This window comes from Macaca fascicularis, chromosome 16, assembly GCF_037993035.2.
Source record: "Macaca fascicularis isolate 582-1 chromosome 16, T2T-MFA8v1.1".
Lineage (NCBI taxonomy): Eukaryota > Metazoa > Chordata > Mammalia > Primates > Cercopithecidae > Macaca > Macaca fascicularis.
In genome coordinates, this window is record NC_088390.1 from 66,813,920 (window position 1) to 66,884,707 (window position 70,788).

Below are 70,788 nucleotides of genomic sequence, written 5' to 3' on the forward strand. Positions count from 1 at the left end.
GGTGGTAGATCATCTGAGCCCAGGAGTCCGAGGCCATCCTGGGCAACATAGTGAGGCCCTGTCTCAACAAAAAATAAAATAAAAAATTATGGTGGCACATGCCTGTGGGCTCAGCTACTCAGAAAGTTGAGGTAAGGGGATCACTTGAGCCAGGTGATCGGGGCTAAAGTGAGTTGTGATCGTGCCACTGCACTCCAGCCTGGGCAACAGAGCGAGATCCTGTCTCAAAATAAAAAAATAAAATAAAATAATAATTTTAATGACTTACCAGGATATACACACAAATAATGAGTATCAGGATGGGTATGGGTGTCTTAGTCTGCTTTGTGCTGCTATAACAGGATGCTTGTTATAAAGAGGGCAATTTATAAATAGAAATTAATTTCTCACAGTCTAGGGGCTGGGAAGTCCAAGATCAAGTGACCAGCATGTGGTGAGGGCCTTCTTTCTGCATTATAACATGGCAGAAGACATCACATGCCAGAAAGAGAAGAGACAGAAAGAGAACAAGGGCTGGAACTCATCCTTTTATAAAGAACCCACTCCCGAGACAATGGCACTAATCTATTCATGAGGGTGGTGCCCCCTGACCCAAACAATGGCAGCATCACGCCCGCCCCACCTCCCAACACCTCCACATTGGGGATCAAGTTTCCAACAGATAAACTTGGGGAGACATATTCAAACCATAACAGGGAGCAGAGGCTCTGTGATGCCTGTGTGTGGGGGCATCCTGAATCCCTTCACTCCAGTTTGCCAAGCCCTTTCCACCCCCTTGTCTCCCACTTCACTGTCACTACCGGAATTCAAGTCTCCAGGCAGCATCTTTTGCCGCGTTATTGCAATAACAAAGTGTTGTCCTTACTCTTCTGCAACAATCAAAGCATACAAATTAACATAGGGGTGGGAAACCACCCCTGCCCCTTCCCTACTCAGGCAAAGACTTAAAATAATGATAACGATGTCGGGGGTGGGGAGCCCCCTTTCGCCACAGAGCATGATTGTACACTAGTATATTTCTGGAGAGCAATTTAGTAGGAAGTACTTTTTGATTCTACAGGTACCATTTTTCAAAATGTCATCTAAATAAAAATCAGTTCTGGCACAAATACTTTGTTACAAGGCTCCTTACGGTAATATTGTTTCTGATGAAAGAAAAAGAAAAGAAATGAAAAGAAAAGAAAAGAAAGAAGAAAGGAAGGAAGGAAGGGAGGAAGGAGAGAAGGAAAGGGAGAAGGAAAGGGAGAAAGAGGAAGAAGGAAAGAAAAACTCAGACATCCAACAGGAAGCTTGGTTAAATAAATTGTGTAATCCATACCTTAAAATGCCATTCCTTCACTAAAAATGATGTTGTAGATCAGTAGTTTGTGCATCACGTGGGAACTGTTAGAAATGCACATTCTGGGGCCCCTTCCATATCTGATTCAGAAACTCCTGGGGTTGGTGGTCGGGGCGTGGGGAGTGGGGGGCAGGAGGTGGAAGCAATCTGGGTTTTAATAAACCCTCCAAAGCAATTAAGAGCCATAGTTGTAGACGACCATCGCTATGGAAAGTTACACTGTTAAGTGAGGAAAGGTTAGGAGGCAGTAAGCAGGAACAGTGCATCCCATATCTGTTATCTAGAGAGAGGCACAAATAGAAAAAGTCTGGGAGGAGTTTATACCCAGATGATAACATCGACACTCTCTAGGAAGTAGGATTATAAGGTCTTAGAGTAATTTTGGTAATTCATGTTTTCTAACTAGTCTACAATGACTATGTTTGTGTAAAACGGAAAGGAAAAAAACCCCAGTAATTTATTTTTTAATTAAAAAAAAAAAAAAGTTAAATGGGACCAAGTTGGGGGGGTGTAGGGAAGGAGGCAGAGAGCCCGCCTCGCCGCGACAGCTTTCACCCTGGGAAAGCTGGGAGGCAGGACCGCCCAGGAGACCCGGGGCCAGTGGGGTGGGCAGCGCCAGGAGTCCCCGCGACTCCTCTGATGGCTAGCAAGGCTTACAAGGGTTTAAATAATAAGCGAAGAGAGTCAGGGCAGACTTCCGGAATAACTTCACTGCTAAGGGTATCAAATCCTGGAATGGGCACCTTGGAGAGATTTTCTAGACAAGAACGGACAGCGGGTGCCAGGAGGGGGTGGAGTTTCGCCGGCCAGAGGACAGAGGCTGCCGGATCTCCCGACCCCCTCCGGCACCGGGACTCCGGGGAGGCTGCGCCCGCGGCAGGATTCCCGCCCCTCGGAGATGTTGCAGGGACCGGCGGGGCGGGGCCGGGCCGTTGCTAGGGGAGGGGCGGCCGGGCGTGCGAGGAACCCAGCGGGCGACCGCGACGCACACTAGGTTCTCCGGCTCCAGCTCCTGCGCCGCCTGTTGCTCGCTCCTCCGGGCGGCCGCTTCCCGCCCGGTGCGCAGGAGTAGGCGGCCCGAGAGCGCACAGGGAGCCTCCCGCTTTCGTCCCCTCCCCGCACTGCACGAGCGGATCGGAGGGGCCCCGAGTGTCCCTGAGAGCGCGGACGCGGGCGAGCAGCCCAGTGCACCCGGGACTGCGCGCCGAGACCCCCGGCGCCGCGCCGCGATGAATGCGACCTTCCTGAATCACAGCGGCTTGGAGGAGGTGGGCGGCGTGGGAGGCGGCGCCGGGGCAGCCCTGGGGAACCGCACCCACGGGCTGGGCACGTGGCTGGGCTGCTGTCCCGGGGGCGCACCGCTGGCCGCCAGCGATGGAGTCCCCGCGGGGCTGGCGCCAGACGAGCGCAGCCTGTGGGTGTCACGGGTGGCGCAGATCGCCGTGCTCTGCGTGCTGTCGCTTACCGTGGTCTTCGGCGTCTTCTTCCTGGGCTGCAACCTGCTCATCAAGTCCGAGAGCATGATCAACTTTCTGGTGCAGGAGCGCCGGCCCTCCAAGGACGTGGGTGCCGCCATCCTGGGGCTGTACTGAGCGCCATCTGGGCCCGCCCTCGCCAGCGCTGCTGCAAGAAGGACCCCGGAGACCCGGACCCTCGCCCGGCTCTCTCTGCGCTCTGCCGCTGCCTCCGGGCTGGCAGCTACGTGCCTGGGGCGCCAGGGCGGGGACGCGGCGAGACTCTCGGCGGGGGCGTGGGAAGGGACTTGGACGCCTGGCTCCGTCCTGTGTGCGCTGCAGCGTTGCGGGTGGGAGAGTGGGGGATGAGGGTTCTTACCAATTTTTGTTGTTGTTGTTGTTTGTTTTTTAAGACGTTCGGGGCAGGGTGGGAGTGGGTGTGGGGATGCAATTTGGGACTGCGGTCGCTCGCGTGGGAGTTTTGTGTGTACGTTGGTGCGGGTGGTTTCGGAGCAGGGTGCAGGGAGAGTGGGTGAAGATGTGAAGCGTCAGAGTCGCTAAGCTTGTTGGCCTGATTTTGCGTTTGGAAAGAAATCTTGTAATAAAACTGCAGCCGTAGGGCTTCAGGCAGCTTCCCCCCCGCGCCTGTGGGGTGTGTGTGTGTTGCGGGGCTGAGGGCATGTACCCTCCTGGCGGACCCTTTGAGCCCCTTGGGAGATATCTAGTCCCTGCGTGGACGCCTGACTGGGGAGCCCACAGGGCAGGTCAGGGGATCCTGGGGCTCCACGCCGAGGCCAGAGCGAGGAAAGGGAAAGGGAATCGTTTTCTAAGGCCAACAGCGGAGAAGGCAGGTCCTGTGGGACAGCCAGACAGCTGGTGAGATTAATTAAATCACTGGATATATGAGTCTTCAATGAGATGAAACAAAATCAGTCAGCTGAGTCCAAAACGGAGAAAACGTGAACAAGGAAAACTCAATTTGGCAGACGGGAAAAACTAGATCTAATTAAAAGTTTAATTATAAGGCCAAAAGCCCCTTCTAAGTGCTTGCTTTGTCCCTACCCTTATAGCGGGCAGGTGAGTAGACGGAAGAAACCCCCTTGTTGCATCCTGTACGGGTGGGGGTTGGCAGCTCTGTGGTGAGGAAGTCCCAGAATGTTTATTATGAAATGGAGAAAATGGCCTCCAAGCGCAGTTGCCTGCAGGGGACTTGAAGCCTCCCATTACAGGATGCCCCAGCTGCCCACAAACCCACGCCTCCTGCAGGTGCTAACTTCCCTTGCAGCAGCGTGGAGCAGCAAGAATTGACTACTCCCTGGCAGACAGGGAGAGGACAGCTCTGCTCTCTGGAAGTGGTGGACAGGGGGACCTAGGGACACCGCAGGAGAGAAGGCTGGGCTTTCTGGCCTATGTATCCCCTACCACCCTTTGTCCTAGTGCCAACCCCACTCAAGCGGTTCTTGGAAGACTCGGGGAGAGACTCTGGATTTCTCCCTTTCTTCTCTCTTTCGCTGTGGGTGGGAGTGAAGAATAACAAGGACGAAGGTGACTGACGTCTTAGCTGGTTTTAGCTAAGAGAAGCAAAGGGAATGCCATCTCGTGTCTTTGGCACTAGTTTAATTAGGGAGAAGCTTAGCACAGGTGGGGTGGGGGAGTATCTCCAAGGCACAAATGGTCCCTGGCTATGAAGGATCCAGAGTCGTCCTGGCTCCCAAGTGCTCCTGTGCAGTCAGAATCATCATGATCAGGATGTGCCCCGTCCCCGGACCCTGGGACCAAATCTCAGACCTGGGAGAATTCAGGCCAGGCTAGGCCAGTAAGGCCAGGAGCTGAGATTCCTTGTAAAGTGTCTCTGGGGGCAAAACCCTGAATGCGGAGAATGTTCTTTTTTTTTTTTTTTTTTTTTGAGACGGAGTCTCGCTCTGTCGCCCAGGCTGGAGTGCAGTGGTGCTATCTCGGCTCACTGCAAGCTCCACCTCCCGGGTTTACGCCATTCTCCTGCCTCAGCCTCCCGAGTAGCTGGGACTACAGGCGCCCGCCACCTCGCCCGGCTAATTTTTTTGTATTTTTAGTAGAGACGGGGTTTCATTGTGTTAGCCAGGATGGTCTCGATCTCCTGACCTCGTGATCCGCCCGTCTCGGCCTCCCAAAGTGCTGGGATTACAGGCTTGAGCCACCGCGCCCGGCCGAGAATGTTCTATTGATGGTTTGGTGTGACTTGCAGGAAGTCCAGCCTGATCTGGGGACAGCAGCCTTCACTGACTCAGGCAACCTAGGTAAGTGGCTTCGTCGTGTAAGGTGGTACAGTTATCTGGAGCCTGGGCTGCCCCCAGTGGCTTGAGGAATGCAGCTCAGACAGCTACAGGCATTCCCGTAAAACCCTGAATGACCAGAAAATGGTTTCAGAAAGAACACAGGCTTAGACACTTTTCCACCGGGCCAAGTTAGAGCAAACATTACGAGAATTCTCCTCTAATAAAATGGGTCTGCTACTAAATGTGACTGGGGTGAGAAGACAGTGAGTCAAGAGTTAATTTTTTTTTTTTTTTTTGAGACAGAGTCTTGCTCTGTTGCCCAGGCTGGAGTGCAGTGGCACAATCTCGGCTCACTGAAACCCCTGCCTCCCAGATTCAAGCGATTCTCCTGCCTCAGCCTTCTGAGCAGCTGGGATTACGGGCTTGCACCACCATGCCTGGCTAATTTATTTTTAATTATTTTTAGTAGAGACTGGGTTTCACCATGTTGGCCAGGCTGGTGTCAAACTCCTGACCTCAGGTGATCCACCCGTCTCTGTCTCCCAAAGTGCTGGTATTACAGGTGTGAGCCACTGCGCCTGGCCAAATTTCTTTTCTAAAAACTTTTATCGCTAGGCGTAGTGGCTCACGCCTGTAATCCCAACACTTTGGGAGGCCAAGGCAGGTGGATCACGAGGTCAGGAGATCGAGACTATCCTGGCTAACACGGTGAAACCCTGTCTCTACTAAAAATACAAAAACTTAGCCGTGCGTGGTGGCAGGTGCCTGTAATCCCAGCTACTCAGGAGGCGGAGGCAGGAGAATGGTGTGAACCCGGGAGGCGGAGCTTGCAGTGAGCCGAGATCATGCAACTGCGCTCCAGCCTGGGTGACAGAGCGAGACTCCATCTCAAAAAAAAAAAAAAAAAAACTTTTATCATTTTTTCTTTCTTTTCTTTTCCCCTTCCTCCCTCCCTCCCTCTTCCTTCCTTTTCTTTTTTCTTTCTTTACCTTTCCTCTTTCTCTTTCTTTCTCTCTCTTTCTCTCTCTCCTTCCTTCCTTCTTTCCCTTTCTTTTTCTTTCTTTTTCTTTCTTTCTTTCTTTTCTTTCTCTTTCTTTCTTTTTCTTTTCTTTCTTTTCTTTCTTCCTTCCTTCCTTCCTTCCTTCCTTCCTTCCTTCCTTCCTTTCTTTCTTTGTTCTTTGACAAAGCAAGGTTAACTGTTCTGAATTTGCTGAAAAGGAAAGCCTTAGTGGGGACACTTTGCAGGATTTTCCCACTGTTAAAAAAAAAAGTGAAGATGCGTGTGTACTAACGTGTGTTTGGGTCCCCTGTGGTGTACCAGTCTGCACACGTGGGCACATGGCATGAGTGTATGCTCACACATGCAGTTACACGCACAGGCACAGGCAGGCTCGTGCCTCAGGAGGAAAACAGCCAGCAAGAGTGGCGTCCTGAGAAGGGGTGAGGGTGAGAGGTCACATTTGTAGACCATCTTAGTTCTCCCCAGGAGTCCTAAGGCCTGCAGGGTGTTTACTGGGCTGCCTTATATAATCCTTGGGGTGGCGGGCGGGAACTCTTACATAAGGTAAGAGTGAATGAGGAACAGTGCTCCGGGGCAGAGCCAGACAGAGCAGAATCCTGAGCCATCCGAGTGGAGGATAAAGAAGGGGCCTGGTTCTAGAAAGCCCCACTCACCCACAACTGCTGTCCATTGAGAGCTTTTCCCAGGATGCACCGGTAAATCTCACAGGGCCTTGGGTTCACAAGAGAGAAGGCCTGGGATCCTGGTCTTCAAAATCCTGGCTGCCCTGCTTCCTAGCTCTGTAACTTTGGGGAAGTAGCTCAACCTCTCTGTGCCTCATTTTCCTCACCTACAAAATAGGAGCAATAGGGGACCCATAGCTTTCACGACGTGATGTGTTTTAAGAAGCCAGCCTAATGCCTGGCATTTAATAGACGCTCAATAAGGGCAATGAGGATTATTGTTAGTTTTGTTTATCATCTGAACTCTTTCCCTAAAGTACATTTGGTTCTCTGAAATGGATTATTCCCTGGACAAAAAAAAAAAAGAAAATAGCAATTCATATTTGAAAAGCATTTGCAATTTTCAAAGTACTTTCATAAGCATGATGAAAATAGTAGCGAATGCCTAATATGCCAAACACTGAGCTTCCACCCCCATGAAGGTTTTGCAACTGGTCCCATTGTACAGATGAGGAAACTGAGGCTCCAAGAGGTTGCAGCTGCCTGAGGTAGTGCAACTAGAAAGGGGCAGAGCTGGGATTCAAATCAGTTTCACTTGAGCTGACCTCCTTTGCTCCCCACAACACATTGGTAAGAAGAGCAGATGCTCCTCTAATTTCCTGTTTTAGAGGAGAGGAAATTAACCTTCTGTTTACTGATCTTGTCCAAGCTCATTCATTCCACAGGTGTCTACTGTGAATCTCCTGTGGGCTAGGCACTGTGCCAGGCACTGGGGGAGCAAGGGGTGGCAGACCTAGAGTCTGGCCCTGGCCTGCAGCCCCAGAACCCCTGGCACTTGCTTTGCTCCCCAGGTAGCTGGTTCCATGTGTCTCAGGGTCTAGGTCAAACCCTCCACATCCTGTCCTCTGAGTCGGGGACAGTACTTCTGGGGTCAGCTGTGCCTTTACTAGCAAGATGTCCCCTAGAACGGGGGAAGTAGGGAGGGCTTACGTCACCACATCCACTTACTTTCCCACTTGCTTGTCTAAGCCAAGTTCACACAGAGGGGTGCACAGCTGTGGCTGCTGGAGGTCACCCTCCCCAGACCCCAACTCAGTAGTAGATGGAAAGAAGCCTTGAGTATTGGGGGTGGCTTCAGAGGGAAAGAACTGAGCGTGCGAGGTGGTGGGTACAGCAGAAATGGCCCTCATCCAGCATTCCAGTTTTGCGGAAAAGGTAAACGTGTACACATATGTTGCACGCATGCACACACATTTAACAAAAAGGACTTAAGTGGGATTTCTGAGTAGCACGTCTTGAGTGCAGATTCGTGTCAAGAAAGCAAGATTCTTTCTTGTCAGTAAAGATCACAGCAGATACATAGGGTGTCCAGGACAGCAAACCCTAGCTCCACAGACGGGGCATGTGTCCCAGCCTCTGAGATGGCAGCACTGGGGGATGTTCTGAGGCAGCGCTTACTCACCCTTGCAGTCGTAGCTTTATTACTTAGACTTGAGATCCCATGATAGGTGCACTCCAGTCCATGGATAAGGAGAGTTTAACCCATGGGGAACGCTAGATCTCAACAATTTTCAACAACGAAGCAACAGAGGCTGGGTGTGGTGACTCATACCTGCATTCCCAGTAATTTGGGAGGCTAAGGCGGGAGGATCACTTGAACCCAGGCGGGAGGATCACTTGAAGCCTGGGCAACACAATGGGACCCCATCTGTACACAAACACACAAACACACACACAAAGAAAAAAGCAGTGGCAGACTGAGCAAGCCAGCTCTCATATAAGGTTGTCATCTGGTTGTGTGGTTAGGTAATGGGCTCCAGCTCACAATCAACTAATGAGTGGCAGAGGCAGTGGGTACAGAAGAAATGGCCCTCATCTGACATTCCAGTTTTGGGGGAAAGGTATACATGTACACATGTGTGTTGCACGCATGCACACACATTTAATAAAAAGGACTTCAGTGGGATTTCCGAGTAGCATCCCTTGAGTGCAGATTCAAGGGATGCTACTGGAGTCCTTTTTATTTGACACTTTCCCACCTGGCTAAGTTAGAGTGAACACTACAAGAAGTTTTACACACCTAATAAACTTGACGTGCAAGACCTAAGTTTGCATGTCAGTGCTGGTATTTTTTAGGTGTGTCCTATGTCACTCTCCTAGTGCTGGGTGCTAAGGAGGTTGCAGAGGTGAAAGCAACTCAGGCTCTGCCCTCGAGATGCTAATAACATCATTGATGAAAATGATGAGTAAGCAGAGGGTCTAGCACACATTGAAAGAGATTCTTTCAGTTATCTATAACTGCATAACTACTCCCAGAAATTTCTGGTTTTATGGAAGCCACTTCATTATCTCTCATGATCCTGCAGGTTGACTGGGCTCAACTGCACAGTCCTGCTGCACGTGATACTGGCAGGAACTGCAGTCTTCAAGGACTTGGCTGGCACCTTGGCAGGGACAGCTGGAATGCTGGGCTCCGCTGAGATGGTTGGACCTCTTTCCTCTCCTTATCTCATGGCATTTCCTCCCTGTGGCTTCTCCACACAGTCTAGACAGCAGCACAGCCATACTTGATGTATGGCAGGTTTCTTCCCAAAAGTGCAAAATCAGTTTCCAGACCTCAATAATTGGCCCAGAATCAGCATACTTTCTCCTCTTCCACATCCTGTTTATTAAAATGAATCACAGGGACAGTCCAGATTTGATGTGTGAGGAGACTACACAAGGGCACGAATACTGGGAGGCATGGTTCATTGGGGGTATCTTTGAAAACCAACTACTACACTGATCAATACTTTTTCTTTTTTTCTTTTTTTCTTTTTTTTTTTTTTGAGATGGAGTCTTGCTCTGTCACCCAGGTTGGAATGCAGTGGCGTGATCTCGGCTCACTGCAACCTCCGCCTCCCGGATTCAAATGATTCTCCAGGCTCAGCCTCCCACATAGCTGGGATTACAGGCTCATGTCATCATGCCCGGATAATTTTTTGTGTATTTTTAGTAGAGACGGGGTTTCACCATGTTGGCTAAGCTGGTCTTGAACTCCTGACTTCATGATCTGCCCGCCTTGGCCTCCCAAAATGCTGGGATTAGAGGTGTGAACCACCACACCTGGCCTATATTTTATTTTTGGAATTCCAACTATGCCCCACTCCCTTATCTCCATTTTAGAAATATCATGTTTTTGGATTTGCACAGTTTTTATTTAATCAACAAGTATTTGCAGAGTTTTTTTATGTGTGTGTGAACAAAAGTTTTCATTTCACTTGGGTAAATACCTAGAAGTGAGATTGCTGGGTCATATAGAAAGCACATGCTTAACTCTATAAGACACTGCCAAATTGTTTTTCATTTTGCATTTCCACCAGCAATGTGTGAGCATTCTAGGTGCTCTGTGTCCTCATCAGCACTTGATATTGTCAGATTTTGTGTTTTGTTTGTATGTATGTGTGCCTTTCTAGCAAATGTGTAGTTGCACCTCATTGTGTGTCTAATTTGTCTTTTCCTATTGAATGATGATGTTGAGCATCTTTTCATGTTCTTAAGTGCCATCTGTATATATCTTCTTTAGTAAAGTGTCTTTTGCTTTTTTAAAGGTGGGCTGTTTGTTTTCTTATTGTTGAGCTTTGGGAGCTCTTTATATATTTTGGATACCAGTCTTTTGGTAGATATATTATTCAGGAAATGGCATTCTGGTTGCCCATCAATGAATTTGGTTAGCCTGAATCAGTCCTGAGAGGCTGACAACTTATGGATGTCCTGGCCCAACCGAGTTTCTGGACTCTACTGCTGAGGACGAGACCTGGACTATTGTGGCCACTCCAAAGTCCGCCCCGTGATGTCCTGTCTCAGGGCCCAGCCTGAATTCCTTTAGATGGGCTCTCTCCTGAATCAGTTTTCCTGCTCAGACCAGAAGGAAAGGGAAGAAAGTCAGCTCCAGCAGTGGGAAGAATGGCTTCTGAGGACCTCTAAGGATGGGAGGATTTTCCATGGTTAGTGATACGAGAGGGAAGGGAAAAGTTTTGTAGTGGAGAGTGGGATGGCAAAAGAGAGATCCCAGAATAGGAAAAAGGTGCTCAAGAAATGTCCTACCTTAATCCTTTCCCACCATAATTCAGCTTAAGGGGACTGCTATCCATGGGAGTTGGTATGAAAAGTTTTGGTTGCCCTCCTGAGGAAAAATCACATGGCTAAACATTTATAATAGTAATAAGCTCTTGAGAGTGGTTTTTTCCCCAAAAACCTGGGCTTCCAAATGCAGATGAAACCAAGAAGAACCTTTTTCTTTGCTCTAGAGATAGTCTTAGTTCCCAAAAGAAAGATGGCAAAGCTCTCCTTTCTCAAGAGGTTTAAGGCAATCTGAGCTCTAGGATCTGAAAAATAGCCAATGGCTTTTGAGGACTACCAGACAAAAAGAAATACACTTAAAAGGATGTGGGTGGGAAGGGGGTTGGATTTATGTTACTCCAAAAAGAAAGCAGAATGCTTTTCCTTTTTGAGCCAAACGTCTTTAAAAATCTTTGTAAATTGGAAGTTACACACTCTACTACCTGCTCTGAGCTGACAGTCAGTCTGTTCATCTGTCTGGTGGTAGGACACAGGTGACGCTTCTGCCACTAAACCCCACCTCCCACCTTCCCAACATCTCATCAGTATTGCTGCCACACTCTAGGTTCCCACCACAGTCTTTGTACTGACTCTCACCTGACCCAGGAGACTCCTCTGCCTGGTAAGAACAGCCTTGCATGCAGCTACTTTTCTCAGGCCACTCTTCATGGCTGCCCTGAAACCTCTTATCTTTGCATTGGCAGTGACTTTGGTAAAAGCATTTCTCATCTCATGCATTCACTCAGCCTTGTAATAGTTCTTGGAGGTAGGTTGTACATTTCACTGTAGAGGAAACTGAGGGGCCACACAGCAAGTCTGGGAGGGGAGCAGAGGAGACTAGAGCTCCGTTCTCCTAACCTATGTCATGTGTCAGCTCCCCTGAGCTGGCACATCCCACTGGCACATCTCACTGTGGTGTCCCACACCCAGACCTCTACGCAGCTCAAAAAGAGCTCACACAGACATCTCTCAGTCTTCTTCCAGATCCTGCTTCCAATGGCTCTTGGCTTAGTCAGGCTGTGAGACACCTTGTTTCCTGCCGTCAGCACTTCCTTCAGTTTGAGAATAAAAGGAAACCATTCTCTGAGCCCCCACACACGTTTCCCACCCCCAGTCTTCTTTGCTAGCTCCTGCTGTTGCAACTGTCAGGAGTGAGTTTTTGGGTAATTGTTGCCATGGAGATCCTGTCTTGAATTATTGTGCAAATGTGTCCCATCTTTCTCCTTATTTGGTGTGTGATTTGGATGCCTGTAAAATGCGAAGGTTGACGGCTCCACTTCTTTCCCCTGCCATCCAAGTTGGTTCGCCTGACCAAACCTTCTTGGCAGTCTGCTCCCCATTCCCAGCTACTCTGAGGCCCCCTGGCCAGTCGCTGCCAATGGAAAGAAAGCCCTGCACAAACAGGGAGAGGAAAGCCACTCTCCATGGGTGATGGGTGAGGTGACCCCAGGCCAGTGACATTTGGCAGCAAAGACCCAAAGCAGCAGCCATGAGCTCCTTGGTGGGAATGAGCCACCAACACTCAAAAGTTAGGAGTCGCTCAGTCAGATCTCCGACTCCCTTCCACTTCCACCGCCGTGCTAGGCACGCTGATCCCTGCTGCAGCATCCTGGGAGAGCACCTTGCCTCCATTTCCCTTGGGTGCTCATCCTCCTCCATGGAGATGTCTGGATCATTAGCACTGATTGCATCATGTCTCTCTCCTGTCCGAGATCTGGCCCATTTCCCCATCACTTCTTCTACAAAATACAGGCTCAAACTGCATCCAAGGGCTTCCATCAATTCCCTTCTCTCTACCAAACAAATCTTCCTTTATGTCCTCTCTGCCTCTCCCCTTCTCCTCACCTGGGCTTTCTGCTATCTGGGTTTTGTTTGTTTGTTTGAGATGGAGTCTCGCTCTGTTGCCCAGGCTTATCTCAGCTCACTGCAACCTCTGCCTCCCAGGTTCAAGCCATTCTCCTGCCTCAGCCTACTGTGTAGCTGGGACTACAGGCACCCACCACCACACCTGGCTAGTTTTTGTATTTTTAGTAAAGATGGGGTTTCACCATGTTGGCCAGGCTGGTCTCAAACTCCTGACTTCAAGTGATCCACCTGTCTCAGCTTCCCAAAGTGCTGGGATTATAGGCGTGAGCCACCGTGCCCAGCCTGGGTTTCTTTTTTTGTTTTCTTTTTGAGGTAGGGTCTCACTCTGTTGCCCAGGCTGGTGTGCAGTGATGTAAACTCAGCTCACTGCAACCTCCAACTCCTGGGCTCAAGCAGTCCTCCCACCTCAGCTTCCAAAGTAGCTGAGATTACAGGCACATGCCACTGTGCCCGACTAATTTTTGTATCTTTTGTAGAGATGGGACTTCACCATGTCACCCAGGATGGTCTTGAACTCCTGGGTTCACGCGATCCCCCCGCCTGGGCCTCCCAAAGTGCTGGGACTACAAGTGTGAGCCACCGTGCCCAGCTCTCTGGAGTTTTGATTCAGCTGTCAGCGGGCAGCCTCGCCCAGCTCGTCCCCGCCACCTTTATGCATCTATTTTTTCCTTCCTGCGTGGCTTTCCCTGACTCTTTTGGGGATTCATCACTTTCTTCCCTCCATTAGCATCCTTCCTTGCCACATGCTCACTGTGGAGCTGCTCTTTCAAGGATTTAGTCTTGGGGCGGGAGTGAGGGGACTCAAAGGCAGGGCAGCATGCTGAAGAGAGCAGATGGTGGTATCCTCTCCCGCCAGCACTGGCAGCCACACCGGCTACTCCCATCCAACAGGAGCTATGAGACAGTAGACACATGGCCACCCCCTCAGCGTCTACTTGCATTTGACAAGCTTCCCAAGAAAGGGATTCATCATTACACAACAGTCAAGGGACAAGAGAAACAAAAAACACTGGCACGGGCTTGGTGCAGTAGCTTACGCCTGTAATCCCAGCACTTTGAGAGGCTGAGGCAGGTGGATCACCTGAGGTGACACAGAAACTCTGTCTCTACTAAAAAAATACACGCACAAAAAAATTAGCCAGGCATGGTAGTATACACCTGTAATCCCAGCTACTCAGGAGCCTGAGGCAGGAGAATCGCTTGAACCCAGGAGGCAGAGGTTGCAGTGAGCTAAGATGGCAGCATTGCACTCCAGCCTGGGCAACAAGAGTGAAACTCCGTCCAAAAAAAAAAAAAAAAAAAAAATGCTGGCAAGGCAGAATCCTGGCCTTAGGCAGGGAGGGATTTCTACACGAGAGGGGACAGGATCTGAGTTAAACCCTTACAAGTGCTGTTGAATAACAGATTCTGATCCAGAACTAGCCTTATGTGCTGTGAATCAGTTTTTCCCTGAAGGTTAAGATGGACCCTCCTGCTAACTGTTCCCGGCTACCTTCTTCCTCCCACTCTCCACCTCTACGGGGTTCAGACTCCGTATCCTCCTGTCTTGCCAAGGAAGCTCCATGGGGCACAGAAAGATTTTCCGTTCCCAGTCTGATGTGAGGGGAGAACATCTGGATCCCAATGGGATAAGAGATTAGAGTCCTCGCCCTCAGGAAGTTGCTAGTCTGATGGAGACACAGCTCTTGCTCTAGAGAGTTCGGGAGAGTCAGCTGGTAGGGTGGGGTGGGGTGGGGTGAGAGAGATGAGACACACACAACTATGCTCAAATACTCGTGGAATCCAAGTACTGCTGAATCAAACTGTTAACAAAAGTGAGTGTTCACAAGGTAGTTAGGATGTTGGAGTTAAGATCTGGTTTGGAAGGCTTCCTGGAGGAGGTGAGTGCAGAAGGAATGGCTTGGTGAAGAGGAGATGGGATTCCAAGCCATGCACTGCTTCAGATCTTGGCCTCAGATGAGGTGTGCTTGGCCTCAGATCTCCACAGGGAATTAATGAGTTTTTCCTTAATGAGTCTAGTTCAGATGTCAAGTCTTTTCAAGCCTTTATTTGACTCATTGAGATAAGAATTGGGGGGGCTCAGAGTCATCTGAATGAACATAAGATGCGAGCTTTGCATCTAGCATCTTATGTGGGGTAGCTTGGGAGGGGAGAACAGAGGCAGGGAAAGACATGGGTTTGGTCTTGTGGAGGTTTGCACTGAGGGGTCTTTCACTGAAAGAGATGGAGACGCAGTGCAAACCAGCTTAAGTAGGAAAAGGATTTATTGATTGGCTCTCCAAATTGGGAAGTTCTGAGGCTTCAGGCATGGCTGAATCTAGGGGCCTAATTGATATTGCCCTCTCTCTCTCTCTCTCTCTCTCTCTCTCTCTCTCAATGTGTGTGTGTGTGTTTTGCTTTCTTCTTGGATCACTTTATTCTCAGGTGGCCTCTCTCACATGGCTGGAATAAAAGGTTAAGATGTCTCCATCTCAGCCATCAGTTAAGATTGGACTAAAGGAGCCATGTTCCTTTTGAAACCCTTTCCCAGAAGTCTCTCCTAGCAACTTCTGCCCATATATTATTGACCAGAACTGGGTGACATGACCCCTACCTGCAAGAAAGTCTAGAGGCACAAATATCTTCAACTGGACTTCTTGCTAGATCAACAAAAGTGGCGTGTAGCTAGTGAGAACAGGGGAGGAATGGATGTTGGTCAGGAAACCAGCAGTGTCTATGGGAATTCCAGGGAAGATTCTGATGGGCTCTCCGCAGTCATGTGGTCACCCTGAACTGACCGCTGTGGGCTGCTGACCCAGTCCTGCATGGACCAGGCCTGCTTCAGGCGCTGACCCTGCTGGAGGAGGCAGCCCCCACTGAGTCCCGTGGCACAGGTTTTCCACAGGAAGGAGAGACAATGGTACCAGCAGAAGGGGATAAGGATTTGTAGTCCAAAGACGAGATGCTGAGTAGATAAATGACATCCACCCACTATAAGAATTTTCTGGAATAGAAAGAAAATGCACCAAAAAAATAGCTTCAGAAAAAAATTTTTAAAAACCAGCTTCAGGAATAACCCCCTCTCCCTGATGCAATATATACGAAGTTATATTGCAGGAACCAAATATAGCCACTCTGAGAGGATGCAGAGAAAAACGGTTTAGAAAGGAAGACTTCCTGGTGGGGGTGAACATGGAGCTGGGCTGCGAGGGAGGTGATGTCTAGTGGGGAGAAGCAGGGAGGCAAAAGCCCCAAGGGAAAAGCCAGCTTTTCTTGCAAGGCTGAGAGCAGGGCTGGCGGGCAGAGGTGGGGAAGAGGGGGCCCTGTGTGTTCTCCCACCCTGGGGAGATTTTCCTCTCTGAGTGTACCTGGGCCCCAGAAAACTGGAGGTTTCCTTTTCCCCTTGTGTCAGTATCTGACTTCGGGGAAGTCAGCATTACCCTGGCCTGGGAGGTTGCGCAGAGGGTAATGGGGAAGCTCTCCAATGCTAAGTTCTAGAAGAATGGAGTAGGGTGGCCTCAACATGGGGGCAAAAGAAAGTCCCTGGGAACAAGTCCCTAATCCAATTAGCAGGTGATTATATGGTGGTTTTCAAGGGCTATGCCAGTTACCAGGCACCTCCCAGGAGGCTCTCTCTGGCAGTTTGACAAGTCACTGCTAAACCTGTGATCTGGAGACGTGGGCTGGCGCGGCAGCTGGGCGATGAGCCCAGGCTCAGACAGCTGGGGTGGGAATCTTTAAGGATGAAATTGATGGGTAAGGAGCTTGCTGTTGTCATGGAAACGGGCTCTGGGTGAATGAGCTCTGGTCCAATGGGTAACCCGTGGGGAGAGTGCCACCCCTACCAGACTTCACTGTGGGCGGCCAGCGGGTAGCTCTGGAACCCGCCGTTCCAGCCAAGCCTGTGGGCTGTGTCCTCCTCTGTCTGCCTCCTCCTAGGGACAGCATAGTCTGGCAGTGTGTGTGCCAGTTTGTGTCAATAACTGAGGGGTGTGGAGAGATGCCCTCAAGCCAGAAAAGCCTTTGGCATGGCTCCTGCCACCCTGAAATAGCTGTGCCTGGCATGAACCTGGTACAGTGACAGGCCATGGGCATGTATTTGGGGCGGGGCCACTGGCTAGTTTAGGACAGCGTGGCATGGTGAGACTGTCCCTGGGCAGCAGCACTGGATTGGGAGTCGGTGACTTCCCCCTCTGACTCCAGATCTCTCATCACCAACTGACTGGGTCACCTTTGGCAAGTCATTCTCCCCTAGAAAGTCTGGCTTGGTCCCCAAAACCACTTCTGGTCCCGCTTTTTCTCTGTTCTGGGACTTGGAACTGGGCGGTTTTGATCTCATCAGCCCCACGTCTCAGCCCACTGAACTACCCAACCACAGAAGAGTGCCCCACACAGACCAGTCCCGCCCTCTCAGGCCACTGAGCAGGGCCCCGGGCAGGCAAGACGGGGGGGGCAGCCCCATCCCGTCGGCCCTTGCTGCTCGGGCTCATCTTCCCCGCTGAGTTAACATGGTGGAAGTTCTCGAAGCTCATGGCTGCCCGTGAATGCTCTTGGAGACGGGCCTAATAAGCTGCCTGGTTCAATTGCCCTTCCACTTCCAATAGGTGCTATTTTAATTGAGCCTTTCCCTGGGACAAGTGTGAAGGAAAAAGCAATTTGCAGTATGGGCTTTTGGCTCCAGCACTTAGCAATTTCATCTTCTCCCCCTCCATCTCCTTCTTTTCCCTCCCCTCCCCTCCATCCTCACCCTCCTGGCCCTTTCACGTGCCCCTGCCACCTCCTCAGCCAGCTGCCTCCTTCTTACCTACAAGAGGCAGAGAGTCCACACTCTCTGGGGACCAGTATGGAGGGAAGAAGACCCAAGAATCCAGCTGGGGGTGAGTGATAGGAACAAGAAGTGACTCAGGGGCTGCTCTTAGCCCCAGTGAACTCTTGCAGAGACACTGAAAAATACTAGAAAGGCAACAACTGAGAAAGAGAATCTCAAGTTCCTATGATAAGAAAGTAGGTTCTCCCTGTCTATCCCATGCTGCCTCCAGGAGGTTCCACGGTCTCTGTTTGGGATTTGGTTTCCTCTTCCACACACACTGCTCACTCCAATTTCAATCAATATGAAGTGCCTACTGTGTGCAGAGGGCCAGGGACTGGAGGAGGGCAGGGAGTAATGAGTCTGCTCTTAGGCACCCCACGCCTGGCCCCAGCTTACCTCTGCACCCTTTCTTCCCTCCTCCACACTGAACCTGAAGCCTGAGCTCCAGCCACAGAATCCTCCTGCCCTTCCCAGAGCACACCCCTTTGCCAGATGACTTCCTCTGCTGAGACCTTCCTCCCAGGCTCCACCGGCTCCAGTCTGACTCATCTGAGATTCAGATCAAAAGCCTCCTCCAGGGTCCCAGGGTAAGTAGATACTACTTCTGCCATGGCCCTAAGCACCCTGTACCTATGTGACGGTTTGTGCACTGTATTGCTGAATGCTCATGTATACCTTCCCAGCTAGACATGAGCATCATTCAAGGGGAGTGTGGCAGACTGTACTTTCCAAAGATGGCCATCCCCTGTGTCGATTCCATCCCACCTGCTCTTCTTAGAATGTGACCGACATTCTTCCCACTGAGAGGCAGCTGGGGACTTGTGACCATGTGGCTTGTGATCACAACAAAGTAGTATGGCAAAACAGAGGCCCTGTGATTTCCGAGGCTTGATCATAGAAAGCGCACAGATTCCACCTGCTCTCTCCCTTGGGATACTCACCCTTGGAACTCAGCCACCATGACCTGAGGAAGCCCTGGCCCCATGGAGAAGCCGTGTGCAGGTGTTCCAGAGGATAGTCCCAGCCCAGGGCTCAGCGACAATGTGTGCCAGCCACATCAGTGAACTTTCAGATGATTCTCCTCCCAGCCTTCGAATCTTCCATCTGAGGCCCCAGACATCACTGAGCAGCGACAGCTATCCCAGTCATGCCTGGTCCCCAGTTCTTATGCTGAGAAGCTGTGAGGCATAGCAACTGAGAGCTACTGCCGTCAGCCCCCATGTTTTGTGGTGATTTATCAAACAGCAGTGGATCACAATGCAGGTGGGTCATGTCTGTTCTCCAAAGCCCAGCCCTGTGACTGGTACCTGGTGGGTGCCCAGTTTGTAGCTACCGAAAGAACGGATGAATGAACTTTAGCAGGCAACAATTCCAGACTGACCTGTCAATCATCATCCTCATCTTTGCTACATCTTCCCACCATGGTTCCACTCCTCTCAGGGAACCTAGGCAGTCCCAAGCCCAGCCTTGATGTCACTGAGCCCTAAATCAACCAGCTCTGCAGGCTGCCCCGCATCCACAAGTTCTTACTAATTAAGCTCCTTAGATCAGTATTCAATCGTAGCATCAAGATTCTGGGATTTCTGGCGCTTGCAGCCCTGCGCATCCTCACTGATCCACGTGCTTGATTGGTTTTGTCTTCACCACAGTTCTGTGAAGTAGGCCATTATTAGCATTCCCATTTCCCCTACGAGGACACTGAGGCTGGGAGAGAAACAGGGAGTGAGCAAGTCCTAATAGGTAATGAACTGGAGATTTGAGTTCAGGTCTTCTGATGCCAAACACAGGAATACATGTGCGATATCGTATCTTGTAACAAATAAACTCTAACTGGCAAATACTTGCAGTCCTTTCTTTGGGGATATCAGATCCTTGACTCACAATCACACCAGCTGAATGAAGGGATCAGACCTGGGTCCTAAGCAATGCTAATGAACAACCACGACAAAACCTCAGTTACCATCTTTCTATGTCCTGGTCTGTGCAGTATGCACTGGTCACAGCTGCCCTGTGAGATGGGCATTATTGACCTGTAAAAGGTGACAGAACAGTGGTGTGGAGAGGTGAGGTGGCTTGCTCGGGGTCCCACAGCTAAGGGGCAGAGCTGATCTTTACACTCCACCTGCTTGACTCCAGTCACTAAAGGTCTTCTGTCTCCTGACAAAAATCACTTCTAGGTCGGGCACAGTGGCTCACGCCTGTAATCCCAGCACTTTGGGAGGCTGAGGCGGGTGGATCACCTGAGGTGAGGAGTTTGGGACCAGCCTGGCCAACACGGTGAAACCCTGTCTCTACTAAAAATGCAAAAAATTAGCCAGGCATGGTGGCACATGCCTGTAATCCCAGCTACACAGGAGGCTGAGGCAGGAGAAGTACTTGAACTTGGGAGGCGGAGGTTACAGTGAGCCGAGATTGCGCCATTGCACTCGAGCCTGGGCAACCAGAGTGAAACTCCATCTCAAAAACGAAACAAAACAAAACAAAACTAAACTACTTCTAGTGACGGACAAGCTCTCAAATACAGGCACTTTTGCTACCACTTGAGGTAGTTACTATTATTCTCCCTACACAGACAGGACCCTGAGGTTTGGTTGATTGGCCCAAGGTCAGGCTGCTAATAAATGGCAAAGTCAGGATTCTAAGCCATGTCTGCCATCCCCATCTCAAACACCATCCCACCACCCCCATCACATTACACTGCACCTCAAAAGATCACGTCCAGGTCTTCCCAGGACAGCGGAGCTTGTCCACTCCTATACCAGCCTGACAGCTTCTCCAGCTCTCATCTGTATCTCAGCAGCATGAACGTAAGTTGTGGGGAGCTCTGAAGGCGTGTGGCAGTGACAGCCTCTGCCCTGCCCCGCTGGTTGGTGGTTTCACCAGATCTGGGGCAGGGTGGGGAGGGAGCAGGGGGAGTTCAGGTTGCCAGGTGCTCCTGGGAGACAGACTAACAACCCACAGCCCACCACGACCTCTCTCCTGCACGCATACACCAAAGACGAGGCTGTCCTGCTTCCCGAGCAGTAACTCTTGAGGTCACAGGATCTAGGACATGCACAAGGTCCTTCCCCAGCCCTCCTGGTTTCAGAGACAGCTGAGGGTTCCTGCATCTGCATTCATGTCAGGGTCCCCTGGCCTTCCTCCACACCCACCTCCAGCTTCACCCTAATACATTCCTACTCTTTCCACAATCCACTCCAAACCCCGCCTGCTGAGAACTAAGCTCACACTGCTCCCCTGTGAACCTGCCCCCGTCCCACCTTCCCCAGGGGCAGTGGTCAGCTGCACCCTCCAGGCAGCCTCCTCTCACTGCTGGGGGGGCTCTCCACCCTCTGACAACTACCCCACTTGCTTGGCACTTGACTGCTGCCCGGTGACATCTCATAATTTTTTTTTTTTTAATTGAAACAAAGTCTCATTTTGTCACCCAGGCTGGAGTACAGTGGCACGATCTCCACTCACTGCAACCTCTGCCTCCTGGGTTCAAGCAATTCTTGTGTCTCAGCCTCCCAAGCAGCTGGGACTACAGGCGCGCACCACCACGCCTGGCTAGTTTTTGTATATGTAGTCGAGACGGGCTTTCGCCATGTTGGCCAGGCTGGTCTCGAACTCCTGGCCTAGACGATCCACTCACTTTGGCCTCCCAAAGTGCTGGGGTTAAAGGTGGGAGCCACCATGCCCGGCCTCTCATAATTATTAAATTGCCTTTTTCTGTTTGAGGGGTGCAATACTGAGCTTGAGTTTTGTTTTTTTTTTTTTCCACAAAGGGACTATCCCAGGCCTCCTACATTTTTAATTTAAATGTGGTTCCCTTCAAGTGAGTGATGACAGAGAATCGATTCCCAGGTGGCCTAAGGAGGTGGCCACAGCTGCTGTTCTGGAATTCAGCCCTGGAGACCCCGCCTTCCAAGGGTCTCCCAGGGCCCCTGGATTGAGGTAAGAGAGGCTGCCCTTTGCCACAGGGGGAAGAAAAGAAATGGTTTCCTAGAATAAATCACTATGGACACTGAATTTATGCTCACTCTATGCACATAGCAACAATAATTTGGACAACACCCGGCAGCAATCAGGGGTTTATCTCCAGGGTTTTACCTTGTGACATTCACAACAACCTGGTGAGGTCCTTGGGGGCAGCTGTGATTATTCTCCCCTCCTACAGAGGTCCCCACTCCCTGAGCTCTTGCCGCAGTCCACAGGCCTGGGGCACAAGAAACTCTTAGAGGAGGCCAGAAGTTGCCAGGAGGTGAGCAGGGCCAAGTGGTCTTGGCTGAAAGAATGTGGATCCTGTTGCTTGGGCTGGAAAGAAGGGAGGAGAACTGCTTCCCTTCTGCACAGCCCATACCTGTTCCTGTCTGATGAGTTACCACCCAGCAAAGATTCAACTCTTTTCGAGCTGAATACAGACAGGAAACTGAGGCTGGGGTGATTAAGCCCAAGGATAGATTGCTAATAAACAGCAAAGTCAGATTCTAAGCCATGTCCGCTATCCCCATCTCAAACACTATCCCACCAACCCCATCACGCTACGTTGCACCTCAAAAGATCATGGGCAGGTCTTCCTAGGACAGTAGGGTTTGTCCACACCCACAGCAGCCTGACAGCTTCTCCAGCTCTCAGTAGCATCTCAGCAGCATGAACTCAGGCCTCTGAGCAAGAGTTTCCCAGCTGCAGCATGGAGGACGGTGAGCGGAGGATGCTGCGCAGAAGACAGCGTATCAGGCCTCAGCGCCCACAGTAGCCAGGGCTGGTTAGATCTTCCTCCCTCCCCCAGGCTGCTCCTGTCCCTCGACTGCTCCCACAATGTCTCCTCTCCTTCGCACACCCATCACCTCACCCTCTCACAGAAAGCTCTTCCTGGTTACTGCCCCCACCGCAATAGCCGCCCTAAACCATCACCCTCAACCTCGGCTGTTTCACGAGTAGATCTTGTCTTTCCAGCTGAACAGGAATAAGACCCCATTTACAGACTGACAGCCGTAGTTCTCAACCTCGACCTCACAGGAGACTCCTTAGAAAGTCAAAAATTATGGCCGGCCACGGTGGCTCATGCCAGTAATCCCAGCACTTTGGGAGGCAAAGGTGGGTGGATCACCTGAAGTCAGGAGTTCGAGACCAGCCTGCCCAACATGGAGAAACCCCGTTTCTACTAACACAAAAATTAGCCGGGCATGGTGGCAGTCACCTGTCATCTCAACTACTCCGGAGGCTGAAACAGGAGAATTGCTTGAACCCAGGAGGTTGCAGTGAGCCGAGTGCACCATTGCACTCCAGCCTGGGCAAGAGAACGAGATTCTGTCTCCAAAAAAAAAAAAAAAAAGGAGGGAGGGAGAGAGAGAGAGAGGGAGGGAGGGAGAGAAGGAAGGAGGGAGGGAGGGAGGGAGGGAGGGAAGGAAGGAAGGGAGGAAGGGAGGGAGGGAGGGAGGGAGGGAGGGAGGGAGGGAGGAAGGAAGGAAGGAAGGAAGGAAGGGGCTATGCCGCCCCCTAGGGGCAAGGCCTGAGGACAACTTTCACTTCAGATTCCCTCCCCTTCCAGTTAGGAAATTATTTCCCAACAGGGAACTTGCCCTATACCATCTGAAAGGTCTGCACCAAACACCTTATAGCTCTGTACTTCCTGCCAGCAGGCTGCACCATCTCGGTCCCCTGCACAGCTCTCAGACCCCAGCAGAGCACCCCACGGGAAGTGTGGGAGGTTAAGTGGGCCTGCGGTTCCAAGCTAGATGAGGGACCAGCTCCTCCCGGACTCCCTGTGAGGCCTTCAGAGAGTAACCACAGCTCAGCCCTTGTCTGCACAATGAGGATAAATGATGGAGCACATCTGGAGTGAGAGGGTTTCAGATTGGCAGGGATGGAGCCAGGAAAAACCCCGTCTGACTTCCGGTAAGGCCTACAGGCAAGCCGTTTATGAAGCGCCTGGGCTTTCCCTTCAGCAAATGTCACCCCCGCCCCCACGCTGAGACAGTAGTCAAATTAGGGGTTCCCCAGAACATTTCTTAGGGCATTAGAATGTCTGAGTTCCTTTTCCTGGTGTTGACATTCTACACCGACTTGATTTGTTCTTGTGCCTCACTTCTTTGTATCTCATTGTTCCAGTTATTTCCTCAAAGTCTCCTCAAATCTTTTTGGATTAAGGTAGGATATAAACAATAAGAATTTATTTTGGACTTGACAAGTTTTGCTCTTTACACAGTGTACGCTGAGCCAGTTCAGCGTGTTTTTTCAAATGTGATCATCTTTAAGACAGAAGCTTTCCGTCTAGGAGACAGTGGTTCCAAAAGACACACATCAGAATCACCTTAGAGGCCGGGTACGGTGGCTAATACCTGTAACCTCAGAACTCTGAGAGGTCGAAGCGGGCAGATCACTCGAGGCCAGGAGTTTAAGACCAATCTGGTAAACACAGTAAAACCCCGTCTCTACTAAAAATACACACACACACACACACACACACACACAAATTAGCCAGGTATGGTGGCGCACGCTTGCAGTTCTAGCTACTCAGGAGGCTGAGGCACGAGGATCACTTGAACCCGGGAGGCAGAGGTTGCACTGAGCCAAGATTGTGCCACTGCACTCCAGCCTGGGCAACAAGCGAGACTCTGTCTCAAAAAATAATAATAATAAGTAAAATCACCTTAGAGACTTAAAAAAGGTTCTAATTCAGATCTGGGGTAGGCCCCAGGAATATGTAATTTTAAAAAGTTTCCCCACTGCTTCTGAAGCAGCCAGCCCAGCCCCTGGCCATGGAGTAGTGTTTGAGAATCTCTGGTCTAGAAACATAAAAAAGGGGGCCATTAGTTATAAAAATGAGTATCAAATTCCATTACAAAATGTGATTTTCTAAGTAAAATAAACCTCAACTTTATTCAGCTGATGTGCTTCAAAAACAATGGGTCTAAATCCAAATTCGCAAATTAAACCCATTCAAATTCATTAGGGCAAAGGGTGGACAGAACTCCTCAGTGAAATCTTCTAAAAAATTTAAGACTCACCTCACTTGATCTTGGAGTTTGGCTTTTCTTACAACGGTCCCCCCTGAAGTAAATGTCCACGTAATAAAGAGATCCCAAGTTCCTCTTGATAACCCACCTGTTTTAAATCACAATAGGCACACCAAACTCATGTACAAGGTCACACAGGCTGGCTACTAGAGATTCTTGCATCAGCTCGACATAAGAATTCACCCCCGCCTCCACTAGAGGGTGCTCCTTCACTGGCCTGGACCCATCCCTACACTCTGAGGTGGCGGAGACAGTCACATTGTGAGGCCAAGGTCTATTTTTCACCAGGCACCAAAAGCAGATGTGTGAAAAGTGGTTATGTGACATGTAGTCTCAACGCTCCTGGATGTCCAGACACACTGGCTGCTGTCCACCAGCTCCAGGTGGTAAAGACCCAATATGTACCTCTGCAATTTTTCTCCCAAACTAGAGAACTGGCTCTGAAGGTGCAGCATGAGAGTTCATCAAAGCCAACTGGTCAAATGTGGAAAGCACTGGTGCACACCATGAAAAGACGTCCTATCGGTCCACGCATGATGGGTGCGGGGACTCCTGCCTCCCAGAGTTCACGAACAAATGGCTCAGCTGCTCCCTGCAGACCTTCCTTCAAAGTGTGCTGTCTGGCAGGATCCTTGGGTGCCTGGGGGACAGGACAGCCATGCTGTCGTAGTCTCAGAATCCATTTTATGGATTACCAAGAGGCCCGTGCTAGGTCCCTGGCACCGTAGCGGTGCTGGGTGTAATGGAAATGTCAACGTGAATCCCCAGGGTTGGACAGATATAGGTCTAAAGATGCCACAACGCCTCAGTCCACCCTCCTCCAGTCACTGCTTTAACTCTGGCAGGGCCCCAACCCATTTTAGGAGTCAAAGATCCCTCCTTCCTTGGAAACCTACGGCCGTCTGGCCCAGAGGGGTAGGAACAATGGAGATTTCATCCGACCAAAAGTGTGAAATCACCATCCAGGAACCTCAGTTACTCTGTGACAATTAAGAAAACTTACCAAAGGGGAGCTATGCCACAGACGTGCCTGAAAAGACCAACATGACTACAGAGCGGGAGGAAGGGGAGCAAGGGAGGTGAAGAGGAACACAGAAGACAAGGGAAATAAGACAGAAGACAGTTCAAGCAACAAGAAGCTAACACAGCAGGTGGGGCAGGACAACCAAAGGTGGGGTTAACACTGAGCAGGTTTCCAGTTCTGAAGGATTTTGAGTGTCATTTTATGTCTTGCCATGAAGCTACTGTGCCCAGGGCTGGTAGGGTTGGCAAGGCCTGTGGTAAATGAGAAAATACACTAACTAGGTCGTTCTGGGACTTTCAGTGATTAATCACGTTAGATGGACTTCAAGACAGACTGGCTTTATACTAAATTCCACAAGACAGCTGGCATTAGTACGGCCTGAATCCAGGGCGGGTCAGAGAAGGAAAAAGATCATACTCCCCGAAAACAGAGTGTTCCAAGGATATAAACACTACAGGTGTCTCCACGGTGGCATCTGCCCACACTGGCTGGGTAAAATGGGGGCCTGGCTGGCAGGTGCTAATATATTTCCGAGAAGAGAAGGGAACCAAAGAATTAGAGATACTAAAACTAGAGCTGAGACTGTAACTGGAAAATCACAAATCTTTGCCTACAGCTACTTTCTAAGGGGCAAAGGTGCGCACAGGTGCCAAGCCCCAGTCTCTGAACCTTAAAAGCCAACCACTCTATTAACAACTAGAAAAAAATCAGTGACTAGGGTCAAGACTGAACACTGCCAGGGAATAACACTGGCCTCACTTCAGAAAGGAGAAACACCCAACTGCAGTGTGGAAAATCTTGTTATCGGCAATAGCATCTTGTTTCCCCTAGGTAGCTGCTTCCAGGGAAGGGTGTCAAGTATTGACAGTTAGTCATCTACATGTCACTGGAGTACAGGGGAGGTGGCTAGGAGCATGTGAATCGACCTACTATTTAATATAATGGCTGTAAGAAAAGGAGGCTTCTTTCCTCTCCTTTTCACTTTTGCTCCAGCCTACCAGGAGCCAGAAAGGCCAGATGGTGACAAGGTGTGAACCGTGTGGACAGTCCTGCACGCAGGGCTCACTGTGGACACCTTCCCAGGGCACGCATCAGTTGTGTGAACAAAGCCACCAAAGCCATTCTTTCCCTCCCCCAGTGACAGCGAGAGTGAGAGAGACAGACCTGGGACTTCTTTCATTTCCTAAGCACCGCGTACGGTGGTGGCACTAGCTCCCCCTCCAAGATGTCACAGAAAACAGAGCAGGTTGGAAATTAGATCACAATCACTCCCAAGTGTCTTCACAGTTCAGACAGGCACACATTTCAAAAGGTGGCCTCTGGGCCCCCCTCTCTCTTTCACGCACACACACTTGCAGGCTGTGGGAATGCTGTTCAGCCACTCAGTGTGGCTGGCTCATGTCAGGTACTGCACCACGAGGAACATGACCACACAGGTCAACAGCATCCCGCCAATCATAAAGTACTTGTCCTGGAAAGCCCGCTTCTCGATGAGCCGCATCACTGTGTTGGACAAGCCCAGCATGTTGGCAATGTCAAGGATCTTCTTCTGAGTCCCCTGGAGCAGAAGAAAAGAGAAAAAAAAAAAAAAACATCAAGTCGCTTTACCAAGGCGGGGGAATGGCATCAGGAGACGGAGCTCTGCCAACAGACATTCTCTTGGTCACGGCCAGAATACACAGAAAGCAGTATCCGCCAGAAATAGAGCCACTCTCATGTGGTCGACTGATTTCTGATCAAGGTACCAGAGCAAAGCAAAGTGGAAAGAAAAGGCTTTTCCACAAATGGTGCTGGAATGACTGGCTATATAATATCATACATATGTATTTTATATATATGTATCTCTCTTATAGATATGTATGTAAAAACTGAACCTCAATTCACATTATATATAAAAATTAATTTGAGATGGGTCATAGAATTAAACATAAAAGCTAAAGCCACAATTAAAGCTTCTAGAAAAAAAATAGGAAAATATCTAAAAACTGCAAACAGGCCAGACACAGTGACTCCTCCCTGTAACCCCAGCACTTTGGGAGGGGTGGGTAGGAGGATTACTTGAGGCCAGGAGTTCAAGATCAGCCTGGGCATGTAGTGAAGACGCTTTCTAAGTTATCCAGGTAAGATGGTATGCACCTGTGGCTCTAGCTACTTGGGAGGCTAAGGTGACAGAATCACTTGAGCCCAGGAGTTCGAGGCTGCAGTAAGCCAAGATCACACCACTGCACTCCAGCCTGGGTGGCAGAGCGAGGCCCTGTCTCAAAAAAATACATAAATACATACTGAAAACAATGGTATCATTAATTACAAGATGAATGAACAAATTATGGTATACCTGCACCAATGGAATACTGCTTTGCAATAAAAAGTACCTGACTACCAACATGGAATTAAATAGGTAACAACGTGAATGAACCTTGAAACATAACTGGGAAGAAGAAGTCACACAGAAAATAGTAGTTTGAATACCTTTATATGAAGCTCAATAACAACCAAACCTCATCTATGGTGAAATAAATCACAACAGTGGTTGCCTGGGGCAGAGGGGTCAACTGACTGGGAAGGGGTCTGAGGGATCTTTCAGAGGTAATGAAAATGGTCCAGGCCTTGATGGGAGTGTGAGTTACAAAGGTTGATACATTTGCCCAAATTCACTGAACTGTAAAAATATGATCTGTACACCTTACTGTCTGTAAATTACATCTCAACAAAAATACTTAAAATTAGAATATTTTATACTAAAAAAAGAAGGCAACATCAAAAAACTTGTCCTCGGCTCTCTAGTTCCAATAATCCTTGATACCAACCCATTTACTTTGTAGAGCAGAATCTTTGAGGTTTCTTCTGAGTACAATGGGTGGGTCAAGTCCATATTTACAAGAGGGTCTGAAGTGGGAAAGACAGAAAGACACCAACACAATGACCTAAAACCCTTCTGTAAATGGCATCACCCACCACCGAAACAAAAGGGCATTTTATTCCTAAACCAAAACACAAACCATCCAGCCTGTCCTTCCCTACTGCTTTCTAATTTTCAGCCTAAAGCACATTCAATTTCTTAGTAAGTAACAAGTATAAGTGAATGCTGAGGCAGACCCCAAGTCACTCAGCACACATCACCCACTGCAACTTGTATGAATGGCATCTAACCTCATGCCCCATATCTTTTTTTTTTTTTTTAATAAATATACATTAATGAGCAACTGAGAGAAGCAAGGAAAGTGAGATCAACATTAGGCATCATGGACAGGAATCCAAAATCTACATTCTGCCCAGACAGCAATTAACAAGCCTTAGCCCGAGAAATTACAAGTCAAACTTCACTGCCTTCAGAGATCAGAGAAATGTATTTTTTTCCCAAGAGAGAATACAATCAGACTCTTCAAGTCCTGCTTAGCTCTGAACACACAGATTATTTCATCACCGTATGAGACTAAGGATCAACCTTCTAAATCACTTGAAAAGGACCATAAATTTCAAAACATGTGTTCATTTTCAGCCACAAATTGGCCCCAGTCTTCAGAGTGCTTCGGCCTAGCCCCTTCATGCCCTCTCCTATGTTCCTTTCGAATGGCGTAGGTGGAAAATCCCTGACAGAGATAGGGTGGGAAGTGGATGAAGGGAATCAAGAGACAAACACCAGGTAGCCACAGGTGTGCAGAGGAAAGTGATTAGAAACCTCAAGTCTCAACCCCCAGCCACCTCACAGGCTTCCCCTCTGGAATCAGTGTGGGTGGCAGGAGGTGTGCAGACGCCCCAGTGCTGCCAGACTTCAGTGGGAAGCTGCATGTGCCTTAACAGGAAGCTCTAACCCCCACTGGCTCTTCATCATGTGACATGGAGTTTGGTCCTAAAAGGCCTCTACTGTTTTTGTGAGATATGAAAAGGAGAGTAGCAGTTTTCTAAAGAAAGGGCAGACTAATCAACACGTATCAGTTCAGTTCACCACAGGTGGCTCTCATGAAAGGGGAGCGCCCAGCAGGCTGTTGGAGACCACCCTTCCAGGCCATCTGAGACACTGCAACTGTCAGCAGGAGGCGAGTGTCACTTGCAGCTTGCCTGACCCTCTCCCCTGTAGAGATGGCAGGGACTGTTCAGAAACGCACTGAAGTCCTGTGGAGCTGACAGGCTCAACATGGTCCAACAAAAACTAAGATAAAGCTCACACTTCCGAGTGACTGTTTCTCACAGCTCAGTGGCTGGGAGTGCTTCATTCACAGGGGACCACACCCTGATAACACACAGAACCCACGCCCTATTATCCATCAGGGTTGATACAGGAAAAGGGCAGAGGCTGAAACATCATGACTGACATCAGAGTCTCCCAGGGGCTGGAGTCTCAGCAGTGCCAACTGGTCAGGGCTTCTAGGAATACCTGAGGCTAGGGAGTGAAGAGTCGCTGGGATCACCAGCATGGGTTTTAGAAGCTCTAGAAGCTTCTAAAGCTCTAATCTACTGCAAACAACCAGGCAGCCCTAACACTGCACGGTGGGGATTCAGTTACTGAAATACAAAAGGTTTTAGTTATAAGGCAGTCCACAGTAGGGGTCCTAAGGGAAAGCCACCTTAAAGTGAGGTACCAAAGGACAGCCACGTCTTCATTCTTCCAAGAGGAGATTCTGTAACACAATTTCTCAGCCTGTGATTGGACCCCTCGTAGTAGCACTCACTTTCATGATAAGTTCAGTAAATGGGAAAAGACCTGGATAATAAGAGAGGCCACTTCATGGTTTGTTTCAAGCACTGGCAAAGGAACTGGGTACTTTCAGGCTCGCAGTAACTCAACTCCAACAGAAAGGATCCCAAACGCAAGTGCTCTGTCTTGTCATCAAAATATCACAATTTTGAGGACACGTAATCAAAATATAAACACAGTTACTAAACTATTGGATGAGGCTAAAACAAGAGGCCTTCTCCCTGTCCCCCAGCAGGGACCCCACCTTCAAGGTCAGTCTCTGGGTCCTCAGTCCATCTAAAATATTGTGCCCATCTAAAATGAGGTCATCCATGCCGTGGTGAACTTTCTGGAGGGAGGAGTTAAACTGCAGTGATTCGTCCATTGGTATGGTGGTGTCAGAGTCCTGTGAAAGAAACACAGGCACTTGATTAACTTTGCTTGTCAGTCAGCTCCTGGGGTCTGACTGCTCTGTCTTTTGGTCAAGGCCAAGCCAGAACAGCCAGAGCGGCGGTGCAAGAATCAGCGGACCCTAACAGATAAGAAAAAGCCAAGCAAAGGCCTGGGGTGGCCTCTGTCCACACAGAAGAGGAACTTCCTCAGATCTGTCACTCTCCAAATGAGTTCCACTCCACAAATAACATTAATTCCAACGATACTTGTCTCTGTATCACTGTCTCCGCCATTCCTTCAAGACCTCATTGGGTGTCTCCTAAAGGCTTTCTCTGACTACTCACTAACCTAGCTTGTCCCAAATGTTCCTTTCCTTGGCTTCCCCTTAATGCAATGTTAAATGTTTGCTCGTGTCCTTTAGCTATTTTATCCATAGTTTACCTCTCCAAGTAGACTGAGGGTTAACTAAGGATAGAGGAGGCTGTGCTTCTGCATTTTCTATATATATATATATATATATATATATATATATTTTTTTTTTTTTTTTTGAGACAGGGTCTCCCTCTGTCACGCAGGGTGGAGTGCAGTGGCACGATCTCAGCTCACTGCAACCTTAGCCTCCTGGACTCAGTGATTCTCCCATCTCAGCCTTCTGAGCAGTGGGACCACAGGTGCATGCTACCATGCCCAGTATTTTTCTTTCTTTCTTTTTTTTATTTTTGGTAGAGACAGGGTTTCACCATGTTGCTCAGGCTGGTCTCGAACTCCTGCGCTCAAGCAATCTGTCCATAGGCCTCCCCATTTTATAGATGAAAAACTGCCCAGAAAGGTAGAATAACTTGTCCAAGATCACAGAGCTGGTAAGAAGTCCAGCGGAGGTGGGAATCTGGGTACTGAGCGCACGGCCTGCCCTGTTACCCATACTGTAGAGAGAAACACGAACACCCATCCTGGTGGCTCTACTTCTGCACTGAAAGTGGACTACAGACAGGAGCCAAGTCCTTACCAGTTGTGACAGTGTTCCCTTCTCTTTTCTGCCAATCACAAACTCTCCTGCCAAGTAGTGCTGGGGTTTGTTTCACGTTTTTTTTGAGACAGGGTCTCACTCTGTCACCCAGGATAGAGCGCAGCCTTGACCTACCAGGCTTAAGTGATCCTCTCACTTCAGCCTCCCGAGTAGCTGGTACCACAGGCTCATGCCACCATGCCCGGCTAATTTTTATACTTTCTGTAGAGACAAGGTCTCACCATGTCACCCAGGATGGTGAACTCCTGAACAATCTGCTGCCTTGGTCTCCCAAAGTGCTGGGATCACAGGTGTGTGCCATTGTGCCCCGTCCTACTAGTGCTGTTTTTACCACCTAAATCCCAGTTTCAACTGTCAGAAAAAAAAAAAAGGTTACGCCACTGTTTCTTTGCTGCTCAGATTTGGAATCATTTTGTACATGTGCATTTTCAACTGCCCCTGCTAACAGAGGAGCTCCTCACACGTAGGTGTCAGGTCTTTTAATTTCATCATGTGCTTTACTCCTAGTGCCTGAATTAATCAGTGTTCTGCATGCAGCTAATGCCCAGCGCGTCAAAAGACGCTGGTGTTTGAAAGACTCAGTTAGAGACTTCTCTTCAGTAATTTGACAAACACTTACGAAATGCCATTTACATACAAATCTTTCTTACCCTCCCATCTAAAACAGCATGGCTGATGGGCCATTACCTCTCAGAAAAATGTATTATAGCTCCAGATGGTAGAATGACCAGGAAGAAGTTTCATCTGGCAAGCCAATGTTTATTAAGAACTGACTGTATGCACAGCATCACACCAGGCTAGCAGAAAACAAAATAATCCTAAGCGATCATCCCTGGTCTAAAAAAGGCCTGAATACTACATTATTAACGATCTAAAATCCAACCATCTTTTAGTGTGTCTTATAGTTCATTAAATTTTTGAACTGTTAAACACTGCGACTTGACTGCTTAGTCTGGGGAAGCAAAACAACGTTGGCAGAGCCTGAAACACTTGGGGAAATTTACTGCAAAGCAAGGATGCAGCATTGAGGGTTAAACATCTACAAAGCGGGAAATGATGTGAATTTTAACAACAGGCTTAGAAAGCTAACATCTCTTTAGAAAATAATCCTCTGTAAAAAACAACATACAAAAAGCCAAAGCACACTTCACTTAGTGGAATATATTATGCAGGACACAGAAAAGGCCAGTCTGTTCTACAGCCACGTGCAGGAAATGATCTGGTTAAGACTAAAGGGCAGGGACAATGGGTTCTGAGAAATCCAACGTGCACACCAACACATTTTCAGACAGACTCAGGCAAGCAGTCCGTCTAACCCTACACATCCGTTAACAAATTCCTCCAAATTGCTGCTCAGACTAGGGGCAAAAACATTTTAATGCACCTGACACTGGAACCACACACATACCCGGCACAACGGCCACTGCCCGCAGGCAGCTCTGAAATACCGCCTTCTCTACAAATGGCCTAAGTTCTAATCATCTGTCTCTATCTGATCAGAAAAACGTTTCCACTATGTGAACTTCCACCTTTCTGTCTCAGACCAGTCCAACCAGGTAATTTTCACCTCTGCCTATTCCCCTTCAATTTAACTGCTTCCTCTTCAGGTTTTTGTCTTAGAAAAAGGGATTCTCTGTCGAGGTCTAGTCTCTGTGGCAATGCACAAAGTTCCCGTCATTTCCAGTTGGTTTCCTCATCACCAGTCTTCTTCAGATACCCCCAAAACAGATGGCGCTCAGAGATCTGAACTCCAGCCCCCACAATCTGCCAAATGCAGGCCGACCCTCACCGCAGGCCTGGCTTACGTTAGTGGTGAAGGTTCGAGACAGAAGCTCTTCTCGCTGTCTCTCCTGCTGCTCCCTTGCATGGCGCCGATGCTGGAAGTTTCTGAGCGCAGTCTGCAGGTGCTGGACATCATACTTTAACTGGTCGACCCGACTGGAATTGATGGAGAGAGAGATTAAATTCCAGGAACTCAGGGCAGCAGAGTCTCAGGGGGCCAGGCTTTGTATTCAGGAAAGACAGCATTTCCTTACTTCTCCCTACACCACCCCACGCTATACCCCACCACCACAAGATCTGATTTTGATCAATGATGTTGAAAGTAAAGAAGTAACGTGTGGTTAAAGCGAGATGGTAGCACACAAGCTTCTGGCAGCTTTACTTCAGAATCTGTTGCTCTCTGATTCTGGATGCATGACAGGGAACAGGGGACAGGAAGCAGGCTCGCTGACCTCTTCTTGACCTTCTATGGATTATATCGCTCTCCTGGAAGAAGCCCAAGGGCATCTTTGAGGTAAAGCATCCACAAAGTATCATAAAACTTTTGGAAACAGGCACTGGGGGTGGAGTGGCGAAGGTGGTTTCATTTTAATTTCATGGTGGAGTATCAAACATTAGATCAGCATTTCATTATGGGTGGACTGATTCAAGTGATTTTTCATTTCAACCCAAGAAGAACCCAGCAGGAACCAAAGAGCAGAACAAAACTCCATGGCAACATTAGGCTTCAGGTGGCTATGGGTCTAGTCAGAAAAACAGAACTGGAGGCAGAATTTCAAAATGACACCAAAGGGGTCACAAGGTTTCTGAGTCACAAACCTCACAGGCTATTTATTTTGAGGAGCATTACTCAGATACAACTGTGCCCTTTGGGGGGACTTTTTCTTTACATAGTCGTAGTTTTTCAACATGTACGTGGGTTTTCAGAATATTCTATCGCCTCCCCCCCCCCAGGAGAAAAGCCTATCTTGCCAGGCCTGGAGTAGCAGTGCCATGTCAGAGGTCAGCACTTACAGTTTGGCATTTTGCCTTTTGTTAGGGGGCTCCTTGCTGGACAAAATCTCCAGACGTTCTAGACGGCTGAATATCTGGTCTATGCTTGCTTGGATTTCGTTTTCTACTACTGTACAAAAAAGAAAAAAGAATAATTGCTGGAAAAGAGATAGTGAACTTAAATTAGAATAAATTACAGATTTTTTTTTCAATATCCAATAAACTAGAACTACATATTTCAAAAGGAGAAAAATGTATACACTAATGAATAACAGAAAAAATTCAAATTATGCCGTAAATGTTGTTTTGAAAAAAGTACATGTATATAGTTGTTAATGACACAACAATGCCAATTTTTTTAAAAAGCTGAAGGTAAATCTGTAGAAATAAATTTCCTACCTTTAGAAAATAAACATGCAAAGGTTGTACAAATAAATACTTTAAGCTAAATTTTCTGATATAGGTCTCTTTTCCTTTGGATTTCTCAGACGTGGATTATAAATACCTAGTAAAAAGACTGCCAGTTGAATTCCCTATAGTAATGAGTTTTTTTTTTTTTTTTAATTAAAAAAAAAAAAGCATAAAGGAAGGGGAAGATTAGTATGTGAAACATACAGAGGAGAGCTCCCTTAAGGCTTTCTGTAAGAATGGGTGGGCTGAGCAATGTTGACGTCCCCAAAATAGACCAAATATCAATAGGAAAGGCCCAGGAAAGAATCCACAGAGGTAAAGAGATATGATAAATACGGTCATTTTCCTTATCTCTTTCGATAAGACAGTCAAAATGACCTCTTTCCATTTCTAATCATGTAACGAGATTGCTGAGAAGGCAAACAAAGTCCAATGAACAAAAAAGCTAAACTGTGCACAAAAGAAAGCATCCAGACTGCTTCTTGCCCATAAAGAAGTGACAGCAGTGACACTGCCCCTTCCTAGGCCTTTGCGCCCACAGTAAACAAAGACAGTTGAGATTAGAACAAGGTGGGGCACAGAACCAAGAACAGAGCTGCTTTTGAAGCTGTGAAAGGAGACGTGAGAGAACAGGAGGAATGGGTCCGGAGGGAGCCCAGCAGTGGGGTGGGTAGGCAGTCCCCGCAGGTGGTGTCCATATGACTGACTCAGAAAAAAGATCTTTCCTTAGAATAGAAAAAAAAAAAAAAACCAAAAAAAACAAAAATCCAGCATGCTTCTCAAAAGAAACCATGCTGTGGGAACTAAACTAATTAATATTGCTGTTCGTTTCTGAATAATCCTCCTTAAAAGCCACAGTTCTCAGCTCAGAAGAAATGGCCAATTCCAGTTAAACATCTCTGAATTTTTATGGAGTACATTCCTCTAAGGACTAGGTAATTAGATTAAGACAGATGGAGGCAAGCGCTTCCATTCCCATAGGGCCATGTCAGGTTGAGTGGAGGGGTAATGGGGGATAAGACTTGTGGGATTCCAAAGGGCACACTCAGGGAAATCAGTGATTTTGCCATAGGGTTTTTCTGTCCACCCTAACAACAAAACTCATTCCACGCTGAATCATTAAGCCCCCGAGGCAGAGTGCAGTCAGGAAACCCAGCCCATTAGCACCCTGTCATCAGAGAAAGGACTCTGGTCTCCACAGTTAATTACTCACTCTGCACAGACTGCTTGTCTGCCGTCTCCAGGCGTCCCATGCGAGACTGGATCTCGTGGACCTGCCTATCAAAGGAAGAGGGAGGAAATGAGTGAGACAGGAGTAATCAACAGCGCTTCAGTCAGAAAAGACAATGTTTCTGATGCCAACATGTAACTGATTTAAATTGACAGCATCACTGAACTGTAAAATTTGTATGTGGCACTTTAGGTCCCACGTTTTGGCATGGTTTCTAATATCTTAACTACTAATAATAACACTGATAGGCAGATTATGGGTGCTTACCATATCCAAAAGACTCTGCCAAGTCAATAACCCTATGAGGAAAGTACTATTATCATCCTCATTTTATAAATAAAACTGAAGCCCAGGAAGCTTATGTAACTTGTTCAAGGTCACACAGCCAGTGATAAGCCTCGAACCGGACCCAGCCAATCCTACTTTCTGTTCTATGACCTAATGTGCTAAGCACTGGCCTGTACTAGGAAGAGTCAAAGAGCAAGGGAGATATAATCCTTGTCCTTGAGAAACAACCTAATTAGGAATGACAGGCTGGACAGACACGAACAAGCCCTGGGAAGATTCACGAGAAAAGCAATACACATAAGTATAAACAAACAGAAAGAGGGGCAGCTCTGCACGGTGGTGTCACAGGCAAGCAGACAGAGGGGCGGGGCTGAGAAAAACAAACCAGGTAAGTTTTGTGGACAGAGAGAGTTCTGAGCATCACTGTGAAGAAGGGAGACATCATTTGGTGAAGGAAGATAGAGAAAACTGATATGCAAAAATTCATACGAGACATGTGGATTACAAGCAGAGAGGGCTGCTTGAAAGAGAATCAGGTCAGAGGAAGAGGATGGTGAAGTGACTCACTGGAGGAAACCAGTCAAAGGAAGACCCTGAAAGATAGGGACCTCCTGTTTGGTAAACATCTTTCCCTGACAATATCAAGGAAAGAAGGAACTGCCATCTCATTTGGAAATGCAACACTGTACCCTGGATCTGGGTAACACTCTCTGGAGGCTTTCCAGGGCCTGGCCAAGGACATCCTCAGGACCCCCTTCCTAGTGGTCCTCCATGATCAGTCCTTGGGATACTGCTTATGCTGGCCCCACCGTCCACTTCCTGGTGCTCACAGTGGAGGTTCCCCAAGTTAGGGCCCACATGTAGGGAGCCTGCTGGACTCTCACATCATCCCCAACGCTGGAGGAAAGGTCAGCAACCAGTCTCCATCATGAGCACTGCAAACCAGGACTCCGAATTTACCAGTGCCAGCCAGGCACCCAACTTCGGCTTCAGCTGGTGCCCAGTCTTTACCAGGGCTTCCCTGTGGCCTCCAGACATGCCCTCGGGCACCAAAAGAAGCCGGGCGAGCTGTGAAATGACTCCCCAGGGTGCTCCTAGGCAAGACCTGTGGCCCTGAGAAGCAACTAGAAATCACTGCTAGAGTCCAAGACCAGACCGTTGCTTCCGGAAAGTAAGTCCGGGATATTCCGGGATGATGCGGGGGTGTGGAGGTATGGGGGTGGATGTAGGAATGCAGCCTGAGGTAGCCGACATCTGAAGCAGGGCAAACAAGGGAACGGGTATAGGGGACCGGAGGGTAACGGGGATGGAAAGGAGAATTAGGACTCTAAGGAAGTCCTGACGCAGGCTGTGAGGTAAATTTTCAATGCTGATTTAATAGAAAAATCTGAAAGTTCATAATATTATCAACACGAACAGTGACATAATAAAAAGTAGGGAGGCCAAGAATAGCCAAGACCACTCTGAAGAAGGAGGGGGAGGAACGACTTGTCCAACCAGCCATTATGACTGTAACAATGGAAACAAGATGGCGGCAGTGCAGGCACAGATGGACAAGGAAAGGCAAACCCTACAGCTGGCCCAAGAGGAAAGAAAGAGCGCAGACACAGCCCCACGTATTTGGGAGCTTTTGAAAGAAGGGACTACAATAAATGCCAACAGCTCCAGTTTGTTATCCGTACAGAAAAAGGACACCTCGGGTAATACATAAAAATAAACTCAAGCTCACTTAAAACCTATCTGGAAAAAGCAGAGCTTTCAAACTTTCTGAAGAAAATACAGGCATGCATAAATGACCTTGGGTTACAGAAGGATTTCTTAAATAAGACAAAATCCAAAAACTACCTGCCCCCACAAAACCCACAAACCACAAAGAAAAAGACAGATACATCTGACAACATTAAAATAAAAAAACTTCTGTACACCAAAGCCACAAAATAAACAAGTAAATGAACAGCACAGACTGGAGGGTATCTGCAGCAGATAACAAAGGATTGATGTGCAGAAAATATACAAAGAATTGTTACAAATCAATAGGAAAAGTCCAACAAGGCATTTTTTTTTAAAAAAAGAAGAAAGGGCAAATGACAGGAAAGAAAACCTAAATGGTCAATCAATACACAAAATGACACTCAACTAGGAAAACACAAATGAAAAGCACTGAGATCACATTTCTTTAGCCCGTCAAACTGACAAATATTTTAAAGTTTGGGAACATATGCATTAATAAGGAAATAGGGAAATCAGAACTCTCATACCCAGCTGGTAGGATTATAAATTGGTAAAACACTTTAAATGCTTTCTGACAATAACTAGTAGAATACAGCATGTGCCCATCCTATGACCCAGCACTTTGAGGAATGTGTCCTAGAGAGCTTCTGGGATACCTTGAGGAGATGTAAATGGCAGGGATGTTCATCAAACCACTTTTGTACAGGCCCATAATCCACTGACTTTTCCCATCAAATCTCTATTTGCTTTGAACCAATTAGAGAAGATGTAGCTAATAATACAATTCCAGTCGCTACATTTCATGCTAAGAAAAGATAAATGTGAAACAACAAAGCCAAGTATGAATGGCAAGGTGGGAACTACTAATATGCCAAGTGCAAAATCTGTCTCAAACTGAACTGGGAATTCTGACAACACAACACGCTGGAAGTCAATAAGAAACAGGTGATACACAAGCAAGACTTGGGAGCATGGCCATAAGGAATGCCCTCTCTAGCATGGGGTCCATGGTGGGCTTGGGCGATAATATAACAAAGCAGAGAAATAGTAGCAAATAAGCCAGGGTCACTGTAGCTGTCTTTTAAAAAGGTTTACAGAAGATCTAGGAAGAATTTTTTAATAGAAGTGCTTTTTAAAAGTTCATGAAACTACTCACCACCCCCCACCACCCCATAACATCCACTTTACATCCAGGCTGCCTCTGACCACTGTGAACGTGAAAACGCTATGTAATCTATACAGCATCATGTAAGTTTGGTGTTAACTTTACTTAAAAGTAATGGCAACAATCTGGTCATTTTCATTTCACTCACTTTGCCTTTACATTTTGCTCATTAAAGGGCAAAATCTATCAAGGAAAAACATGGTCTTGAGATAAGGTAATAGTTCTTAAGCTGAGCTGCTCAGGAAAAAAAAAATGGTCTTGAGATAAGGTAACAGTTCTTAAGCCCACCTGTTCATCAAAACCACCTGGGGAGCTTGTTAAATGTAGTGCTTCTTGTTTCCTGGACATATGATAACATCCAGGACAGGAGACTGATCTTGGACTACATACGGGACAAATGTGGTCGCCTTTACAACCACTGGGATCTCAAAAACAGAAGCTTGGCTATTTTATAAACTATAAAGTTTACCTAAAGTAAACATTTAAGTGTAATATGTTTATTCTGTTTTTCATCTTTTATTTTCACTCATTCGCTGTTCAAGTAGATTCAGGAGTTTTCAAGTAACTTTAAAATGTCAATCCAATTCCAATGTATTCAATGTATTCAGGGACATGGTAAGAGGTAACCACAAACTGGGTTCAAAGTTCCAGTAAAATTAATACGTTTAGCTACTGTTGTGTCAACTCAGCTATAATCACTAATTTCTGCAGTTGCCAAAGTTCATTGCTGGTGCTCACTGGACTCCACGTGTTTCCTGTGAAAGTCATTCAGTCACCAGTTCTGTATCATGGAACTGAAAGGAGCCTTACAGTTTAACCAGCCCAAACTACAATATCATTCTACAGATGAGGAAAAACAAAGCAAGGAGGTCTAGAACCAGAACTCCCACTCCTGGTTCACCACTTGAAAGGAAAGACAGATACTGCAGCATAAAAGAAAGTAAACTCCTCAAGGGCAGGGCTGTGCTGCCAGCACTGAGAATGGTGCATAGCACATAGTAGGTGCTCAATAAATATTTAATGAATTAATGAGTGTCAGGGTAACAGAGGGCCTAATAGTTGTGGGGCAAAGCTGGCCCACTGCTTGTTTTGATAAATAAAATCGTACTGGAACACAGGTACATCAATCAGTTTATATATTGTCTATGGCTGTTTTCCCAATATAACAGCAGAGCAGTCACTATAGAGACTGCATAGCCCCCAGAGCCTGTAATATTTACTATCTGGCCCTTAACAGAAAAAACTGGCAAGCTGCTAGAGTTCAAGGGTGCATTGTTGGAGGCCTACAGAGTTCATCTACACTCCACACACCTTGTTTGGGGTACCACTTAGAATTCCTCTTCTGAGCCATGCAGTTTTCTCTGAGATTAGCTGCACTGAAAACAGGTAGTCTAAGACTCTCTAAACAAAATTATTCTTGAATATAAAATGGCTCATGGCCTTCTTGGCAACATCTTTTAACTAAATTAACTAGATAAGACTATACATAACAGATTAACTTAAGGCACCACCATGCCCATTGTGCCCCGGGATTGTGAAAGATCTGCCCTTTCTTAGTAACATGAACATAATTGCGTTTCATTCTTTCTCTAAATTACTCACAGACTAGTTTAAGTCCCTTCCTATAATGTTTATGTGAGAATAGGGTTCCCCCGTGTAAAAGAAAATTCTGTCATTACAAAGTAGGTTCTGTATTTTCGCCCACACAAATGAAACACTTCATCGTCAAAATAAAAGAAACCCGTAAACTTAGAAAATGAAAGAGAAAGAGGATCTTCACCCTCTTACTCCTAATGCTTCTGGGCATTTCATTTCCAGGCCTTGGGAGTGTGAGTTTAAGTGTTTTAATCAATAAAACTGCAGCATAAGTTTGACAGTTCTCAATAGGACAGGTATATACCTCAATAAATTGAGAAAAGGATCTAAAACAGATACTTTTACACCAGAGTTCATAGCAGTATTATTCTCAACAGCCCAATGGTGGAAACATCCAAGTGTCCATCAACAGATGAGTGGGTAACAAAATGTGGTAGATACATACAACGGAACATTATTCAGCCATAAAACGGAATGCAATTCTGGTAACAGGTTACAATATAGATGAACCCTGAAAACATTAAGTGAAATAAGCCTGATACAAAAGGACAAATTCTGTATGACTCCACTTATAAGTATCTAGAATAGGTAAATTCATAGAGAGAAGTAAAACAGAGGTTACTAGGTGCTCTGGAAGGAAGAAACGAGGTGCTACTGATTAACAGGCACACTGGGATGATGAAAAAGTTCTGGAAATGGATCTTAGTGATGTAAGTTGTGTACCTACCCAATGTCACTGAATTGTACGCTTAAAAATTGTTAAAACAGTAAATCTTATGTTGTGTATATTTTACAATAAAAAATAAAAATCATAAAATTCCGTCCCCCCAAAACAGGGTAAAAATCATAAAATTCTGCCCCCTCCCCCCAAAAATAGGGTAAGTATGGCCCCATTACCATATTCAACTACATATCTCAGCAAGTTCCAAAAGTGCGGGACGATGCGAATAAAGGACACTATCAAGGAACTTAAGTCATGAGAAGCTAAATTAAAATTCGACTTTCTCTGCGATAACCTGTAACCAAATACTATTAACAAGTAATAACAGCGAATGCTACGTGGACAGCAATTTCTTTGTACCATAAAAACGTGGTCTTTAGTATAAATCGAATAAGAATAAAAATATTTTCCCGTACATGCCTTGACTCTCCAATTAAACAGTACACTCCTACGGCCAGGGGCCGTGTCTCCTACTCCGTGTCTCCTCTCGAGCTCTACCAACCAGGAGCACCGAGTTGACAAGTGCTGGACAAAGTTTTATAACCTGCAGGTGCCACTTTCCCTTCACCCAGTCTACCCAGCAGGTAGTCACGGACTTGCAGACCCCAGGAGTCATCGGCCCCACGTCTCCAGGCCCCAGACTGAACCCACTGCCTGTGTCTGACCTGGGCGTCCCGCCAAGGATTAAGCACTTCGGAGGCATCCCCAGCAGTGCCCTGGCGGAAAAACTCGGCCTCTACCCTGGCGGACGTCCGAGGCCCCAGCCCCGGAAGCCAGCCTCATCTGGCCTATCCTCGTCTAGCCCCTGCCCGCTCCCCAATCGGCCCTCACTTGTGCGTTTGCTGGTACAGCGGCTCCATGTCGCCGGCCGGGCCGGCCACTGCTCCGGCTCTGGCTTCCTCTGAACACGTCCTCACAGCCCCCCTTCCGGTTTCCGGTTTCCGGTCGCAGGGCCCTCCCTCCCCTACCGGCCAAGGCTGCCCGCACGCGCGCCTTACTAGCGGTGGTTGCGAGATGAGAGAAGGGGAAAGAGAAATGAGGCCGGCGACGGAAGGATAAGTGTAATCACAGGCTCGGCTTTACGTGAAGGGCAAGGAGGTGCAGATGTTTGCTGAAGGCTAGCCTCAGGATTGAGTCAGGCATTAGGAAGGACAATGGCGGGATACTCACGAGAGGTCCTTAGAGCAAAGTTGAAGGCGAGCGACGGACATCTGCTCTTCCCTGCCGCAGAAAGGACGGGAGGTTCTTACTTGGCTTCGCTTTAAACCATGTAATCGGGGGTCTGGAGATTTCGCTCTTCACTGTTTTTCCTGGCGCAAGCTTTTCCTGTTTCGCATTTGTCTACTCACTCTCCCGCCTATCTACTCCCCATTCCTATTTATCCATCCAGTAAACCTACATTGAATGAATGAGTGGTTATTATGTGTCATGTATGAAGCAGGGAAAACCAGGTTCCTGCTGCCCTCAGAGAGGTTCTGGTCTGGGAAAGGAAATAAGATATGTATACTGTCAAAAGATAAAATTACAAGAAATGTAGTTATAGATCTTAACTGGCTATTTGCGATTCTAGCACCGGGCAACACCTTATTCTATGAAATAGAATGAGTATTCTGATGAGCTGAGCAGAGGAGATTGTCTTTATAGACAGAAAAGGGCTGAAAAAAAGCAGAAGCAACAAGTTTCAAAGTTATTTTACTTGTATTGGTTAAGGCAAAGGGACTTCCTTTATCATGGGGATATGGCTATTTCCCTTCTCTTCTGATTTCTCTGAAGGTCAGATGAACAGCTTAATTTCGGCTTTGTGGCTTGGAACGTTAGCATGAGTGACTATTTTGGTTTGGCCTGTTGGGCCTAGTGCGGAGCTCAGTCCAAACCAATGGCTTTCTATGAATTTTATTTATCAAGACAAACATTTATTTATCAAGACAAACATTCCAAAGAGATTGAGCTGAACTGGGGGTCGTCTCCCGGAGGACATTTAGGAAAGACTTAATGAAGGGGTGGTATTTAAGCAGGGACTGGGATTTGGACACTTCTGTGTCTGCACATAGGCTATCCCATTTCCATCCTCCAAGCTTATCTGCTCTTCCCAAGGCAGGAGACGTTTTTTTTTTTTTTGACAAATTGATACTTCTGTTTTCCTGGATCCTGGATCCCACCCAGTTTTGTGTCCCAAGAGACTGTCCACCCATGTACATTCTTTTCCTGAAATTATTTTTTTCATTTATTCTGTCGTTGAGCATCTACAACGTACCATGCACAGATACTGGAGATAGGTACACAAGCAAGACACAGCCCTAAAATCTCCCATATCTCTCGTGGTCTGTTGAGAGGACAATCATACTCTCAAGCTACATTATCAAGTAGAATACATGCTACAATTGATCCAAAGTACCATTTCCCTGGGGAGGGCAAGAAGGGTTCATGGACAAAATAGCATATGAATAGGACCTTCAAGAATCAAGAGAATTTTAACAGTGTCTTGTATATACTAACCACTGTGAAAATGTTTATTGTATCTGCCTGGTAGAGATGAAGAGGAGTACATTTGAGGCTGAGGGGATAGCTTGAGCAAAGGCAAACAGAAGGAAAGAACATGAATCTCCTCTGGCTGAATTCAGGGTGTTTGGGGCAATAATAGTATTCGAAGAAAGGTTAGAACCAGATCATAGGAATTTTTTTTTCTTTTTCTTTTCTTTTCTTTTTTTTTTTTTTTTTTTTTTGAGATGGAGTCTTGCTCTGTTGCCCAGGCTGGAATGCAATGGTGCAATCTTGGTTCACTCCAACCTCCGCCTCCTGGGTTCAAGCGATTCTCCTGCCTCAGCCTCCCAAGTAGCTAGGATTACAGGCACCCACCACCACACCCAGCTAATTTTTGTGTTTTTAGTAGAGACAGGGTTTCACCATGTTGGTCAGGCTGGTCTCGAACTCCCGACCTCAGACGATTCACCCACTTTGGCCTCCCGAAGTGCTGTGGTTACAGGCATGAGCCACTGCACCTGGCCAGGAAATCTTAAATGTCAGTGTTGGGTTTTTATTTATAGATTTTTATTCTCTGGATAGTTGGAAGGTATCAGAAAAATCTATCAGAGGATAGAAATGTAAAAAATTTCTCAAATAATTTTCATGCCTATGTCTTGTTTTCCTTTGGGTCTCATGGCATCCCTGGGAGGTGGATAAGGCAGATAAGGAAGTTGAAGTTCAGAAGATCTCCCTTCTGCCTCTCAGTCTCTTAAAGACTTAAGCCTTTACATGTATTTAGGCCTTCCTCTAAATGGAAGAAAACTCCACTCTCCATCTTACTGCATTTTTAACTTATATCCCATTTTTTCTTTTTCGTGTGTGGTTAAACCACTTGGATAATTGATATATACTGCTGACATTCTCTTGGCATGACTTACCCTCTAGCCTCTCCTTCATTTTACTAGAACTGTTTTCTAGGCTCACCAGAGTCCACTTGACTTAGTCCATTGGTCTCCTTCCATAAATCATCCTACATTATATATTCATTGAGCTGATAACTGTGTGTCAAACACAATGCAAGGGCTGATGTACAAAGATGAGTAAGACACCACCTTACAAACAAACAAAACTGTGTTATAAAATTCATGGACTCATGTGAGGAATTGTGATTTAACAACAAAGATAAGAAAAATTAGTAGAGAAGAGTACTTAGGTGTTTGTTTATTGTCTAATATGTGCATGTGAATATTCTTTACATTGTTCAGGCACCATCACTTTCTGTCTGGATCCAGGAACTATTTCTTTATGCTATTGTCAAATGTGCTGTTTCTCGCTAGTTTCTGGCTACCATGAGAAAAGGGGAACAACATTGTTATTCACAATGCCATGACTTTTCAGAACCTGTTTGTATTGTCCTATGTAGCTTTCTCTGCCCCTCCAGCTCCTAATGCCACTTATTTAAAGCTGGTACTGCAGAGAGTCCCCACTAGGGCAATGCTGAACGGAAATGTGGGATTGGAGCCACTGTAGAGTCCCCAGTAGGGCAGTGCCTAGTGAAGCAGTGGGAATGGAGCCATCTCCAAGACCTCAAAACTGTAGTCCGCCGGGCGCGGTGGCTCAAGCCTGTAATCCCAGCACTTTGGGAGGCTGAGACGGGCGGATCACAAGGTCAGGAGATCGAGACCATCCTGGCTAACATGGTGAAACCCCGTCTCTACTAAAAAATACAAAAAACTAGCCGGGCGAGGTGGCGGGCGCCTGTGGTCCCAGCTACTCCGGAGGCTGAGGCAGGAGAATGGCATAAACCCGGGAGGCGGAGCTTGCAGTGAGCTGAGATCCGGCCACTGCACTCCAGCCTGGGCGACAGAGCCAGACTCAGTCTCAAAACAAAAAACAAAAAACAAAAAAACTGTAGTCCTACCAGTATGCAACTCCAGCCTGGGAACTATAGGCAGGAGACTCCAATCCATCAGAGCTGCTGCGTGGACTGAGCCTAGAAAGGCTGTAGAGGTGGGACTGCCCAGAGCTTTGGGGGCCCAGCCTCCCAGCATGTCCAGGAGTGGGACATGAATCAGAGGAGATTATTTTCTAGCTTTAAGACTTAATGTTGTTTTCCCTATTGGATTTTGGACTTACTTGGGAATAGTTACCCTTCTTTTCTTGCCTAGTTATCTCTTTTGGAATGGGAATGTCTATCCTATGCCTGTACCACCATTGTATTTTGGAAAAAGATAACTTGTTTTGATTTCCCAGGGTCACAGCTGGAGGAATTTGTCTTGGGATGAATCGTGCTTTGAGTCTCACCTATATCTGGTTTAGATGAGACTTTAGACTTCGGGCTTTTGAGTTGATGCTGGATTGAATTAAGACTTTTGGTACTATTGGGATGGAATGAATACATTTTGCAAGTGAGAAGGACATAAATTGTGGGGGCAGGGGGAGAATTTTATGCTTTGAATGTGTCCCCCCAAAATTCATATGTTGGAAACTTGGCTGCCATTGTGGCAGTACTGAAAGGCCTTTGGGAGGCAATTGGGTCGCAAGGACAGAGCCTTCATGCATGGATCGATGTTATTACAGGAGTGGACTCCTGATGAAAGGACAAGTTTGGCTGCCATTGTCTGTCTGTTTCATATACTAACTTCTGCCTTTCACTTTTCCATCATGGGATGAACTTCACCAGATGACGGTGCCATGCTCTTGGACTTACCAGCCTCCAGAACTGTGAGCGAATAAACTTCTTTTCTTTAAACATTACCCAGTGTGTGGTATTCTATTATGGCAGCAGAAAATAGACTAAGACAGCTGGTTGTATTGATAATGCCATTTATTTAATGCTGGTTACATCGTTACTCATGATGCTGCACCATTGTTCACTCTATTCATATACCTATGAATACTGGCTTCATAACTCAAAGTTTGTTCCTGTGCTTCTTTAGTGATGACACCAATGGCGATTTTTGCTTACAGAATGCAGAAAAATGTGAATAAAATTTCACCAGTCAAAGTTTTAGATGTATGTTTACAACAATATATCATCCAACCACATCTTCTCTTGAAATCTTTTTTTTTTTTTTTTGAGACAGAGTCTTGCTCTGTCCCCCAGGCTGGAGTGCAGTGGCGCGATCTCGGCTCACTGCAAGCTCCGCCTCCTGGGTTTACGCCATTCTCCTGCCTCAGCCTCCCGAGTAGCTGGGACTACAGGCGCCCGCCACCTCGCCCGGCTAGTTTTTTGTATTTTTAGTAGAGACAGGGTTTCACCGTGTTAGCCAGGATGGTCTCGATCTCCTGACCTTGTGATCCGCCCGCCTCGGCCTCCCAAAGTGCTGGGATTACAGCTCTTGAATTCTTTAGGCCTTAATCCTAGGCTTAATTCTAGGCCTGAATTCCTAGAAGGTGATCTCTTTCAGTGTTGACTGCACCCCTGCCTTCCACACACTGAAACCAGTTGTCAGGGGAAGGGGTGGATAGGCTCAGGTCCCATGGGTGGAGCAAGAAGAGAAGTTCCATTCATGTAAGGAACATCTGGCCCTCACCTGGAACAGCTTAAGACCAACCCAGTATCTTATGAGGTCACTATATTGATCAGAGGCAAGAGAGGACATTGATTGTAAAAGTTGATTGGCATTACAGCATAATGGTCTTGAATGGAGAAGATAGGCATGGCCACTTCTGGAGGATTGCCTGACATGTGGTGCAAAGCCTTGGAGAGGGGTGAACACACTGTACCAGCTTGAGGTGGGGGACCCCAGTAGTCAGGTTAAAGGATGCATCCACTCTCATTATTGTGTCATGCCAGAGGTGGCACTGTGGTCATAAATGTGGTGAGAGCCAGGGCATTGACCCACACAGGTGGCTCAACCTCAAGGATTGGTGGTGAACTGTTAGTAGCCCAGAGTTCTGAACTCATATATCCAATGTGAATCACCCCAAATTAGCAAATCGGTACTATTCTAGTGGCCCAGTATTATTCAATGCCATAAAATAAATACTGTGCTGGTCAGCAGAAGCAATCTACTTGTCAGGTTGCCCTGGACAACCCCATAGGCATGAGCCCTGAAGCTCCTCAGGGCATTTGGCCAACCACACAGATCAAGAGGTGGGTCTTAGAGTACTCTGAAGAGAAACCAACTGGGATGATCCTAGCCACTGAAGAGGACTTAGAATATTTCAAGAAGAGCACTCAAAAGTGTGGGGTCCCCTGAGGATCTGGCCTGGGGCCTGAGCTAGGGACCCTTCTTGCCTAGGTCTTAGGGCAAATTATGTAATAAAATAGAGATGATCTCATATTCTTTGCTACTGCTACCGTTGAGAGGTGGAGACTAGTTTTACTCCCTCTAAACCTGAGCTGGCCTTAATGACTTCCTGGACCAATAGAATGTGAAAGAAGTGAAATTCTGGGATTTTCAAGGCCAGGTTATAAGAAGCCCTGTAGCTTGGGGTTGCAGAATGCAGGAAACAAAGAGATCCCTTTGAATTATTATGACAAAGGAAGACTTTATAGAGTAGATGTGATTTCAGCTGTACCTTGAAATACAAGGATGTATGGAAAGGCAGGCACAGGGCATTTCTGGCAGCAGAGAGGTAAAGTTGGAAAGGGTATAGGTAGGCCCAGGAGGCAATCTGTGTCGTTCCTCTTGGCTAGGACAGAGAGTTTCTTTTCTTTCCTTTTTTTTTTTTTTTTGAGATGGAGTCTCACTCTGTCACCTAGGCTGGAGTGCACTGGCGTGATCTAAGCTCATTGCAACCTCTGCCTCCTGGGTTCAAGAGATTTTCGTGCCTCAGCCTCCTGAGTAGGTGGGACTATAGGCATGCACCACTATGCCTGGCTAATTTTTTTGTATTTTTAGTAGAGACAGGGTTGCACCATGTTGATCAGGCTGGTCTCAAAACTCCTAACCTCAAGTGATCTACCTGCCTTGGCCTCCCAAAGTGCTGGGATTACAGGCTTGAGCCACTATGCCCGACCAGGACAGAGAGATTCTGCAGTGGAGGAAGATTGAATTAGAATTATGAGTCAGTCATGTCACAGACAGGAAGAATGTTTTGCCTCCACCCTGTGACCATGGGTAATATCTGACAAGCTTTTGGCCTCGGGTAATGGGATGAAGTCGTGTTTCAGGAAAATCAATGCGATGACATGTTTCCACCTTTACCTGAACTTCAGGAAGTGCCCCCACAGTTCTAGAGTTCCAGAATTCAGCAACCCAAGTCATAGTTAGTGTGTTTGTTCCCTTTGTGGTGAGACAAACTTGAAACACATCTCTCTGAAGAGGACTTTTGGTCTCACTTGATGAAACTTAATTCTTATTTCTGGAACGGTATTAATTTGTTGTGTCTCTCTGGCCAACTCAACCAGATGAAATAGAATAATTTTTGTTGTTGTTGTTTTATGAGACGGAGTTTCACTCTTGTTGCCCAGGCTGGAGTGCAGTGGCATGATCTTGGCTCACTGCAACCTCCACCTCCCAGGTTCAAGCGATTCTCTCCTGCCTTAGCCTCTAGAGTAGCTGGGATAACAGGCGCCCACCACCACACCTGGCTGATTTTTGTATTTTTAGTAGAGACAGGGTTTCACTGTGTTGGCCAGGCTGTTCTCGAACTCCTGACCTCAGGTGATCCCACTCACCTCAGCCTCCCAAAGTGCTGGGATTACAGGAGTGAGTCACCGCGCCCAGCCGAAACAGAATAATTCTATTATCCCTTCTCTCAAACTATTAGTGGCCCCTCTACTCTCCTGGCCTGGTCACTCCCCTTCCCAGAGCACCTTTGGATTCTTTTTCCTCCTGGCCCCCACGCTATTGTGTGTCCCACCTGTGCCAATGCTCACATGCCATCTTGCACAGTTGGTGCCAGCTGTGAATATGTCCCACTTCCCCTACTAAGTTATGAGAGCACCTCGAGATGCCCTCATCATTCCTCAGCCACCTTCTCCACTTTCAATCATCCTCTTAAAGTTCCCCAAAAGATCTTTCTAAAACACAGAGTAGGCTGGGTGCGGTGGCTCACACCTGTAATCCCAGCACTTTGGGAGGCTGAGACAAGCGGATCACCCAAAGTCAGGAGTTTGTGACCAGCCTGGCCAACATGGTGAAACCCTGTCTCTACTAAAAATACAAAAATTAGCTGGATGTGGTGGCGTGCACCTGTAATCCCAGCTACTCGGGAGGCTAAGGAAGGAGAATCACTTGAACCCGGGAGGCAGAGGCTGTAGTGAGCCAAGATTGTACCACTGCACTCCAGCCTGGATGACAGAGCAAGACTCTGTCAAAATAAATGAAAATAAAAACGTAAAAAATGAAACACACAGTTGGTGCCTTGCCATGCCAAGCCTTTTGATGGCACCTTGGTGTCTAGAGAACACAGTAATATCCTCATCTTGGCAGACAGAACCCTCCATACTGGCCTCATCCTGGTCATTTCCCCCATCCTAACTAGAATAATTGCGGCTCTCATCACAAGGCCTTTGTGTCTTCTGGCCTTTGCATGCACTGTTCCCTGTGCTTCAAACACTCTTCTCTCTGTCTCAGGCCTAAGCTATTCCTGTTCATTCTTCAAGTCCCACTCTGAATTCACCTTCCTTGGGTCACGGCCCCAACCCCTAGGCTGGGCTAGAACCTCTCCCCCATGCTTCCTTAGCACTGGTGCTCCCTCTCAGCACTCGTTACAGGGGTCCCAGTTCTCCATTCACCAGCCCGAGGGCAGAAGATGTGTCTTGCATCCCTGCATTTCCCCGGCATCCAGCTCAGTGTCTGGTGTGAGGTAGGTGCTTCGGAAATTTCTGTTGCCTGGAAATGGACTCCATTTCATTAACTCATTCTCCTAAGTATCCTACCTGCTTGGCATTTCAGAAACCTAGAATTATTTGGAAGTCGACTTTTAGGCAATTAAAAACCACCCGCAGCGGTGGAGCCATTCTTGGTGGAAGAGCTGTCACCTGGAATCAGTGCAGAGTGCCAAATACAGTGCCTCCCATTTAGGCACTGGCACAGCCGTGGCTGGTTCTGTGCTCCCATCTGCCTCATGGGAGGCAGGACAGGCGTCACTATGCCAGTTTTCTAGACAAGGACACTGAACTTCAGAGAAATTAACTCACCTGCCCAAGCTGGCCAAGCTTATTGGTGGCAGAGCTGACTAGGACCAGGCTGCTGTCATAAACCACCCTCCAGGTAGCTGCTGGATCATCTGGCCTTTGTGACCCAAAGAGGGCCGAGTCACACAGATAAATAGGACACCTCTGATGGCTTCCACTCTGGATAGCAACAGTGACCCCAGTCACCCCCACCCCAAAGCCAGGGAAACATCATCTTATCATCTCTGGATTTTTCTTCACCCCCTTGGGTTAAAGCTAAGCAGACAGGGTGGCACTTCTGAATTCAGAGGCTGCAATGAGCTGAGAAAAACAAGCTTCTGTGGCCCCCTCCAGGACCCACCAGGTAGAGGGGATATTGCCCCAGGTGCCGCAGGAGGTGGGACGGGGACTCCAAGGAAGTTGTCCTCCCTAGAGAGTCCATCAGCAAATTGTCTCATGTAGCCATAACAGCCAGGAGCAAGGCAGGGGAGGAGGGTTTTGTCTAAGGAAAACCAGTGTATTGTAAACAAGATAAAAGGGGCTGGAAAGCCCCACTTATCACTGACTAATGTGTCCCCAGGTCATCGAGGAGCTGGACCCCTACCAGCAGCCCTGAGGAGGGAAAGAATTCCCGATTAACCCCATCACCTGTGAGCAGGGCCAGGGCAAAGGTCTGGCTTTTTCTCTTACTAAGCGATTCCCATGGCCATTAGACATTGGCAGGGCTCAGCAGCGTTTCTAGGAAGCCCGCCCAGACTAGAGAAATGCCTTCTACACCTGCTGCTCTTTGGGGCCATGCAGAGCAGGGAGTAGGTGTGCACATCCTTGGGATGGCGGGAGAGGAGGTCTGAGGAAGGCAGGGGTCGCGTGAGGCTGGGGGAAGCTGCAGGGGGATGGTGGTGGTCTCCTGATCAATCATGGGGGTGGAGCAGGCTTGTGTGTCACATGGAGCAATGGGGGTTGGCCTAATTTAGACTTGAGGGGCTGGCTTAGAGACCAGTCTCTCTGAGCTCGCACTAATAATGACCTCATTCATTCCTTACGCGCTCCTCGCATCAAGGTATCTTAATTTATATCTATTTATTTTATTTACTTTGAGACGGAGTCTCGTTCTGTCACCCAGGCTGGAGTTCCAGTGGTGCAATCTCAGCTCACTGCAACCTCCTCCTCCCAGTTCAAGTGATTCTCCTGCCTCAGCCTCCTGAGTAGCTGGGACTACAGACGTGTGCCACCATGCCCGGCTAATTTTTATATTTTTAAGTTGAGACGGGGTTTTACCATGTTGGCCAGACTGGTCTTGAACCCCTGACCTCAGGTGATTCATCCATCTCAGCCTCCCACAGGCGTGAGCCACAGTGCCCGGCTGTCTTAATTTACAGATGAGAACACTGAGACTTAGCGGGGTTACATAAAGCATCCAAAGCTACGCAGCAGGCAGGTGGCCAGCTGAAACCTAAATTTAGGCCTCACTGACTCCAACTTGGGCGCGTAAGCACCAGTTGGATCAGATGCACCAGGTCAGTATTGAAGTGTGAAGACTTCTGAGGGATGCTCGGATCACCTGAGTTCTACTCTCCTCTGAATGTACTTCACCCCTCTGGAGAGCCTTCTTTGGTTATCTCTATCTCCTTTTGGGACCCCATTTTCCTGGACCATTAGGACGTGGGATGGTAGGAAGAGTTCAGTATTTTTAGACACAGAGCCTGAGTCTGATTCTCCAAGGTGGTCCCTTTGGACAAATCAATTAATTCCTCTAAAACTCATTTTCTTTATCTTTAAGAAGGAAGCAATACGACCCATTCTATGTACTTCACTGAGTTGAAAGAGAATTAAATGAGAAGGGGCATGAAAGGGCTTTCCATTTTGAGTGTTAGTGTCACAGTGATTATCACAGGAGCTCCTGACTGTTTCCTCCACACCCACCTTCCGCTCCAAGCATCCTGCCTTCACATTCACCTGCCTCGGCACCGCCATATGCATGTCATGCTCCTGCTCAGGAACCATCAGTGGCTCCCTGCTCCTGCTTCCTTAGTTTGGAATCCTGCCTTCCCCAGACCAACCCACCTCTACCTCCCAAACTTCGAGCCTCTGCTTCCCTGCCCTGCCTGAGCTGACCGTGGGCTCAAGTCATGGATTCTATGCTGGGTGCTCTAATACACTCTGTGTTTTCACACCTCTGTGCCTTTGCTGGCTCCCTAAAGTGATTTGTCCTCACTTCCAAGCTGGCTCAGATCCCAGCTCCTCCTCCAGCAGCCTTCCCGACCACTCAGCCTGTAGCAGCCTTTCCTCCCCCTTGCCTTGATTGTTCTCAGCATTGACTTCGCTGGAGTGTTGATTTCCACACGTAATCAGTCTCCAGGTTGGATCATATGCTTCTTGAGGACAAAGAGGTGCGTATGTCTTTTCATGAATCTGCTCAACTACTCCAAGCTAGACAGGTGATGGCTAAGGGGACGTCTTCAGGAATTACTCCATTTCCACGTGGGGTTGAGATGCCTTTCCTCACCGTGAGAGCCACTAGAGCAGTGGCACTTGGAGGGTCTGGCGCACTGGAGGGCTGAATAAACGTTGATGAATTGACTCCAGCTGTGGCAGGCCAGTGCAGAAGCGGAGGTGGTTTTTTGGCAGGTGGCAAAGAGTGCCAAACCAGAAGTCCTCTATTCTACATCGCTACAGGGCTTGCCCTGTGCATGCAGGAGACCCTGTATCATCCCAACTGACCCGTGCCACTCAATGAATCCTTGAGGTTTCAAGGGGAGAGTGGGAGATGGGGGTATTGAGTAATTGCCTTCCTGCTCATTTGCCACAAGGAAATGGAGGCCCAGAGCAGGTATGTGATCTGCCCGATTGTGCAGAATTCAAAGCCCACCTGGAACCTCCGTGTCCTGACCGCCATCCAGCGCCCAGCTTCCTACTCTATGCTGCCTCTTGGGTGACACACACAGCAGCAAGTGAGCCCTGCAGACAGAGACATTCCGGAACCCCAGGCCTGGGACCAGCGCTCAGGAGCCATCCTCTCAGCTAGATTGCCCTTCAGCCTGCCAGGAGGAGGAGCAGCCCAGCCTAGACTGAAAGCCTCCAAGGAGGAACTTCTACCTGCTTCTCCACGCCTGCAGACCCACTGTACCTTGTGCATTTCATCTGGAATTTTCTTCTGTTGAAAGGAAGGTGCTGGGTGGGAGGAGGAGGGAGAGGATCAGGAAAAATAACTAATAAATACTAGGCTTAATACCTGACACAAGTTTACGTATATAACAAACCTGCACATGTACCACTGAACTTAAAAGAAAAGTTAAACAAAAATAAAGGTGCTGTTGCCATGACCCAAGCCACATTCTCTAGAGCTGTACCATCCAATACGCTAGCTGTTAGCCACATGCAGCTCCTGAGTACTTGAAACATGGCTAGGGCAAGCTGAGATGTGATGTCGCTGTAAAGCATGCACTGGCTTTCAAAGACAGTACAGAAAAAGGTAAAAAGGTAAAATATTAATATGCTTAATATCTATGTTTTATGTTGAAACAGTATTTTTCATCTGTATTGGATTAAATAAAATATATTAAGATTAATTTCATCTGCTCCTTTTTCCATTTTAAATATGCCATCTAGAAAATTAAAATTAAATACATGGCTCATGTTAAATATAGGCATCTTCCCAGCACTTTGAGAGGCTGAGGCAGGAGGATTGCTTGAGCCCAGGAGTTCAAGACCAGCCTGGGCAACATAGCGAAACCTCATCTCTACAAAAATAATTTTAAAAATTCGCCAGCTGTGGTGGTGCATACCTGTGGTCCCAGCTACTTGGGAGCCCAGGAGTTGGAGGCTGCAGTGAGCCATGTTTGTGCCGCTGCCCTCCAGCCTGGGTGACAGAGTAAGACTCATGCTACATTTCTATGGCTCAGATGAATCTGGTCCGTATGGTAACCTTTGGCCTCTGGTGAGACTGCAGGCTCCTGGAAGGCAGAGCTGCCTTGGATGGTACCTTTTCCACCAGACCCACCTCTCCCAGCCTGACAGCCCAGGGCCTGCACATGCTGATGTACAAAGGGGGTCCCCAGTTTTCCAGACTGAATAGCTCCTCCATTTGGGCTCCTCTGAGGTCCCTCAGACTCAAAGAGTGGATCTCAGAGTGGCGTATGAGGGCAGTCCAGGAGAACTTTCTGTTGGAGGTGAATGGGGCTTTCAGGTTAGGGCCAGAGTGGGGCACGGAGGCCCCTAGGAGGCACTGACTCTCCAGAAGGTGCAGGTACTAACCCTGGGGATGTGGCTTGTCTTCCCCCGCTCCCAGCATGGCAGGCCTCAATGTGGTTCTTTCCTTGGCAGCCAGGCGGCAGCTACATCTCTGCAGAAGTGCACAGCTGAACTCACTGCAGTCCCCAGGGTGGTCCTAATAGCTCCCACCCCCTCGGGCAAAACCCGCACTCAACATCCACCAAGCAGACCTGTGCCCTTCTCTCTCCCACACCCGGCCCCAAATAAGCCAGATCGATGCAGGTTCTCAGAGGCCAGGCAGTCAGGGGCCCTTCCTCCCTTACCCTATTTTCAGCGCCTCCAGGAGACAAGCTGCATTAATGGCGATCATTTTGCAGCTTTGAAAGGGAAGCGCCCAGGACCCCGAGGCATAGGGTGAGAGGAGCCCTCTTGAGGAGAGGGCCAGACAGCAGGCATCCCTCAGAGGCCCCCTTCCCGCTGCAGGCCATGGGGCCAACGTGTCCCGACACTGACAGGCTTCCTTGCACAAACCAGACCTCACAGAGTGAGGGGGGGGTGGAGGGGGGACACAGAGACAGGAGGACTGGGGGCTCATCTATCACGAAGCGTCAAACAGCAGGGCCATAGCAGCCTCTGCAACTCACCCACCCTCCACACCTTAGCCTCCTGGAATCAAGCACATTCCACTGTTGGGGGATTAGGGGGTCGGTAACCCAGGCTGAGCTGCCCCCAGCCTGCTCTCCCACAGTGCCGAGACTGAGTTCCTCCACCCGCCGTTCCCAAATGGAGTTGTGGTTAAGGGGCCCAGGGCAAAATAGAAATTGATGGGGCCTTTTTGTCTGCTCCTGTTTTTCAGAAAATAGCGCACACACTCTGAGAGGCAATCTTCTTCTTCTTCTTCTTTTTTTTTTTTTTAAGACAGGGTCTTACTCTGTCTCCCAAGCTGGAGTACAGTGTCACGATCATGGCTCAACCTCGAACTCCTGGGCTCAAGCGATCCTCCTGCCTCACCCTCCTGAGTAGCTGGGACTCCACCATGCCTACCAAATTTTTTTTTTTTTTTTTTTTTTTGGTAGCGATGGAGGTTTCACTATGTTGCCCAGGCTGGTATCGAACTCCTGAGTTCAACCAATCCTCCCGCCTCAGCCTCCCAAAGTGCTGGAGCTACAGGTGTGAGCTCTTTTAAAAAAAAAAAAAGGTTAGGGGAGCTGAATTGCACTGAGGATCTCCAAAGTCTTGTTTATGCTAAGAGCTGGGGCTGGAGAGAAAGAGGGGCTGCTCAGATAAGAGCAGAGGACCAGCAGTCCATCCCACCAAACCCAACACCTGTGCCTGAAGCACAAGGGTCAGCTGGCCCCAGATGCCCCGAGTACTCACTGCAACAGTCAACCTCTCTTTACCAGGTGGGTCCAGAGCATGACATTTCCACTTCTTCCCCAAGGGAAGCCCCACCTGGGGAATTACAGTCCTGGGAAGAGCTGGGCCCAGAAGAGCGCCAAGCCTTGGCAGTGGCTCATAGAGGCATCAGAAAGATCTGTGTTTGAATCCTGGCTCAGCCCTCTGCTGTCTGGTGACCTCGGCAGGCTACTTGAATGATCTAAGCCCCTCTTTCCTTCACTGGCACCTGCTCCTGGGATACGTACTCCCGGAAAGTGGGAGTGGAAAGCCATCTTGTCTCGCCTTCAGAGAGACCTGGATTGGGCCAGTGACTGGCTGTGCATCTTTGTACAACTTACTCTTTACAACTTTATACTACTCTGACCTTCAGTTTCCTTATGAGTTTTTTGTGATGACTAAATGAAGTCATGTATTTGAGAGTACCTGATTAGTGAGCTCTAGGCAGGACCCTGTGACAGTGCCTGGCACACACATGGTGTTCAAGCAATGCTTTTATTTTTGTGCCTCTGGGAGGTGGCACTGCATATTAGGTAAAAGCCTCAACTCTGCAGCCTGAATTCAGATCTGGGCTCTGCTGCTTACTAGATGGGTGATCTTGGGCAAGTTGCTTAACCTCTCTGTGCCTCAGCCTCTTCCTATATAAAGTGGGCATAATCAGAGCACCTTTCTCATAGGGTTAGTATGAGGCTTATATAATATCAGTTCATAATTATAAAGGGCACATGATACATGGTATTGGAGTGTTACATTAAATAAAATTAAATTAGCCGGGCATGGTGGCATGCACCTGTAGTCTCCGCTACTCGGGAGGCCGAGGCAGGAGGATGATGGCTTGACTCCAGGAGTTGAAGGCTGCAGTGAGCTATGATCATACCACTGCAGTCCAGCCTGGGTGATAGAGCAAGATCATGTCTCTTACAAAAATTTAATTTAATTTTTAAAATAAAATTTATTCCCCACCTTCCCGGCCTAGACATGCTCATCACCTGTCTGCTGGCCAGGGTTCAGGCCTTTTGCAGGCCCTGTCCTGTTAGTTCAGGGAAGTCCTTTCGGACCTCGTGTCTATTTTTTATGGGAGAGGTGAGGAAGCCATGCTCCAGAAGAGGCTGGGTGAAGGCCTTGACTCAGCCTCTGGTCTTTGCCTCCCACCCCACCCATCAGCCTGGTTAGAAGCCAGGACACAGAGCTCCTTCGTGGGCTGGCTCTCGGGAGCGGGGGCTGGGCTGGGCTGAGTGAGCTGCTCCTTACTGCTCAGGAAGAGAACGACAGGCAGGGAACACATTCGTAACCACCCAGCGGTCAGCACAAAGGTGGCGCAGGAGGAGCTTCCTCTTCAGGAGGAAGGGAGAAGGTCGGCAGCCCATATCCGGCCCTGCCCGTTCCTCCCAGATGCTGTGGAAAGATGTCCTGGCCACTCCGTCATTGCTGGGCGGGGTCTTTCCTTCACACTGGGGCGGGTCCCTTTGAGGACCCTGGTCTGCAGGGCCGGGCACATACTCACAGGCACACACACGCGCACACGCACACACACACACACAGTACAGGGGTAAAGCAACTGATTAGTGACTTGGCTGCTTGTCTTCCAGGGGGCTGTTCCAGGCTGCAAGTCTATACCATCTGATGCGCACTGGGCCGTTAGGGATGATGGCTTAGCTGTCGGAGCTCATTGCCCAAAGGGTCAAGGTCATGGGTCAATCCCTAGTAGGGTCATAGATTTTCTTCTCTTTCATAGCCACAGGTGCCATCCTGCACCAGGGCTTGCTCTCTTCTTCATGTGTGACATGTACAAAAGGGAACAACTTATGACTCAGCTGAAGGATGAAACTAAGTCTTCTTGCTGCTGCCCACTCTTGCTGGAAGTGGGTTATTCCAAGCATCATCTTGAAAGGGGACTATAAATTCTGTGACATGGGCTGTCTAAGAAGGTCATCTTAGCCAGGTGTGGTGGCTCACATCTGTAATTCCAGCACTTTGGGAGGCCGAGGCAGGTGGATTACCTGAGGTCAGGAGTTCGAGACCAGTCTGGCGAACATGATGAAACCCTGTCTCTACTTAAAAAAACACAAAAAGTAGCCAGGTGTGGTGGTGGGCACCCTTAATCCAAGCTACTTGAGAGGCTGAGGCAGGGAGAATCGCTTGAACCTGGGAGGCGGAGGTTGCAGTGAGCTGAGATGGAGCCACGCACTCCAGCCTGGGCAACAGAGCGAAACTCCATCTCAAAAAAAAAAAAGAAGGTCGTCTCACTAGGGCCACTGCCATTCCCCTTTACCCAATGTAGAAACTGAGGCTTTGGAACAAGTGGAGACCTGCTCAAAGATCCCACAGCTGGTTTCTTTACAGTGGGGATGGACAACTCCTGCTTTGTGTGTAGGGAGGTAGAGACCTAGGAGGGGCCCCAAAGAGATGGGAGTGCCCCGTCTTCAAGGGAGAAGCAGAGTTCTGCAGGAAACCCCAGGCAAAAATACTGTGTCTGAGACCTTTCTTGGGCAAGTTTCCTGTCATCTCCAAGTAGAGAACAGGCTTGTGTTCATGTGACGGCTTCATGCAAGTCTCCTGAGTTTGAAACTTTATGCCTCTTCAGTCCACTCTAACCTGAATTGAGAATACAATGAGAACTAGAAGAGCAGATGCTGGGATAAGGTTGCCATGTGAGGTGGTGAGCTCCATCCACACATTCATTCATCCATATACCCACCCACTCACCTGCACATTCTCCCACCCACCTATCCATCCAGCCAGCCAGCCAGCTTCTCATCAATCCATCCATCCATCCATCCATCCATCCATCCATCCATCCATCCATCATCCATCCAGTCACCCATCCATCCATCCATCCATCCAGTCAGTCAGCCACCCAGCCATTCACCCACCACATCCATCCACCCATCTACCCATCCATCCACCCACCCATTTACCCACCCACTCACCTGCACATCCTCCCACCCACCTATCCATCCATCCAGCCAGCCAGCTACTCATTAATCCATGCATCTATCCATCCATCCATCCATCCATCCATCCATCCATCCATCATCCATCCAACCACCCATCCATCCATCCATCCATCCAGTCAGTCAGCCACCCAGCCATTCACCCACCACATCCATCCACCCATCCACCCCATCCATCCATCCAGCCATCCATCCATTCATCCATCCATCAATCCATCCATCCATCATCCATCCCGCCAGCTGGCTACCCATTAATCCATCCATCCGTCCAGCCGCCCATCCATCCATCCATCCAGTCAGTCAGCCACCCAGCCATTCACCCACCACATCCATCCACCCATCTACCCATCCATCCACCCACCCATTTACCCACCCACCCATCCATCCTCCCACCTACCCATCCAGTCACCATACTTCCATCTACCCACCCTCCCACCTACCCATACATCCAGCTAGTCAGCCACCCATCCACCCATCTACCCATGAATTCTTCTGCCCAGCCACCCAGCCACCCTACACATCCACCTACATAGCCATCCATCCAGTCATCTAGCCACCCATACATTCATCTACCCAGTCACTCACCATCCATCCACCAACTCATCTATCTAACCCCCATCCACCCACCCATACATTCATCCAGCCACTCATCCATCTAGCCAGCCAGCCACCATCCACCCACACACACACCCAACCCTTTCATCCATCTACCCACCTATCTACCCAACTACCCATTCATACATTCATACAGCCATCCATTCATCCATCTACCCACCCACTCATCCATACATCCACCCACCTATCCATCATCCACTCATCTACCCACCCATCCATCTATCCACCCCACCCATCCATCCATCCACCCCACCCATCCACTAACCCACCCATCCACTCACCCATCCATTCATCCATCCATCTACCCCCGAACCCACCCATACATCCATTAAGCCACCCACCCATACATCCACCCACCTGTTGAGCACCCATAATAAGCCAGATTTGGTGTAGGTTACTGGAATCCAGAGAGGTGGAAGCCATGGTTCTTACCTTCCAATTGTTTTCCAGTGAGAGTGACAGCATCAATCAGCATACAAGTACCTGGAAGCCCTATCTGAAATAAGAAGGAAAATTTATTTCACATAAGAAGGCCAGAGGTAGGGAAGCTCTGGATTGGTCAATTCAGGGGCTCAAAGGCATCATTGAGAATTCAGATTTTTTCTGTTTTTCTGCTTGACCCACCCTCCAAGTGTCTGCCAGTTCAGCTCATGGTGCCAAGGGGCTACCACACATCTGGTGACTGCAGACCATTCCTGTAATAACTGAAATATAAGAGGAAGAGTTTCTTCTTGCATTTTTTTTTTTTTTTTTTTTTGAGACAGAGTCTCACTCTTGTTGCCTAGGCTGGAGTGCAACAGTGCAATCTTGGCTCACTGCAACCTCCACCTCCTGGGTTCAAGCAATTCCCCTGCCTTAGCCTCCCAAGAAGCTGGGATTACAGGCATGCACCACCATACCTGGATAATTTTGTATTTTTAGTAGAGATGGGGTTTCACCATGGTGGTCAGGCTGGTCTTGAACCCCTGGCCTCAAGTGATCCAGCTGCCTTGGCCTCCCAAAGTGCTGGGGTTACAGGCGTGAGCCACCACGCCTGGCCCCTTCTTGAATCCCTTTTTAAGAGAGGAGAACTTTCTACAGTCCCAGACAGAACTTCCCTTCTACTGTCATTGGCTAGCACTGCATCAATTGTCCATGTGCAAATTAGTCTCTGAAAAGGAAAAAAGAATGACCACACCTGGCTTAGGTGAGTCATGATTTACCCCGGAGCTGGAGATGGAGATCCCTTCCCCAAGGGAGAATGGGTATCTGATCAAAACCAGGGCTCTCTCTATCAGGAAGAAGGGGAAACTGACCACTGGGTTGGCTATTCACGGTATCTGTGAGCAACCAGGTGAAAAATCTAAATGTTTTGTGTTTCTTCCTCACTCCAGAAGCAGCATGGTAAACTCATTCCTGGCTTTCTCAGCAACCCCGGACGCAAGCCCCCACTCTGCCTGTTTGTTTTTCCCCCTGGACTGACTGGCCACAAACTGCTGGTTGTTTGTTGTTAAAACTTGGCTAAGTGAAAACTTCCTACCATAGCATTCTCTCTCTCTCTCTCTACCTCTGTCTTACACACACACACACACACACACACACACACATACACACACTATTCCTTTATCTAGATTTCAACTGAATTACTCTGAACATCTCATCTTATGGGGAAAGTAAGTTTCAGCACATTTTACCCTCCCCATCACCGACATTCCCCATCTATTTCTGACAAGGTTAGCATAAGTAGGCATCTATGAGCCTCCATTTCTTCACAATCAATTTACAGCTGAAGACTGGGCTTGACCTAAAGCAAGGGAAAAAGAACACCTAAACTCATGTGCACCACCCGGCCTTCCCCGATGGAAGACGCTTCAGGAGGGCAGCATCCATGGAGGGAAAGAGGCTGCTCACCTCATTGGGTCAACACCAGGCACCAGAAGGAATCCCAATGGTAAAGATCTTTCGGCCGGGTGCTGTGGCTCATATCTGTAATCCTAGCACTTTGGGAGGCCGAGGTGGGCAGATCACCTGAGGTCAGGAGTTTAAGACCAGCCTGGCCAACATGGCAAAACCCAGTCTCTACTGAAAATACAAAAATTAGCTGGGCATAGTGGCGGGCGCCTATAATCCCAGCTACTCAGGAGGCTGAGGCAGGGAGAAGCACTGAAACCTGGGAGTTGGAGGTTGCAGTGAGCCGAGTTTGCACCATTGCACTCCAGCCTGGGCAACAGAGTGAGACTCTGTCTCAGAAAAAAAAAAAAAAAAAAAAAAAAAAGGCTTGCTCCATCTAGCCCAGAGACAGTCCAAGGCAGCTGACATTGTGGGGGAAACCAAAGAATTTGTTGCAAGGGACTCAATTGCCTTAAGCATGAAGAGACATCAGACTAGACCTATTGCTTGGGATTCTGATGTTCTCTTCAGCTTCTTTCCCATTAGAAAGCTGGAGAACTTTCCTATGCCACCTACTACACTGAATACAAAAGTCAAGTCCCTCACGCACACCTGCTTGCTCTGTGTAACAGGGCTCTGGCTCCCTCATGGATCTTACCTGGTGTCACTCTCTCTGGTTGCCCCAGCTCCAGCTGCACTGACTCTCTTGCTGTTCTTTAAATGTGCTGGGCTGGGCACGGTGGCTCACAGCTGTAATCCTAGAACTTTGGGAGGCTGAGGCAGGAGGATCACCTGAGGTGGGGAGTTAAAGACCAGCCTGGCCAATATGGTGAAACTCCATCTCTACTAAAAACAGAAAAATTAGCCGGGCGTGGTCGTGCAAGTCTGTAATTTCAGCTACCTGGGAGGCTGAGACAGGAGAATCACTTGAACCTAGGAGGCAGAGGTTGCAGTGAGCTGAGATTGCACCACTGCATTTCAGCCTGGGCGACAGAGTGAGACTCCATCTAAAATATAAATAAATAATAAAAACAAATAAATAAATAAATGTGCTGGGCTTATTTTCACTTCAGTTCCCTCTACCTCAAATATCTTCCTCCTATCTTAGCTCAGAAGCCAGTTTTTCAGAGAAATCTTCCTTTAATGCCTATATAGGGCAGTCCTTCCTCCTTTATTTGATTAATTTCCATGGCATTACAGCTGATTGGGAAATACATTGTTTTTCGTTTATTTATTTCTTATCCGCCTCCCCTCCCCACTAGAATGTAAGCCTCCGAGCACCAGACCCTGGCTGTCTTGATCCCCACTTTGTTTTAGGGCCCAGAGCACAGAGTTTAGCTTGTAGATGGTGTTCAGTAATGAATAAGTTAATGGTGTCTCCAGGCCAAACCACCTTTCTGGGATGACATGGAAAGAAAAACAAAAAAACAAACACGTACATCTGCTGCCAAAGTGCCTAATAGAGATGAACTAGTATTATAGTCTCCCCGCCCTACCTTGTACTGTACTGCTGAACACAGTGGCGTGAGTTGAATGCGAGAAGCAGGAATAGACTCTTTCCTAAATGCTGCTCCTTCTCCTTACTCTTCACCATCCTCATCCTCTAAGGGTGATTGTACTTCCAGGGGGCTCAAGAAATAGAAAAGGGCCAGGCGCCGTGCCTCACACTGGCAGTCCCAGCACTTCGGGAGGCCAAGGCGTGTGGATCACCTGAGGTCAGGAGTTGGAAACCAGCCTGGCCAACATGGTGAAACCTCATCTCTACTAAAAATACAAAATTAGCTGGGTGTGGTGATACACGCCTGTAGTCCCAGCTACTCAGGAGGCTGAGACAGGAGAATCCCTTGAACCTGGGAGGCAGAGGCTGCAGTGAGCCAAGATCACGTGACTGCATTCCAGCCTGGGTGACAGAGCGAGACTCCATCTCAAAAAAAAAAAAAGAAATAGAAAAGGATGGGAGGAGGTGGTGAAATCGTACTACTGTTGAATTCCTACTACATCTAACAGTACCGATGCCTGTGTACTCCCTGTGTCCCAGGCACTGTGCTGTGTGGGTAAGATACAGATCCTTGTGCCCATTCTACAGATGAGGACTCTGAGACTCATGGAGGTTGAGTGACTTGTCCAAGGTCCCCGAACTAGAAGGGAATGAGCTGAGGTTATACCCCTATATTTTGACTGGAGAGTCTGTGCCCTTAACTACCCCCACTATATATCTCCTTAATTCCATGTGGGGTCACTGTAAGAATGAAATGCAATAGCAATCAACCTGCCTCACACAATTTCCTAGCATATTCTAAATAACAGTTCTATGAGGACACAATTCATATACAGTTCACTCTATTAAAATATACAATTCAGTGGGTTGTACATACTCAGTGTATATTCACAGAGTTGTGCAACCATCACCACTAATTCCAGAGCATTTTTCATTACCTCCTCCCAAAACCCATACCTATTAGCAATCACTCTCATTCCCTCCTCCCCTTAGTCCTAGGCAACCACTAATCTGTTTTCTCTGTCTATGGATTTTTCTATTCTGGACATTTCATATAAATGGAATCACACAATATGTAGTGTTTTGTGTCTGGCTTTTTTCACTTAGCATTATGTTCTCAAGGCTCATTTATGTTGTCTGTGTGTCAATGTCAGGACTTTTTTTTTTGAGACAAGGTCTCACTCTGTCACCCAGGCTGGAGTGCGGTGGCATAATATTGGCTCACTGCAACCTCTGTCCCCCAGGCTCAAGCTATCCTCCCACCTCAGCCTCCTAAGTATCTGGGACCACAGGCACATGACACCATGCCTCGCTATTATTATTATTATTGTTATTGTTATTATTATTATTATTATTTTGTATTTTTAGTAGGGGGGGGGTTTCACCACATTGGCCAGGCTGGTCTCCAACTCCTAAGCTCAAGTGATTTGCCCGCCTCAGCCTCCCTTAGTGCTGTGATTATAAGTGTGAGCCACTGCACCCAGCCGTATGTCAGTACTTCATTCCTTTTTATGGTCAAATAGTATTCCATTGTGTGGATATACCACGATTTGTTTATCTGTTCACCAGTGCATGGACATTTGGGTTGTTTCCACCTTTTCCTTATCATGAATAATGCCGCTGTGAACATTCATATGGAAGTTCTTGCATGGACATTTGTTTCAACTCCCTTGTGTAAATACCTAGGAATGCAATTGCTGGGTCATATGGTAACTCTATGTTTAACATTTTAGGGAACTGCCAGACTGTTTTCCAAAGACATTACACCAATTTACATTCCCACCGGCAATGGACCAGTGTTACAATGTATGAGGGAGGCTAGGTGCTGTTATTATGACTGGTTATTATTACTGTTGAAATATGCGATTGTCTGACTGTCTATTGAATCTGGCTCCATTAGGCAAAGATCCCACCTGAAACTCGAGGATTCCCAAGGCAAGAATTACCAGCGTGACTTTCATTTTTTGTTCAGCTGTCGTTTCTCGTCCTCTGCTTCCTATCTTTCCTCCTGGCCCTAGTCTCTAACTCTTCTCCATCCCCAAGTTTGATTTCCTTCTCCAGGTCTTATCTGTGCCCTCCTCACGTATAGTGGCAGGCCAGAGATGAGGCCAGGTCTCATAAGAAGAGGCCATGGCCAGGGCAGGCAGAGAACAGCCGAGCAGCCCCATTCCTGGGGCAACCTTGAACTTGGCAATGGAAACCCTTGGGGTAGCAGGCCAAGGTATCCCACGGGAATTATTTTAAATGTACAACATTTATTTGTTGATGTTACTAAGATTTCAGTTGTGAACAGTTTGTAACTTTTTCTGCACGTTTTTGAGGCTCTGAGGCCATCTATTTGTTGGCTGGGGGAGGGTGGGAGGTGGAAAGAGAAGAGTTCTTTCCCACATTTTCCTTGGGGTATCTCAGCAAGGTCACAGTAGTGCCCAACGCTGAAAAATGTGGAGAAAGGTTGGCCCTTGGGTGAGTGGGATGGAGGGGATGCAATTAGGATGGCCCAGGCCCCGTGATCCACCAGTAATGCTCTGCTCTGTCTCTAGAACATTCATACAGCCTCCTCCAGGACATCCTTTGGCCTACTTCCCAGTGTATTTTCCAGAAAAAGAGGAGACCACATTAGAGTCCATGTACCCCCTCTCTCCCTGAGCAGTCCTCACCTGGGTCCTGGGTGTGCAGGACCCACCCACATGACACCTCTTGTTTCCTCTTTGGAAAGTTCACAGCCAGAACCCAGGACCCAGGTAGGCAAGAAGCAAGGGGTTCAGGAGTCTCCATGATATTTTGTTATGGAGCAGAGTCAATAAAGAAAGGTGGCCAGCACGGTGGCTCATACCTACAATCCCAGCACTTGGGGAAGCTGGGGTAGGAGGATTGCTTGAGCCCAGGAATTCGAGACCAGCCTAGGCAACATGATGGTGAGACTCCATCTCTACAAAAATAAAAAATAAAAAACAAAAAATAAAATAAAAAAAGGTGCACCCAGAGCCTGCACAAGAAAAGCCATTCATCAAGCATGATCACTGCCCCCCCAGGAAGCTTCTCAATCCAGTGTGAGTCCAAGGATGGACTCCACATCAGTGACCCTATGGCCCCCAACACTGGCTCATGGTGACTTAGAGTTCTAGTTTTTTGGCAGCCCTGGGTGGGCTCCTCCAGGGTTCTAGGTCCTATGTCCTGTGGTCCAAGCGGTTCCAGATGTCAACAGACCCAGGGGAAGGTGATCTTGGCTAATGGTAGGCTCGGGTTCTAGGCGTTGATGGTCCTGTTAATGACTATTGGAGACAGCGGCCCTAGACTTTAGTAGCCATGGGAAATTTGGGTGCTGGTGTTCCTGGGCATTACTGATGGAGGCTCCACAGCTCCAGGTGCTGGCCGCCTTCTGAAACTAGGTCTCAAGCCCATAAGCATTGGCCGCAGCTGGTCAGAAAGAAAGGAAGAGGCACCAAGCCAGAGTCGGCCTCGTGCTGCTGAGCAGCTGCGCAAGCGTTCCTGGTACGCTTCCTGCGTTCCTGGTGCAGTTGCAGCAGGTTCTTTCTCTTCTGAAGTTCTTCTCTTTCTGTTTATCTAGCGACCTCCTCCAGGGGCACACCCACTAGCTTGTGGCTCTTCTGTAGTCCCCTCAGGAACCTATGGGAGAGTCACCGTCTATAGCATTTGACTTGAAGCTGCAAAGCCCTAGTAAGACCCAATAGTGTTGACTTGGGGACTTCTTTTGGCCTGGACGCTCGTAGGGGGTGTCCAGCCCTAGATGCCCTCAGGGGCCCAGGCCCATGCTGTGTGACTTTCTCCCCACACACTCCCCTCCTGCTTGGGCACTGGAATCCAGGAGGAATAGGGGACAGTGAGTGGCAAGGACTGCCTTGTGGTGGGAAGGACGTCATTAGAAAGCAGCACATAGCTGCGAATGGAGGGAAATAGGCATGGCCAAGCTGTCGCTTTGCCTTGAGAGTGACCATGACGGAGCTTGACCAGTTCATGACCTGTGCACTAACCTTGGTCTTTTTCAAATGTGTTTGTTTGAGACAGGGTCTCACTCTGTCACCTAGGCTGGTCCCAAACTCCTGGGCTCAAGCGATCATCTTGTCTCAGCCTCCCAAAGTTCTGGGATTACAGGCATGAGCTGACACAGTGCCTGGCCTTGGTCTCCTTCCTTCTCCTTCCTTCTCCTTTCTTCCTTCCTTCCCTCCCTCCCTCCCTCCCTTCTTCCTTCCTTCCTTTCTTTCTTTCCCTCTCCTTCCTTTCCTTCCTTTCCTTCCTTTCCTTTCTTCCTTTCTTTCTTTCTTCTTTTCTCACTCTGTCACCCAGGCTGGAGTGCAATAGCACGATCTTGGCTTGCTGCAACTTCCACCTCCCAGGTTCAAGCGATTCTGCTGCCTCAGCCTCCTGGGTAGCTGGGATTACAGGCATCTGCCACCAGGCCCAGCTAATTTTTTTTGTCTTTTTGTTTTTTTTTTGGTTTTGTTTTTTTTAGTAGAGACGGGGTTTCACCATATTAGCCAGGATAGTCTTGATCTCCTGACCTCATGATCTGTCCTCCTCAGCCTCCCAAAGTGCTGGGATTACAGGCATGAGCCACCATGCCCGGCCTGGCCTTGGTCTTTCTTAATCCCCAGATGGAACCTCCTCTACCCCACCAACTTCCCCTTCAAGACCCTGCCCAACACCAGGCTCCCGCCCCTCAAGCTCAGATCAGGCCCTGCCCCCACTCATCTCCTGGATCCTCAGGCACCTGCAGTAGAACCAGGGGCTTGCCCAGCAGCAGATGGTTCCAAACAAGGCAAGGTTCTTGAGTAGCAGAAAATATTTCTGCATCCACCATATACCAGCACGGAGCCGTGGGGAAGCTGCTTTTCTGCAAAATGAGAGTAACAGGACCTGCCATGCAACGTTGCTGTGAGGACTGGTCAAGTCAATTATCATTAAGAAAATAAAACCTGGGAAATTCCCAGGCACAATCTTTCTGAACCTCTGCAGGACAGGGTAACAGCAATTATCTAGAGGCCTATTGAGAGAACCAAATAGTGACAATGGTGGGGGCAGAATGCTCAGACAGTCCAGGCACCGTGTCAGGCACTTCACTGCATCATCTCAATCTTCAGCCTCCATGGTAGGCACCACGGCCACTGTCCCCACCTCACAGGTAAGAGAGCTGTGGCACAGGGAGGTTCCATCCTCGTAACACAAATGGGGAAGTTAGGATTTGACTCCTACAACCCAGCTCCTGAGCCTGCCTGGTTAAGCCTTGGGCTGCAGCTATATCAGAACTGGAAGCACTTCATAAGGTTCCGTGTACAAGTTAGTTATTATAAGTCACTTGTGGGGCCGGGGTGGGGGATCCCAGCCAGCAGCCTCCGCACTGACCGGTGGCTGAACCCAGGCTGGGCTGTCTGCCCTGGGAGCAGGGCGATGCCTGGGGACGGATGGCCCTGTGTCCTCTCAGCTGGGCGCTGCAAGGGCCTAAGGCCACCTTCCTGTGGTCTCTGCTGCGGTGCGGGCAGGGGCCGCTACCAAGGAAGGTGGGATCCGACCCGTCTGGGCAGGTCTGCTCTGCCGAGACCCGGCTGGCTCTCCAGTGGCTGGGATGCCCCAGAGCGGGCAGGCGAGCACGTCTGGAGCACAGGCCCCTGCCCGGGAGGCCCCGCTAATGACCCCGTGCATTCCGGCCTGCACGGCCCCGGCCCGGGAATTGGCTGTGGGCAGGCCCATTAGCTGGAATCCTCCCAATGCTCACACATCAGAGTAGAGGGGGGAGAAGTGAAAAGTTGAAAAAGAGCTAATTATCGCTTTTATCAGAGCGGGTGGGTTGATGGGTCCTGCCCGAGGGCAGCTGGGACTGCATTAAAGATTAAACGCCAGGTGGGGGGAGTGAGCTCGTCATTCCACAGGAGGGGGGCCGGCAGGCGGCCCCACGGAGACCTGGTGGCAGGCGGCAGCCTTAGATCTGTCAGCCAAGCCCTCTGTCCCAGCACCCACCACAGCCACATTCCACCAGGGGACCCCCGCAGTGCCGGCACTTCCGCCCCATGGGGAGGGCAGCTGGAGTCCACCTTTGCTCCCTCAAGGGCTGAAGGGTCGGGGCAAGCCTAATTATCCAATTGGTAGGTTTCCTGGCACCTGTCTTGGGGGACTTAATGACCCCTGCACATCACGCAGTGACCTTCTGTGTAAACCTACATTGGAATCTTATGAGGCCTGGCAAAACCCAAGGTTGGGTAGGCTGATCCCCCTTGTTATTACAGAGCAAGAACCCAAGGCCCAGAGAAGGAAGGGGACTCAGTCAATCACATTGCCCGCTGTGAAGTTAGTCCCGTGAAGCTGCAAGTCCATCGAGGACTCGGCGGCATCTTCAGCACTGGCCTTTATACCTAAGGTATTGAGATTAAAGAACAGGGCAACTAGCTCAGCACCAGGCCAGGATGACTTTGTTATACCGTCGCAACCCAACAGGGTTTTGGGTGTCCGAGGTGTTTCATGGGTGTTTGTTGGCTGTGATCAGGGTGGCACCTAAGCGGTCACAGTAGGCATTCTCCAAATCTTGGGGCGAATTCACTGGCTGCAAATAGAGGATGAGTATCCTGGTCTGGAGTTACAAACCAAGCCATGGGTGAGCCAGCTGTGCTAACCCCACCATGCCCAGCATCATTGTTTGTGTCTTGATGAAGATGTCCACCAAGACACCTCCACGCCCACTTGAAGCATGGCATCCACTCTCTGGCCCCACCAGGGACCCTCAGCCCCTGGCTACCTTGGCTCTTCCCGGGCTCTGCCCTAGCTCAGGAGAATTAATTGGGCTCTTTGCTTCTTTCTCTTGCCGACACTTGCAATCTTTCTAGATGCCTCTAGAAGCCAGGGCCTTCCAGTTTGTTGTTTTCAGGATTCCAACCTCAGCTTGGAACTCCATGGCTGTTCTTACATCTCCCCATGGCGAGGAGATTCCACAGGTGACATGTAGATACTCAAGTCAAGAGGGTCCTGGCCTCCCCTACTCTGCTCATATACACTGTCCCATAGGCAGACACCCTCCACCCAAAATGCTCTGGGCTAGACTGCTCTAGGAGAGCCCCATAAATGCCTGGCTGGGAGAATGAAAGAGTCTGGACAAAAACAGATAAAAAGGGTCTGAGGTCCATAAAGGACCCCAAGCTGTAGCTACACTGGCCACATGAGAATAAATGAGTTTGAGCA

At 48.4% G+C, this 70,788-nt stretch overlaps 2 protein-coding genes and 2 long non-coding RNA genes across 23 annotated transcripts; 2 read left to right on the forward strand and 2 right to left on the reverse strand.

Moving 5' to 3' along the window:
- The first annotated feature begins 2,332 nt into the window (after nt 1-2,332).
- On the forward strand, nt 2,333-3,423 carry RPRML (reprimo like). The gene has a single exon (XM_005584564.5). The coding sequence runs from the start codon at nt 2,569-2,571 to the stop codon at nt 2,929-2,931; it is 363 nt and encodes a 120-aa protein (XP_005584621.1). The 5' UTR covers nt 2,333-2,568; the 3' UTR covers nt 2,932-3,423.
- Nucleotides 3,424-4,356: 933 nt separating this feature from the next.
- Nucleotides 4,357-19,325, forward strand: LOC141408836 (uncharacterized). Its single transcript, XR_012425981.1, has 3 exons — nt 4,357-5,069; nt 17,924-18,074; nt 18,171-19,325. It is a non-coding gene; the product is annotated as an uncharacterized lncRNA (long non-coding RNA).
- Nucleotides 14,947-19,702, reverse strand: LOC141408837 (uncharacterized). The gene is made up of 2 exons (XR_012425982.1): nt 17,482-19,702; nt 14,947-15,681 (listed from the first exon to the last, which is right to left on the reverse strand). It is a non-coding gene; the product is annotated as an uncharacterized lncRNA (long non-coding RNA).
- Nucleotides 19,703-23,620: 3,918 nt separating this feature from the next.
- GOSR2 (golgi SNAP receptor complex member 2) lies at nt 23,621-42,440 on the reverse strand. Of its 20 annotated transcripts, none has more exons than XM_065531742.2 (6): nt 42,357-42,440; nt 36,007-36,067; nt 34,404-34,509; nt 33,413-33,545; nt 30,453-30,593; nt 23,621-27,070 (listed from the first exon to the last, which is right to left on the reverse strand). In XM_065531742.2, exons 2-6 carry the CDS (start codon nt 36,044-36,046, stop codon nt 26,909-26,911), a joined length of 582 nt encoding a protein of 193 aa, XP_065387814.1. In that variant the 5' UTR covers nt 36,047-36,067; nt 42,357-42,440; the 3' UTR covers nt 23,621-26,908. The 20 variants fall into 20 exon arrangements, with proteins under 20 accessions (XP_065387814.1, XP_065387812.1, XP_065387805.1 ...); XM_065531740.2 differs by having other exon boundaries at nt 34,404-34,512; XM_065531733.2 differs by having other exon boundaries at nt 34,404-34,540.
- Nucleotides 42,441-70,788: the final 28,348 nt, after the last annotated feature.

Bases quoted from the DNA above. Each gene is read 5' to 3' on its own strand.
- GOSR2 (XM_065531733.2), bottom strand. From the start codon at position 42,385: ATGGAGCCGCTGTACCAGCAAACGCACAA. The intron at 33,546-34,403 runs GTAAGTGCTGAC...CATCAATTCCAG, and splicing joins AAAAGGCAAAATGCCAAACT to TCGGGTCGACCAGTTAAAGT. The intron at 30,594-33,412 runs GTAAGCCAGGCC...TTTCTTTCACAG, and splicing joins CTCGAACCTTCACCACTAAC to GACTCTGACACCACCATACC.
- RPRML (XM_005584564.5), top strand. From the start codon at position 2,569: ATGAATGCGACCTTCCTGAATCACAGCGGCTTGGAGGAGGTGGGCGGC.